Source organism: Nannobrachium achirus, assembly GCF_963921795.1.
Source record: "Nannobrachium achirus genome assembly, chromosome: 4".
NCBI lineage: Eukaryota > Metazoa > Chordata > Actinopteri > Myctophiformes > Myctophidae > Nannobrachium > Nannobrachium achirus.
Window position 1 is genome coordinate 33,764,226 of NC_137813.1, and position 71,865 is coordinate 33,836,090.

General features: G+C 40.8%; 6 protein-coding genes across 6 annotated transcripts in view; 4 read left to right on the forward strand and 2 right to left on the reverse strand.

The window, feature by feature from the left end:
- Nucleotides 1-3,463: 3,463 nt before the first annotated feature.
- On the forward strand, nt 3,464-12,038 carry tefb (TEF transcription factor, PAR bZIP family member b). Its single transcript, XM_080722928.1, has 5 exons — nt 3,464-3,508; nt 4,185-4,394; nt 5,410-5,979; nt 7,340-7,557; nt 8,620-12,038. The coding sequence occupies exons 2-5, from the start codon at nt 4,265-4,267 to the stop codon at nt 8,833-8,835; spliced, it is 1,134 nt and encodes a 377-aa protein (XP_080579054.1). The 5' UTR covers nt 3,464-3,508; nt 4,185-4,264; the 3' UTR covers nt 8,836-12,038.
- A 4,492-nt stretch (nt 12,039-16,530) lies between these two features.
- On the reverse strand, nt 16,531-21,127 carry tob2 (transducer of ERBB2, 2). Its single transcript, XM_080722925.1, has 2 exons — nt 20,938-21,127; nt 16,531-19,132 (listed from the first exon to the last, which is right to left on the reverse strand). The coding sequence occupies exon 2, from the start codon at nt 18,898-18,900 to the stop codon at nt 17,671-17,673; it is 1,230 nt and encodes a 409-aa protein (XP_080579051.1). The 5' UTR covers nt 18,901-19,132; nt 20,938-21,127; the 3' UTR covers nt 16,531-17,670.
- Nucleotides 21,128-22,761: 1,634 nt separating this feature from the next.
- LOC308282538 (aconitate hydratase, mitochondrial-like) lies at nt 22,762-40,687 on the forward strand (the record flags this gene model as incomplete). The annotated part of the gene is made up of 18 exons (XM_080722916.1): nt 22,762-22,815; nt 26,490-26,632; nt 28,159-28,417; nt 28,692-28,784; nt 29,971-30,129; nt 30,820-30,970; nt 31,253-31,357; nt 31,595-31,686; nt 32,186-32,291; nt 33,484-33,641; nt 33,951-34,024; nt 34,623-34,734; nt 36,942-37,124; nt 38,133-38,228; nt 38,749-38,940; nt 39,234-39,366; nt 40,217-40,338; nt 40,556-40,687. The coding sequence occupies exons 1-18, from the start codon at nt 22,780-22,782 to the stop codon at nt 40,685-40,687; spliced, it is 2,346 nt and encodes a 781-aa protein (XP_080579042.1). The 5' UTR covers nt 22,762-22,779.
- Nucleotides 40,688-45,471: 4,784 nt separating this feature from the next.
- polr3h (polymerase (RNA) III (DNA directed) polypeptide H) lies at nt 45,472-49,269 on the forward strand. The gene is made up of 7 exons (XM_080722931.1): nt 45,472-45,574; nt 45,683-45,809; nt 46,096-46,192; nt 46,396-46,482; nt 47,065-47,128; nt 47,393-47,627; nt 48,100-49,269. The coding sequence occupies exons 2-7, from the start codon at nt 45,699-45,701 to the stop codon at nt 48,148-48,150; spliced, it is 645 nt and encodes a 214-aa protein (XP_080579057.1). The 5' UTR covers nt 45,472-45,574; nt 45,683-45,698; the 3' UTR covers nt 48,151-49,269.
- Nucleotides 49,270-52,777: 3,508 nt separating this feature from the next.
- csdc2b (cold shock domain containing C2, RNA binding b) lies at nt 52,778-55,942 on the forward strand (the record flags this gene model as incomplete). Its single annotated transcript, XM_080722932.1, has 3 exons — nt 52,778-52,962; nt 55,454-55,576; nt 55,756-55,942. The coding sequence occupies 3 exons, from the start codon at nt 52,778-52,780 to the stop codon at nt 55,916-55,918; spliced, it is 471 nt and encodes a 156-aa protein (XP_080579058.1). The 3' UTR covers nt 55,919-55,942.
- Nucleotides 55,943-61,351: 5,409 nt separating this feature from the next.
- pmm1 (phosphomannomutase 1) overlaps nt 61,352-71,865 on the reverse strand; it is a gene marked incomplete at its 5' end in the record, with an annotated part of 14,532 nt that continues 4,018 nt past the window's right edge. Inside the window, 4 exons of the mRNA XM_080722930.1 lie at nt 61,352-61,488; nt 62,579-62,694; nt 68,432-68,507; nt 69,402-69,501. Of these exons, the coding sequence (XP_080579056.1) occupies nt 61,366-61,488; nt 62,579-62,694; nt 68,432-68,507; nt 69,402-69,501 (415 nt within the window). The 3' untranslated portion in view covers nt 61,352-61,365. The remainder of the gene's footprint in view (nt 61,489-62,578; nt 62,695-68,431; nt 68,508-69,401; nt 69,502-71,865) is intronic.

Below are 71,865 nucleotides of genomic sequence, written 5' to 3' on the forward strand. Positions count from 1 at the left end.
TATAACACCTGACTGACCCACTTAGCCCTGCTACCTCAACACTTATTGAGCCATACCCTAACCGTAGATCATACTACCTCATTAGCATAACATGCAAAACATTACGAAGAGGTCAAGGTATTATCCCTATATGACCCTGTATGAAAGGAAAGGAATAAAATTAATTGAGAGGGAAAAGGAATACGAGAGGAGAACATTTTAAAGATAAAAAAAATATCATTTTCATGAGGTAATTAAGGCTGCTTTTATGCTGTAACTTGGACCATTCGTTTTGCATAACCAGCTATGCAAGATAGCTTTTCCTTAGAGTGGGGGAAAAACCTTGAAGTGGTGATGGTTTAATGCTCCGCTCAATAGTGTGGGGATTTAAGGTGAGCAAATGCTAATTTCGTGCGAATTTGTCTTAAAGCGCAATTTTTTGCACAGATGTAGCCCAGGGCTTGCTCTAATGATTTAGCTAGGGCGCCCAAGCCGACGACCTTCAGGGTCGCCACAGCGGCCAAATCAAGTTGGCCTCCCATTGACTTTCTATACAGGAGGAAAATACCCAGAAAAACATTTTTTTTTTCTGGGTATTTAAGTAGGATCTGAGGGGTCTAACTAGGGGTTTGTAATGATGCTGAATCCATTGCAGGCATTTGTTTTGCACAAAAACATTCCTTGGGCTAGAAATGGCCTCAGAAAACAATGCATGTATGGGTGAGCATTCATGTTAGTCGGAGGCCTTAGGGTTTTTTTTCTCGTGCTAATCAGTCTCAAAGTGCAAAATTAGCTCAGTGACCCCGAAGGTCGCCGACTCGGGCGCCCTAGCTAAATCATTAGAGCATGCCCTGAGCTACATCTGTGCAAGATTTTGCACTTTTAGACTGATTAGCACAAGAAAAAAAAACCTAAGGCCTCCGACTAACATGAATGCTCACCCATACATGCATCGTTTTCTGAGGCCATTTCTAGCCCAAGGAATGTTTTTTGTGCAAAACAAATGCCTGCAATGGATTCAGCATCATGACAAACCCCAAGGTAGACCCCTCAGATCCTACTTAAATACCCAGAAAAAAAATGTTTTTCTGAGTATTTTCCTCCTGTATAGAAAGTCAATGGGAGGCCAACTTGATTTGGCCGCTGTGGCGTCCCCGAAGTTCGTCGGCTCGGGCGCCCTAGCTAAATCATTAGAGCAAGCCCTGGGCTACATCTGTGCAAATTACATCTGTGCAAATTGTTGCGCTTTAAAGGTGATACACCATGCATTTAAAAAGTATTTATGTCATATTGTTTATGTCCCAAAAACGTTTTTCAAAAGGTTTGAGGCTAAATTACCACTCCTGAATAGAGAGCCTCTCTCTTTTTGAGGTTATGATTTGATCCAAAGAGGAGGAATTCAGTTTTTCCCAGGTGAATTGATAATTTGTTGTCGTTAAGCCATGTGCAGATCTTACTTAGTTCAGAGTCAAATGCCTTCTGGGGGCGGTAGTTGCCAGGGTCTAGTTTGCTACCTTTTTTGTGCAGGGGTGTTACTTTTGCTAGTTTGAAGTCCTGGGGGACATGACCCTGTTCGATAGATACTGTAGGTTAATTAAGTGGGTAATGATTGGGCTGAGTCTCTCAGAAATCTAGCGGGAATTTTATCAAGGCCAGTGTCCTTGTGTTGAGGTGGGCGCTCAATTTTTTAAACACTTCATCAGTTGTCACCGTGGCGAGTTTAAAACTATATTTGCTAACCCCCAGTTTTTTGTAGTGTTTATTAACAAACTTTTCACCATACTGCCCAGATGGGGGGACCAGTCTTTGGACCAGTGAATGGGCTGTGGTGGTAAAGGTTTTTAAGATGGGTAGCCACTTCACATTTGTCAGAAATGAAAGTGGTGGCCGTTTTGATGTTTATGTTATGGCATATGGTTTTAAGTTTTAAGCCTAATTGGTTGTTAAGCAACTTCCATATAGGGCACATGGTTTGTTTTTGTATTTGTCGATTTTGTCATCGATGTAGTTTCTTTGGGCGGATCTAACTAGAGCGGTTGTCTGGTTTCTAAGTCTCTTTGCCTGAGCAGTAAGATGCTTGAGGTGGACTTTGAGGTCGGGGTTGAATCGCTTTTTGAATGACAGACAGAACACACTACTATGCTGTAGATATCATCAGAAAAACAATAGAAGGGTCAGGGGGAGGGTAAGGTTAAGGCTAGGTTTATTGTTACCAGTTTCGCCGCATGTAGGCCTAAGTGGTTTTTCAGAGCGGTTTTAAAGGAAATGAGGGATTTACACTCCTTTAAGGCCTTCAGGGCGTTCCACATTTGAGTGGTAGGCTAGCAGAAGGTATTTGACCCTTTGTTTGCGCCGAATCTGGGTTGATTACATGGTCTGTGGCGATGCCTAGGCTACAGACAACAATATTATGTAGATCAGCTCTTTTTGTCAAGCAAATTTAGCATTATCAGCCAAGACAAAGTCCTTCAAGCATCCTAATGGCGTTGCACCTTAAAAAGGCTGCATGGGCAATGCACATGTTGGTGTAACTCAGTTACAGTAACTGTAAACAATAGGTCAGTAGAGTGCTGCAGCTGGGATTGGACTGCTTTTAATCAATTTACAGAAAGCGCCCTCTGTGTTTGTTTCTCCCATGTGTGGGGAACCCAAAGCCACACAGACATTAGTGGTGAATATGAAATGTTATGCGCGGTTAGATTCTGGAACATTGTGTTCCATCCTGAACTCCACACGCACACGCTTCTGCTTATAAACCACCGCTCTCACTCTGACTCTGTCGCATCGTGCGTGCCAGCCAACTGCACCACCAGCATGCGCGATCACGACAACGTGACAATGTTTTGATTCAACGGGTGCGTGCACAAAGCGCGTGTAGTAGACTAGCATAGATTTAGGAAACAACGCAACATAAATATAGCCTACATTTAGAAATGTAGCCAAATATAGCCTGTGATTGTTTTTCTACCTCTGATATAGGCCTATTCTTTAGTTTAGGATATAGACCTATATTTAGGCTATTTTAAGCACTTTCTAACTTTGTTGTCAAACAATGTTAGAAGAACTATAATTATGTTATAGGCCTACTTGCTTTGGCTATTCAAAAATAACAGATATAGGTCTACAAGCTCATAGCGGGGCACTTTGAAAAATCGTGAAAGTTTGTGCAAATCTTTGACTATATAGGCTATATATTTATAAAGAGAACATGTGTAACTCAAATCTTATCGGGGTTGTTATTGTTATTATTTTATTTGACATTTTTTATTGTATTTTATTTATAATATAGCCTAATAATAGGTCTGTATAATAATAATAATATGCACTATGCGCGCCCTCTTCTGATCGTCTACCGCCACCTTGTATTGCACGTGCCGTAGCCACGCCCCCAGACAGCTTGTACTTTCACGTGAGTGGGCGCTGGGTGGAGGGCTGGAGGCACGTGTACGGCCACGAGGAGCCGATGTTCTAGTGGAAAGATCCACCCGAAGCTACTACCGTCCCTCACCTCCTCGCTGACAAAGAGAAGGTAGACTACATTCTATTCTGACAAGAACGATATTTTTGGGCTTATCATAGTATAGTATTAGAGACTTCATATAGATTTTTTTCTCTCTATTTGATTTGAAGGTGGTAGTTCGTAGTCGGTTGTCTTGTTGTTATTAACATGTAATTGTAGTGTCCTGTCTGTATCGTTAGAAGTCGAGTGCGCGCTTCTCTCTCTGATGTGTGAGAGTGAGTGAGCGATAGAGAAACAAGTGGTCCATCGTCAGACTGTTGTGTAGGCTACAGTCATGTATGTGTTGTTGGCTGCATGACATGATGAGACTGAATGTTCTCTTCTTGTTGCGGTTCACGTTTTGCTCGTATATTGTTCTGTGTGGACAGCTGTGGCCAATAGGCAGCCACAGCGCTACTACACAGAGACACACCCCCGTGCCGTGTGCTTTCTACTGCACTTTGGATACGTTCAACTTGTGAGCCAGTCCTCTCTGCCGCACACAACCACACATCATACATACGTTCATATAGGCTTGGATGTATCCTGTACTACGGCTCACTCTAGTGATATTATAGGCCGCACATGCAGCCAATCGGAACCTACTATTTTGCGAGGAGGCGTGGCACACAGCGCAGTGCGCGCTGAGACAGACTGGTAGCTTTAGTGTTGTTTTGTCTCCTAAAGTGTCAATGTTGACAAACAGATCTCGCTCTCAACGCAACAGACAGTAAAGAGACGCCTTCAACCATTTTTTCCTCGCTAGAATCGACTGCGATTGCAATAATGCCTGGAAAAGCCACAATTGCCTTGGCAATTCAGCCGAGTAGAGCGGGTCTGCAGAAAGCCTTCCCGTTTGTTTTAAAGAAGATCATGGACATCCCCCCTCCTAACATCCTGGAGGAAGGCGACGATGGTAAGACATTTAGACAAGATGTGCGAAGCTGGATGAATGGAGAAAGAGACACTTAGATCAATATTCCAAACCCTGTGTTATTGTGCGAGTTTGTTGATGGTTTGATTTAAGAAACTAAGTAGAAGTGAGTGAGTCTAGTCTGCTTTTACACGTGTTTCACTAACCTGTCCTATTCAGGTGAATTTCGTTTTGTAGGGTTAGGGTTGGTTTCGGATTTCTAAAATTATTAACGTTTTGCTTTAAGACCATTTAATAAATGTTATGGCGAGAGTTGGAAGGACGTCCCCATGTGTTGTGCCAAGCCCCCTCAGTGGGCAAGTCGCGCTAGAGCGAGAGCACGGCTGCAAGAAAAAAAAGAACAAAAAGTTCTAGCTGTTCTCTGCTGGTCCTAGAGTGGTGCATGCAAACGACATAGGTGATGCAAGATGAGCAGCTCATTGCCTTTACAATGAAGCCATTCGTTGAATATTATTTTGATGATATTTGGAATCAGGCTTTGTTTAGCAGAATTGTGCCTATGGGTGCAAGTGTGGAGCAAGCATCGACTACACCCATCTTCTACCCGTCTCCAGTTCCTTGCAAACCTTTCTCTTGTCTTTCATTCCATGTTCTCCCCTTCTTTTTGTCTCTCAAACGTTTGTCACATACCCCCCCATCACCACCATGCCTTCCCAGTCATCCCCTTTCTCTTAATGTGTGTTGACTATGTTACTAATAAGTCATTAGTAACTAACTAATACATAAATTACTATGTAATTAATATGTACATATGATGCATCAGTAGTAGTGTGTGGTGGTGTTTTTGCACAAAAAACATACACTCATTAAAAGGCACCTGCTTACAAATTGATTTATTTTTTATTTTTAAAGGCTTTTTATGCCTTTAATTGATAGAATAGTATACTGACAGGAAATAGGGAGAGAGACGGGAAATGGCACGCAGCAAAGGTCATCTGGAGTGAGAATCGAACCACACAATAAAAATCCTCTGCCCTATCCTTACTTTCATTTTCAGAAATAGAGAAAGAGAAGCTGTGTTCCTCTGAGGAGGTGGAGGCTGGTGGTGGAGTGGTAGGAATCGTCGGTGTCGGTGGTGGCTCTGGAGGAACGGGTGGACTTGGTGGCGGGGCCGGCGGTGGCGGAGTATCGGCCTCCCTGACCCCAGCTATCTGGGAGAAGACCATCCCTTACGACGGGGAGACCTTCCACTTGGAGTACATGGACCTGGACGAGTTCCTCCTGGAGAACGGCATCCCCGTCACCCTGGAGGAGGAGGAGCTGTTGAAGACTCTGACGGAGGAAGGCAGAGTGAAATGTGCCCCCAAGGCAGGCGTCACTGCTGTCGCTGCCGCTCCCTTGACGTCCACCACTGACTCCTCAACATTGGACGCCGCTACAGACGCAGCCGCCACTGCGGTCGACTCCGACGAGCCAGAGGAACTGGTGACAGTCACCACTCTGCTGCCGGCCAAAGAGGAAGAGGAGGAGGACGAAGATGATGGAGATGAAGACGAAGTGGAAGAAGACCAGGAGTCATTGTGCGGGGAGGTCGAGGCAGTGGTGGTGCTGAAGGAGCGAAAATCAGGTGAGTGATCCTTTTTAGGATTTTGTGTTGGTGTGTGTGTGTGTCTACAGAGGACTGGAGACTTTTCAGTTTGCCTTGCTGAGGTGCTCATGCTCATGTAGAACATAGTTATACTTATAGCATGTTCTGATTGTTCACACATAGGTACTGGTGTGGAATTTGCAGTGACATAACTGCAAGCCAACAACCTTTGAGTACATACTGTAGGCTTTATTGTTGGCATATGGCCAGCAAACAGTACTTTATGTACAGGAAAACTTGTATATCCATTTAATTCATTTTTTTTAACCACATTTAACAAGTCATTGTCCTTTATGTTAGCTATAAAAACAAATCCAATGGCAATGCTGACTGCTGTCAAATGTGCTGATCTGCCTTTAAAGTATGAGATATTACTGATTAATAACGCTTGATATGCAAATACTGCACTTCCACAAGACCTAAAATGTGCCCTTCCACAAGATCTACATGGTCCATGTGTTGCTAAGTCGTCAACAGAAATTAGTTTTGTTTGTTTGTTTTTTGTTCAAGGTGTCTTTATTGTTTTTTCTGTTTCCCTGAGGTGAAATCTAAGTTGTTGTTTTTTACTCCCTTCAAAAGTTGACTTCCATATGTGTTCTGCAGAACACTGAAGATATGCAATCTGGCACTCTGCCCCCCACCATACACACACACACACAGACACACACGCACATGCACACGCGCACACACACTGACACACATACACTGTATGTACTACATGTACAGGCACATAGGAGTACATTCTGTACTGTTGTAACACACATGACACTGAGATGGAACAGTACAGCTCTGACTTTTCTATGTAGGACCTCAGTTGATTTATTGTTCACATGACTGCCAGAGTTCACCCTCACATTCTTTTATTCTGTTAAGTGGAACTCAGATTCTACTGTTTGTGTCATGTTCTGCTCCTTGCAAAATGTCAACATCAATGTATGTTATGTATGTTTATCTACACAGGAGAACACTTTGATACTCCATAATTACCAAGTAATAAAACTTTTTAAGAAGTCTCCTTTACTTGAACCTTTCTTGCAGTGCAAACATTATATTATTATTACTTAAACTCTCCGTTGTTTGCATAGATATAAGAATATAATAGATAATAATGCCATGCTTATGTGTACATAGCCACATACTTTTCTGGGGGACCAGATGATGCTTATTGCTATGGATATAATAATCAACCTGTCATTATTTTTGAACAAACTTGTCACAGAGGCCCCCCTGGATTGGTTACTTCCTCATCCAGGTATTGACATGGAGGCACAGCATTGATAATATGAATGGAAATGTCTGTTTCATACATTTATTTCTATGGTGTCTTGCTTCCCCTCAGAACGTAAGGGTGCAGATCGTAATACACCCTCCCCTATCGATCCAGAGGCCATTGAGGTGGATATTAATTTCCAGCCGGACCCCACAGACCTGGTGCTGTCCAGTGTTCCTGGAGGAGAGCTGTTCAACCCACGCAAACACAAGTTCTCTGATGAAGAGCTCAAACCACAGCCTATGATCAAGAAGGCGAAGAAGGTTTATGTTCCAAATGAAGCGAAGGTTCGATGATTGCTTCATTTACGCTAGTATACAATATAGTGACAAAACCCTCATTATAAAAGAGGCGTGTGTTCAATGTTGCTTATAGCACTTAGATAAAAAATCCCTTAAAGGAGTAGTTCACCCCCAAAATGACTTTTTTTCTATTGATTAGTCACGCAATAGAGACTAGAGTTCAAAAATATTTTTAGTTTTTTGTCGCATTCCTAAGACAAAAATGTGATAACAATAAATTTACCCCCATTCGTTCCGGATGGGGACCCGTTTCGAAACGGGTCCCCATCCGGAATCAATGGGGGTAAATTTACTCGAATCAAATTTTTGTCTTAGGAATGTGACAAAAACCAAAAAAATATTATTGAACTCTACTCTCCATGGCATGAGTAATCAATAGAAAAAAAGTCATTTAGGGGGTGAACTACTCCTTTAAAGAGCAGCAAACACAAATAGGCTTCAGATGTTGTGTACATTGGAGACGCATTTCAGTCAAAAAGCTTTTTTATCAATCCACTATTGTGAGCAACATTAGACATACTTCAGCTTTCCTTATTTATCTATCTCAGTTTCAGGTTACAAGGATGTACCCACACATCTTTTATTCTGGCAGACAGGACAGTGATTATTAATAATCAATAAATCACTGGGTTGTTGATAGCTAATGGCAGTAGTTATGAATCAATGACATAGGAGCTATCTACTTTTGTTATTTATGACGGGTAAAGATAATAGTGGAGATATCGCCGTTTTAGTGATGACTTAAGGAAATGATAAATGAACACTAACTTCAGTGATTGTGGTGAGATGTATTCAATGGTTTAGAGATGGGTGGCTCTAGTCTACATCACTATGTTTGATTGGATGGGACATGATTATAGCACTACTGTTGCAAGCAGAAGCTTGGAACTAACAATAAGGACAAGCTGGGGATTAAAGATCAATGATAGGGGGACGTTTTCACACAGTGTCTTGTAATGTCATCATCCATCCCTCAAATCCTCTGTTAACTCTCAGCTCTCTCCCTCACTGTTCTCTCTGTGTCCTCTCTCTCTCTCTCTCCATCAGGATGATAAGTACTGGTGTAGGAGGAAGAAAAACAATGTGGCGGCCAAGCGGTCCCGCGACGCTCGGCGTCTCAAAGAGAACCAGATCACGGTGCGTGCCTCTTTCCTGGAACGGGAGAATGCGGCGCTGCGGCAGCAGGTGGCCGAGCTGCGCAAGGACTGTGGCCGCTGCAAGAACATACTGGCCCGGTACGAAGCCAAGTACGGGCCACTGTAAAAGACCCTGAGCAACCTTCTTCTTCTGAAGTATCAAAGAATCATGAGACAGAAAAGAACTCCCTCCCCCCGCTGAATACAACACAGACACAACAAATACCAAGGGAAGAAAAAAAAACTGCTGTCATTGTTGACCACCGGTCGCTGTGCCGAGCTCCAGATGCTCCTGCCAACATGATGGTCATGGAGTTGTGGATACAGACGGGCAGGCGGTGAGGCAGCTATATCAGGAGCAGCAGTGGGCACAGGAAGGTCTGTGGAGAGCGCCTGGCTCCTACACTTGTAGAGGAAACATGATGGTTCTGGACTCTCCCCCTGTCAAACATACAGGGGAAAATATGCAAACATTTCATTGCCACTGGCCTGGATGGGTTATCGATAGACGGGAGACGAGGGTGAAAGGAATAGGCTTGCATTGAAGAATGCTGGCCTTTAAATTTTACACTCACACAGACATACGCAAATATGTTTCTACTAAGACGCAGCAATTATTTTCTGAGTGGACCAAAGCATGAGTGACATAAGCTATAAGTTGTGAATATTCAAAGACACACTTATTCAATTCTGGTACCCCTCCCCCCGTGTGTTCACTTAGTCACTGTGTCATTCCTTCATTTACACTTATATATTTGAGCCTTGTCTCAAAAGAATGACACGTGAAATCATGATTTATTCACTATGGGGCAGGAGAGGAACCGATGAATACATATGTATAAATAGAAAGGTTTGGAGGACAGACTCGACCTGAGAAGAGGGAAGAAAATAGTGTAGGAAAGAAAAGTGCTAATGAAACCAGGGTAGGTAAGGGAGTTGGCAAGTCACAGTTCTTCCTCCTGTGGTAACCGTGGATTGTAACACACATACACACAGATGTGTCTTGTCCCATAATTCACATAGCACGCAAAAGGTTCACGGCACTGTGTTGAAAGAACTCGTGTATAATATAGTCTTCTCGAAAGTCTTCTTGGAAAGCGACACAATGTGCGAGGATTCAATATAAGAGTTGTGAAGTTGGGTGGACACCTTATTTGTACTGCAACCACATGGGGAGAGACAGTAGCTGAGAGGTAAAAAATAAAGAAAAACAATGCATGTTCTAAAATGTTTTTATTTTTATGTATTTTTATTTTTATTCTTATAAACAGCTTCCAGTGTCTCACACAGAGTTTCTGAAACAAGACAGTTGGGGATTCCACACAAAATGACTTTTATTATCAAAGGAGCAGGGCTAGAAATGTGTTTAGTTTTATGCTCAGTATGTCACTGCCCGTTGATGAAGGCAAAGCGTCGGGGTGATTCCTGGGCCCTCACAGGTGGAGGGGTATGGTATAATGTAGACTTGTTTATTTGACTGCACACTGCAAGTGGGGACGCACTGCCATGGTGTAGTGAAGGCTGGATTATTTTCTTTTCTTTTCTTTATATTATTATTTTTTTGCCAGACCCAAAGATGTCTGCTCTTGATGCTTGTAAATAAATGACTATGTCATTGTCTTTTTTCCCCTTGCGAGACAGGGATTCTGTTTTTGTCTTTATTAACCTAATGATATCACTTATGTTTGCCAAATATAGCCACAATATGATGAGTGCTGTATTTATTCTAAATGGTAATGGTGATGTAAAAAGGCATCCATTGATTGTGATGTACAACAATATTTCAGATTATTATATATTTCCATTGAGGAACAATACTCTTAACTGAACCAATGACAACGCAGGGACTTCAAAGGGTAAACTGTGCTTTTGGACTTTTTTTTAGTTTTTAACCGGTGTATAACAAAACCCCAACAGATACATGGGAATCATTTTCTTTTTTTTAATATGTAAACTTAGTACAGGGCAGGCAGCTTGACATTTACCTCATACAACACTTCTTTCATGAAAAGCTTCAACAGTAGATGTTAAGAAATCATAAGCTTTGGTTTCAGGACATTGTGTGTCAAGGCTACCACAAGCAATGTTGGTTGGAATAGAGAGCACACTTCAGGCAGCTTAGCTTAGTTTGGCAAAACCTTAAGTCAGAAAATTATGATTTTAGAGTTCTGTATGCCAAAGTGGGTGTGTCTGTATAAATTAGTAAATACATGACAGACTGTTAAGCAATGGGACTCAACATATCAAGTGTCTTCAGCTGATATAGACTCTTGTCAGCTTGTGTTCATGATTGACATTGTAAAGTTGCAGATGTAAAACATATGGCAATAATACTCAATGATATTCAGTGCTTGTTTGTTTTGTTTTTCAATGATAATGTTCTATGTAAAGTCACTATGATGTTATTAAATAGACAAAATTCCCCCAAAGTCATTTGTGCTTCCAGGTTAGATCCCTGTAGTTTGGGATTATGCTGCATGAAAACCTAGTAAAATTGTCTTTTCTTTTTCTCAATATTTTACACCAAGTGTACTTACTGTCTTTAAAAGTCTCTCTGAAACAGTTGACATTGAAATTAATATGTTATCCGATTGATAGATTGACGGTCCCCCTTTATACATCTGTGCTGACATTAGCAAACTACATTTTCTAGACATACAACTACTTTGTTTGTTAATGACTTGCATTGTAGCACCACCTCATGCATCATGCAGTCAGTGTTTGACCTTGGGGCAAACATCAGTTGAAAACAAATTGCTTTGATCACTGTGTTGATTGCTTTTAATTTACTAAAATTCAATCTATATATAAATACACTGGATTTGTCAGTGCTTCTGTGATGGTACATTATGTTGTTGTTTTTTGTTAGCTCCTGATGGTCCAGTATAATAGATATTCTTTTCAGTGAGGTAGTTTTGCGTTGACTTTCAAACTCAAAACATGATTGCGTTATGCTGTTTGTACGTACTATATGGCTCATGAACGGAAACTTCTTTTTACTTTTTATCCAAATTAAAATGTCATGTCTTCTGCACAAGACTTATTAAAGGTGCTTGTTGGGAGAGCCTAATTGAATACATTAAATCAAGGTCATGTTAATATAACAGCATTTGTAGCAATCACCTTTTTCTACTATTAAAACTAGCTATAATACTCGTGAAACTACAGCTATCAAAAACATTTTAACTTTTTGTTTCGTAAGGATCAGTTAAATGTTCCTACATTTTATACGACGATGCATTTTGTTGTGATTTCTATTGTCCTACATGTATAGGACAATGTGTGTGATAGCAGTACCATGTCCTAACTGTATCTTGTATCATGCATATTAAATAAAGTGGAATCTAATGAAACATGAGCTGCTCTGTTGACCTTGCCTGAATCATCGACCAACTGCGGTAGCTCTGGCCAGCACACTGATGGGAGGATAGGAGTGATGCTGAGAGAGAACCAATGAGATTGTGTCAAAAAGGGGGTTGGTTTCAGTGGTGGCAGAGATGTCCTTGCACACATACGCACACCCACACAATGAGATGAAACATGTTTTAATGTTGTTTGGTGGCTTACGGTATGTCTAGCTCACGTCCCTTCCTTGCATTGTCCTCCAGCCTCATTAGTATTCTGGAGGAGTCTGGGATGTTACATAATGATCACATCTACTCACAGGGGAGCAGTGTTGCATAACAGCAGAAGTCTCATAGCATGGGGGGGCATGGATGGAGAGAGAAAAATGAGGAGAGGGTATGGGGATTCGATTGTTGGTTGGATGGATGGATGGAAGGAAGGATGGATGGATGGATGGATGGATGGAGGGGAAAGTGGAGAGAGTAAGTAGTGATAGAGGAAGACAAGTAGTGTGGGGGAGTACATGGGAGAAGGTGGGGTGAAGGAGAATGAGGGGCATGAAGAGGTGGAGTGGACAGAGTAATGGGGCTGAGGCAGTGGGAAGGGGGGGGCGAACAGCAGAGAAGACGGAGAGGGTAAAAAATAGGGATCCAATGTGGAGAGTGGAGCATGAGATAAAGCAAGGCATGTGAGCCAAGGGATGGTGATAGGGAGGGAAGGGATAGGCTGATAGGACGTGGTGAGTGGGCGATGAAGAGATGGTGGAGAGTTGAGGAAAGCCCAGGAGGGGCCCAGCCATGCATGTTAATGTCAAACCATTACAGGCTACTATAAAAAGAGCCAAATGCATTCACCTCACAGCAGGGAACCATAGTCTGCCTACATGACTAACAGATACAACACAAGCTTAGAGCAGAGAGCTTTAGTAGATGATGAAACATCAGGTAATGTCCACTGGGATCCAGGGTCCAGCTGAAATGGGTGGTGAACAGCCTCAACTGAATTTTGAACTATTGATTAACTTAACATGATTGAGTACTGTAATGACAGGACATTATACAATTTCAATCTGAGGTTCGCACAACAGCAGCACATTATTAACTGAGTAGGGTATAAACAAACCAAGTATGGAATTTACTTTTCAGTGAACCACATTCTTTGCTTGCCTTTTCTGAACTAGTGCATACCTGTACTCCTGCAGTTTGCACTGCAGACAATGAGGACAAGACAATTAGGGTTATTTTCCATGCGTGTTTTTGCCATTCTGTTTTTTTATTACAAACATAAAAAAGAATCTGATACAATAAGAAACTGCAGTAGTAACTCCCCATTCCCAAGGGGTAGCACAGAAAACAGGTCATTGCATTTCAGTAGTGAAAGTCAATATACATCTACAGCGTGTACAGATCGGATACAAAATAGGAAAGAACAGAAAAAAGGAAAGGATAACAAAATACAGGCAGAAAAGAAAGCACTATATTATATTATCATCTGTACTTTATCAGTTATATCCATTGACTTTTAAACATTACATAGAAAATAAACTTCTTTTATAACAACAAAATACTCCAAAGTGCAAAAAAGAGGAAAAAAATAAGAACAAAGAAAAATATACATACATAGTACATAATATACTGTAAGCCAAATACATCAAAATACAAAAAAATGCTTTTTCCCCACCTCAGTAGTTTTCAATCCTGATTGTTGATGAGCCCGCTTCGAGACTGGATTTACAAAAGAAAAACACCCAAAAGCTTTTGGGTTGCTATCTTTTTAAAGTGAAATCCAATCCAGTTAGAATTACTAAAGCTCTGACACAGCAACACAAGGTACTGTAGAAGGTCCAAGATGACACTGAACGCAGAATGTTCATCGTTTCATTTGTAACTCCAGCTTCACACCCGCTTTCAACTAATTTCCCTGGATTTACTTCTAATCTAAAAGTTGTTACTTTCATCACCTCACCCCCCCCCCCCCCAGACCTACTTTGTAGACAGGAGGAAATTAAATACAACTCATATCTGCTTACTCCGTGGTGTCTGATAAAATATTGAGGCAGGAGACAATTGGGATGTTTGCATTTCAGAGGAGGGGTGTGTGGGGCATTATCTAAAGAGATGGGGAAACAAATTTCATCCAGGATTGAGTAATTACTGATCACAATCAAAATCAAATTCACAGCACATTCATTGCCTTCATCCTTTCAAACCTGCTTAGTACTGATGACTTACTGAGGAAATATATCAGCCTTTGTTTTCAGGGTGAAGACAGGTAGAAGCCCCTTGGTATATTCTTAATTATGGCATTACATTGCACTAGATAAGGGTCAGTATTGGTCTAAGTAAAGACAGTCTGAGATATGGCTATAGTTTCAGGATCACTGGACCAGGGACCATGTGACATGAATGTTAAAATGGCATGAACTATAATAAAGGATAGAATGTCATCATTGAAAACCGGAAGGCGTTTTCTGTTGATTCGCCCTCAACCTTTTGTGTGGGGCTACAGTTGGAAGCCACCATATCCACAGATGAATGGAAAGCTGTATATGCTTTCTGTTCAGAAAATGGCATGGTAAAGGCAGAATATGAAAAAAGGTTAGAGGCACTAATGTATAGCACAAATAAAATGTGTAGAGTCAAGGTGGAGAATTTGATTGAATGGGCCGAAGGAGTAGCTTAGATACACAAGGATGTCATTTATTACATTAAACACACACATCTCTATATTATTTTTTTATATATATATGATCTATTTGTATTTTTTTAATGGAGATGATCTTAGCATGAACATAAAACGTGTTTAAAATAATGGGATTTCTTGTTAGTTTTTGGTTTTAAAATATACTCATGTGTGAGAGCAAGGGGCATAGCGTTGTCAAGACTGCCTTGCCAAGACAAGCGACATTTAGGCATCTTTATCCTACACCAACCCATTTGTAAACATTCATTTCTGAACCTCTCCAAAAGCCCATCTTGGAAAAAAGGAATACATTTACCCGTCTTTTATTGGACAAATGCTGTACAATGTACCATACACATTCAATACTTTATTCTATACATCTTTATTTTTGTCTCAACTTGCATATATTCATAGTTATTTTCCTGAAAAAATAACCTCAGCACATAAGGAATCTGAACATAAGAACTTTATATATATCTATATATATCGCTAGAGTTATATCATAATCTCTTACTTTTACAAATGTACTTGATAATTTGTTGAAAAAACAATATAGAAAATTGTAAATAAATTACAAACAAATGTAAAAAAAAAAATACCCTTTCCCTTACAATAATAACATTTATAAAGAGATGTGAACCTCCCCACCCATCCCCTTGGAAGAAACAAAAAAGGAATAAAACTTGCATGACTGCATGCATGCATATGACATACTGTCACATAGCAATACCAGAGTGAGCACAAGTCAAGGGTCCTCGGGTTAAGCTTATACAAAGACATTTTACGGGCACAAATCTTGAAAACATTCAGTAAATGAACAAGACTGAGAACAATTTTTCCCGCCATCATGAGAGCAACACAACTACAAATCCATTACATCTTTGAATCTCTGAAGCCTTTCAAGACAGCTGTAACAAAACGTACCTTACCATTACCGAGGGCAGAAGGAAAATGAACCTCCCGTGGCTATGGGGGACACGCACGGCTGTGGGAGCCTTATAATATAAAGTGCTGAATGGCTCATGCTTAATTTATGCTCCGTCGTAGGATGGTGTCACATGCTGAGAACAGCAGATCTACCAACTAGGTCTGTTGTTTTTGCCATACGACACAGACGTACAACAAAGCATAAATCGGGCTTCAAAAGGGCATGGGAGGTATGGGGTTACGGTTCCCTACTTCTGTGACTAACCAATCACAAATCACTAGGACACAACAGATTGCCTCGACAGAAATATGCCAGAGATCAAGAGGTTTTCTTATAAATTGACGATAAAACAAACAGTAAGGAGGAACATTCATTATAGTCTGAAATACTGCAACTGAGGTGAGGGGATAAAAAAAAGAGAAAACATTAAAAGTATGATCTGTATGAACAGTATGGACATTTACAGTATGATACCGATTTGCTCATTGGTGGAACAGATAATTGCAGGACCTAAAGAGCAATGGAACAACTCGTGTGAACCTCTGCTTCACCATAAACATGCGGTAAAAAACAAAAATAATCACTTGTCACTCTCTAAGCCAATACACGTTGGACGCCAGCAAAAGGTTAAAATCCTCTGCTTGCCCTCCGTTTCCCTGCTCCCTTTGTTCACCATCTTCACTCTGCCCTCATCTTCCTCCTCCCTGCAGAGTAAGACCTCTCCTTCATAGTCAAAGTCATGCAAAGCCATTTATCACCATCTATATTGCTTAACTGCTGCATCCTCTCCCCTCCCACCCCACCCGTTCACCTTCACACCCTTTTGACTGGGATACTGTGGTGTGCGTGCGTTATTTGTATTGAAGTACATAGATGACAGTGTCCTATAAATCAGCCAGTTAATGTTTCAGATAGATTACACAGTAGAAACTGTACTATGGAAAGATCCACATGCCTCCAGAAAGATCCAGCGACCCCCACACACACCCACACGGACGAAGCATAATGTTGGTGATTCGTGACAATAATACTACGTGATTCCCTGAACAACTCAACACTTGCCTCTTTACTACTTCCCACTGTGCTCACTTCTTTCGAAAGCATGTTGTGTGCACATTTCAGCTGATGGACAACAATTCCTTTTGATACGATGACATGACAATATATATATATAAATACAAAAAGAAATAACAGACTGTGTATCCGCACATGTGTGCCTCCAAGGCTCAACAGACCCACCATACATAAATAACAAGTCTCTCGATTACAATAAGCCACAGCAAAACAATCCAGAAGACTGCACATCAAGCCACGCATACACACTAAAACCAATTGTAATTTATACTCTATATGACGGCAGCACATTTTTCACTTTAAGATCAGTGATTTCTGGTGAGTGACATGGTCGTACCAACAAAGTATAAATTAGACTTAAGACAGCACAGCCTCCCTCTATGTATTTGTGGCAACTAGGGCAGAGCAGATTGCAGTGCAGAATGCTGAGCTTTACACAGCCATCCTTCCCTGCAGGACTTGGCTAGGTCCTCTCTCACAGCATGACAGTGCAGTGCAAAATGGAGCTATTATATATACTGCTGTACTAACTGGGCCCATTATACTTTAAGTATTAAGGACATCAATCTCTCACATCAACATTCAATGTGAAAAAATAAATAAAAATAAAGTCTTCAATGATAGACTGGCAACTCCAAGGTACAAAAGGAACTCAACTCCGCAGACAAAAAACAAACATGAACCAAACCAGGAAGTGTGATATACAGAGGAAGAGAAGAAGACATGGGTCAGGGAATGAAGAAAAGAATATCACATGAAATATGCAGTGAACAATGTTTTACAGTTAAGTCTTTGTAGTAAAACTAACCCTAAACTGTTGAATTAGTAGTAAGAACAATAGATTAGAAAAACTGAAAATATTTGGGAGCATCACCGTCCTATGCTAAACTCCTGCTACAGCGATACTCATCATTTTCCAACTCAAGTAAAGGCTTAGTTGGCCAACACAACAGGCTGGAAGGACTGGCTGGGATATTGCAGGTTGTAGCTCCCCAAACCCTCCACAAAGGATGGCTTCTCCATATATGATATTCCACCGTTGCCTCCGATGATGCCTACCCCCGGGGCAGGCGGAGGGCTGGAGAAGGTGTCGAAAGATGGATGCGAGTTGATGGGGTGCTGGTGTGGGGGCTGGAAGGGGCTGGGCTGCATGGGCTGGCTGTCGGCATCGAAGTAAAGGGGGCCTGGTGAACCCGGATACACAAACTCTTTGGCATTAGGGGAGAGCTGGCTGGGGATGGGACCCCCGAGGGAGTGTAAGGACAGGGAGAGGGGCTTGTGCTTCAGCAGCTCCGGAGGAGAGATGGTGGTCGGTGAGCGGGATAGCATTCTCTGGGGAGGGGGCACACCGGCTACTACAGTGGAGCTGCCTGTGGAACCGGAACTGCCACCCTTCTTCATCTTGGTCGAGCCAAACTTTGTGGCAGCGAAGCTGGCGGTGGTGAAGGTGATGGGTTGCACCGGAGGCCGTGGAGTGGGAAGAACAGAGGGTGGAAGCTGCTGCTGGGTGGCAAGGTAGGGCAACCCCCCATTAGGAGGCGAAGGGGTGGAAGTGTTGGAGGAGTGGGTGGTCGGGTTGGTGGGAGTGCTGGAGCTTGGATAGCTGAAGAGCCCCGGGCAGGACTGGGTGTTTAGGGGTGTGGGCGAGCTGGAGAGCGACGGCAGAAGGACCGGAGACACCTGTCCCCCGATCGGCACGAACACCTGAGCTTCTGGGTTGAAGCCAAGAGTCCTGGTCTCCTCCACTTCCATGTCTCCTTTAGTCTCACCGTTCACACACTCAGCTAGTTCCCCTTCTCCCCCAAGGCCAGGAGGGTCCTCAAGATATAGCACCTTCACAGCGCCTTTCTCTCCGATCTGGTAGGAAACCTCATATGGGTCAATCCACACACTGAGCTCAGCAGGGACATTGGCACGGACCTCTTCCGTGTCCAGGCCACTTCTTCTGGCAGCCAGCTCCACCACAGGGTCCCTGGGAGCCCCTAGATGAAGGCAGCGGAAGGCAGAGCCCCTGAGGGGGGACTCAGGGTACCAGTGACCCTCGAAACGGGAAACAAGTATCCGTTCCAGCTCCTCTCCAAACAGGTCAGCTCGACGCCGAGGCAGCTTGTTGTACAGGTAGGAAACAATGAAGTTAAGAGCGACCTTCACTTCCAGATGCATGGTCCAACTGGTCTAACACTGCTAGCAAACAGTTTCAGATCAAGTGTCCAAACAGATGCAATACCGGTAATAAGTATTCTCTGAATAACTTAAGTGTGCAGTGATGTTATTATCACGGTAAAGTCATCTTGAAAACAGGAGCTCTGATTTGCAGTTTAATTAAGAGTGCAATGGTGCTTTCCTGAGAAGAGGTCAAATCGTCTTCAACATCCACTGGTTGGTGGGGTCCCAACTGTGAGGGGGAAAAGGAAAAGTCTGTTATTCACACACACACACACACACACACACACACACACACGCACGCACGCACACAACATTGTGAGACTGTAGAACACAATTTCCCACGATGCCAGAGCATAACGTCATCACAGCGTGCAATCGTCCTCCACCCCCGCACATAAACAATTCGCTCAAAGCCAGTAGGCTACGCTATGCCAGTCAGTCAGGTGGGTTTGTCGACTGATAGACCTATCACGAAATCTTCTTCAGTCAGTACAACAAAATTCAATGATTAGCCTACTCAATATAAAAAAATGTACATTTATTTTTATTTTATCAAAGCACAAATAATAATGCCAGGATATTCATAATCGAGATGTGGGCTACATACTGTATGTTCGTATGAAAAAAGGTGACAATTGTGCAGGGCGAGATGTAGAAGGCGCGCACATGCATGCGTAATAGGCTAGTTATCAATTTAGCAACAAACTAATATTCGCTGTGCTTTTCCAACGTTTGCCCTCGATTCGTTGCGTAGCCTATTATGTATCAGTTGATTGCAGATCAACGTGATATTTTGACACGAGGATCCGTGGAGCATAAACAGCAATTTCACATAAAAAATAAGCCAAAAATAAATTCCAAATTAATTTATTATTTTGTACGTCAGTTTAATAATTAAGAGTTAGGCAATTTTATGAAAAATACATGATTCAATGTCATTCAATGTCATCGGGCAACAATTAGACATTTTAAATGTGCATGCTTGACACGTCGGAACTCTATAAGCATCCTCCTCTGATCAGATCTAGACCTATATAGACCATGTTGTTGTGCCTTGTTATCCTTAGGAAGACGTTTCCACAGACACCTTTTCAGCCTCATCTCCCATTCATTTAACATCTCGTTTAATCTTACACTATATTGACCCAGAATGAATTGGGGTGAAAAGTTATGCCTGTGCTGGCATCACGGCAGTGCAATCCCATGGCCGAGGTATGCATTTGTTTACACGGAATCATTATGGAGTAGGCTAGTAGCAGTCCTTGGTGTCCATATCGGAGCCAGCATGTCCGCTTTATTGTGGCAGGCTACCCGTTCTCATAGGCTATCAGGCTGTATATCTATCTGCATTCTGCAAGCCAGCCAACTTATGGAAATTTCCACAAGTTAGAAATACTCATTGATCTACTAAAATGTAAATTCTCATTTCACTTGTGATGTCATGCACCGTTTAAATGCAACAGAGGCTAAAAATATATGATTACAATCCAAATGTTTGCAGTTGGAAATAAACCAGTAGACTATATGGTTCGCATTTGGGCATACAATACATAAATGAGATGACATAGGCTACAGCAACCTGAGAATGCCATCCAAATACACTTTTAAATTATGTTTTTACGAATGTATTAAACGAATTAAGGTGCATATATTGCGGTCTGGGGGAAACGACCCAATAAGGAGATGCACTTGACAATGAAAGAGCATTAATCAATCCTCCTTCAGCTTAAATAAAAAACACTGTAATAAAACAAATAAAGGGTAAAGTAGGCTAATATTTGATACGTAGTTGACTTTAATATTGTCCAGTATTATTCTCAGACTCGAAAAAAAATAAACATACATCAGATTCTAAAATGGATGACCGAATCCATTACCGATTCAGTTTCCCCCAACAACAGTCAGTGCATTTGCCTGTATTATTTGGTCGATAGTTCCCATACAATCAACTCAGATCAGCTCCCACATAAATGCCCTGTGTGCAAATACAATTGCCACACTTCATGGACGTTTTAAACGATATAAGCTACTTACAAATGCTGATGTCAAGCTGGAGCACAATTCCCTGCGTTTTAAATCCTTGGTGTTATCGTGAATTTCAAGGTGATCTTGCGTGTCATTCGCCCACAGGAGCTTGTCGACAGATGTTTAGCCTTGGGGGATGATTGTTTTTCTTATCCCAATGATGGCAAACGATGTCCCTGTTTCCTCAACTGGCAGTTACCGTGAAATGTCCAGAGAAAACTTTACTGTTTGACAGCCTTGCGTATTTATACAGATTCACTCGCCCACACCCCCTATCGTCCGTGACGGTACACAGAGGAACTACTTTCTTGATATTAATTATAACAACACACAAGTCTGGTAAATAGGCCTATTTAATAAAACATTATGTACCATTAGTCGTTTGTGTGTGTGTGTCCTCTGGATATGCACCACAGGAACAGTTAGAGATTATTAAACAAATAATAATTATAATAATAAATAAAAAACATTTATAATAGGCCTATATAGCACAACGGTGTAGCTTGTAAATGTGGGTCCCATTATGTAAATGTGGGTCCCATTATGTTTTGTTATATTTGTGTTCAAAATAGTTTGGCAATTCACTTCCTAGATTACTAGAAGAAGGGCTCTAATTTATTTGGCGAAGGGATATTTGTGGTTGCCTGTGGTGGGCGAACCATTGCTAAAAATATAAGCTGTGATAGCAACAGAGTCTCTATTGGTGGAGATGGAGGAGGACCCACAGTTTATTGGGTTGCAGTGCCCATGCAGGCAAGTAAAGAGATATGACAATCAACAGGCGTTATGGGTAATGTCGTTTTTGGCTAAATATTATGAACTACTACTTAATTTGAATGAGTTTAAAACTAACTGACGTTCAGCCTATATAGGCCCTAATTCAAGAATTGTACTTGTCACTAAAACCCTCCACAATAGCCTACCGTGTGCAGTGGCAATAGTAATACATAAATAATAAATAATGCCTTCAGCAGTATGTATGACCATATTTAAATGTGGCATTTAAATGTGCAATAATCAAGACACAGCCCTTTTAGCTGTAGAAAAACACATGTGCTATGGCACAGATATATTGTATTGTAGGCTACCTTTTATTATGCATAGTGTTTTAGGACAGTTTTTTTCCTCTTCTGTACTGTGTTCTATTTGTCTGTCAACTATGTTATATGAGTTTTAAAAAGGACCCCAATTGAAACAAGCCCAAAGGCTTTTTTCTATGTAGACTATCCTTTGTTGACCTTGCAACTGTACCTTTTCCTATACAAACTTCTAATAAATGCTTCAATCAATCAAAGACCCATAGAGGTATGGCAGCAACATCAATAGAACAGTAGGTCTATACTAAATATAAACTGTTATACTGAAGCAGCAACCTCTATTAGTGACCTAGCCTACGATTTTATGACAGTGCACCATACTTTGGTAAGTTTTAGTTTTAGGCATCATAAGTGCATTAAAGTCGTAAGTGTCAAGTATTAAGAAAATGTGTGTGTGTGTGTGTGTGTGTGTGTGTGTGTGTGTGTGTGTGTGTGTGTGTGTGTGCGCGCGCGCGTGCGTGCGTGCGTGTGTGTGTGTGCGTGTGCGCGTGAGAGTGTGTTTTAACTTTTAGATACAGTATTCTAAACATTTCATGACGGCATAGCATAGAGTAGACTAAAATAATGTTATTCATTAGTGTGTGCTCGAAACCTTTTCATTTGTAGGAATACCAACACTTTTTAGCTTATGTCGTGTCTCACAATGCGAGAGAGAGCAAAACACAGAGCCATACAATAAACATAACGGGCTCCTATAATGAAATACTCTGTACGTCACATTTCGTCGACAGACGCATCTTTGTCAGTGAACAAAATGGCGTCTTACTGTTTGACTGTCGCTAGGCTGCGGGTAAGAAATCCATATTTTATACATTTACATTTTTAAAACGCATATTTATTTTGAAGGCAAATGTCAAGGTGAAAAATGTGTTCAACGACTTAATGTTGCCATCGTTAACGAAGCAGTGACAGTGTGTGTAAACAATGGCAACCCTAACCCTAACCCTAACCCTTACCCTAACCCTAACCCTAACTAACCCTACCCCTAACCCTACCCCTAACCCTAACCCTAACCCTAAACCTAACCCTAACCCTGCTTCGGAATAGCGGTGTTTCGGAATGGCGGACTGTTGCCGTCCAGGTTGTCGCTTTCCGCTCGGTCACAGTGTCCCCGTTTGACTCCTGAGCGGAGCGCAGTATGTAGCGGCTACCTACACCCAGCTGTTGTGTCCAAGAAGAAGTTACCTTGACTTTATGTCCATTTATATCCAAGTTAACCTAGACAATGATCGGAAGTGTCCATGCAGTAGTTTAAGTTTACAAGGTGGTGATCGCAAGGTTACTGTATTGCCACTTGCGCACTTCTTCAAGTATCTCATCATGAGAGTGGTTCTCAAACCTTTTCATTCAGGACCCCCACATTTTGAAAAGAAATGCCAGGGACCTCCATAAGAGAAGAAGATTGTTACGGCTCTAACCAATTTAATTTTAGGGACCCCAGTTTGACATGCATTAGGCTACTTCGGACGGACCCCTATTTAATGGTATTTCTATCTCTGAGACCCCCAATTTATATTGTAAAATCAATGTTAATTTAACTCTGTAGTACAGTACACTCTCTGAGGTATATACCCATAAGGGTCCATTTGGTTCCTAACTATCATTTAGCTGGGGTCTGGGGACCCCTGGGCGTTCCAGGACCCCACATTGAGAACCAATGTCATAGAAGACCATGATTGATGCAATTCCATGGAATTTGTAGTGTTGTGTTAGCGTGAAATGTGAATTTGCTATCTTGTTTTAATCTTGATTCACCAATAGATTTTGTGATCTTCATATTTGAGGCCAACACCCACCTTTGATTGATCACATTTGGTAGGGGATTTGGTAATTTTATATGGCATCGTTATTTTGGGGTGTTTGTACTCTAAGCATGCAGGATGATGAAACATAATAAATATCAAAATAGCATATTATTGATTTTAGCCTTTCATGGCTAAAATAACTTTTCTCATGTTTTATACAGAGTTATCCTTAGTCAACCCCTTCTATCTTTTAGGTTTATTTTCCAAAGGAATACGAGACATATAACATTTATTGCCATACTGCTGATTGGTTGACTAACTATCCAAATCCAGTATACTTTGTGATAAGTAAAGTGACAATCCAGTATGCTTTGTAGTCTAAGTAAGGTAGGCTATCCTTCTTAGGTCTTGCAATACTGCGACTTGCTTGCCTTGAACTTATGTTATGTGTATTAAAGGTTAGGGTTAATAGGGTGTTACAGTAGACCTAAAGCCTAGTCATCTTAACGTTTATGATAATCACCTGATCTGTGTGGCCAAGTCACATGGTAACCACCACCAGTAAGACTCCCTAATCGGGAGATAAGAGACCGTCAGGTCGCATACACAAACTTTAGAAGGCAGATCCATGTTGATGACATGACTTACTGTATGAATAGGGGCAAAAGTGTGACGTGACGGACATACTGACAGACAGACAGCCGGTGGAGGTTTTGATAGTAACTGCGGTTGCAACAATGATTCGGATTGCTACTGCAACCTTTTCTGAGTCTTTTTATTGCCTTACTGTATGTACTTCTTTTAGCAGGTATTTAGAGTTTATTGCCAGTATAGAGCATCGCAGTTGAAGCCCCACCCCGTCTTTACTCTGGGGTCGGAAGCGTTTTCCCCATTCATTTCTTCCATAGACATTTCATAAAGTATTTATTTAAACGTTTTTAAGCCTCAGACAAGACTGTGTACATCATTATTTTCAAAATTGCGGAAACTACACTCCCAGAATGCATTGCGAATGACACTTGTTTCCTGAAATATATCCCTTAAATCATGCTCAGTTTAGTTATCCAGGCCAGCATATGGCCTGACATGTAGTGATTGTCATCTCTGTAGACGCTCTTATCGTCATCTTTAACACAGTGCATCATATTTGTAAAAGAAAGACACTCGCCCACGGAGTTCTGCTGAAGTGCAATAATCTGCCGGGCAGACAGGGGGCAGTAGCTATTTTCGCGGCAACCGCAAGATATGCAAAAGAAGAAGAATCTCCACCAATCACAAACGTCGATTTCACCGGATGTACAGTTTTAGCAGTATGGGTAATGCAGTTCTTCTCCATGCGATCTTTATTAAAACATGTTTTTACCAAAACTAGAGTGATTGCATACATACTCAGGAGGAGCATATAGAACCATTTTACAACCACCAGCCTAGTGGTAAGTGTACATTGAATTGCTACGACTTTGTGGCTGATAATGAAAAACCCTATGGTGAAAATGAATGGGCAGTTTACTTCCGACACCTCACTGCGATGCTCTAGTCTATGGGATGAAACTCTGTAGCTGTCTTTCTGTCACCACAACATATGCCCGGAGCAAGGTTTTATTGCCTTATATACTTCTCTTAGCAGGTTATTGGGTGAAACTCTGTAGCAGTCTTTCTGAAGCAAGGTTTTACATAGAATGTAAAAGATCGCACCTGTGCTGTGCATGGTATATCAAACATGACACACGTGCATATCTCCTTGTATGGGCCATTCTGTCCGTGACATCAGCTGTGGTGATGTTGGTCTCTGCATACTTTCTAGTCTTGTGTGACATTAGTCATGTGCTTATACGGACATAGGGACCTACACACAAAGCCAGACTTAGGAGCGGTTAGCACTGTTCAGAAATGAAGGACGAAGGGAGCCTTGACTTCAGCCATTCGTTTCTACAGACACGTTTTGAAGCCACTATTTCAGTGAATTCAAATTGATTATCTTGTAATTTCCGGTCCCGAATGGAACGAGAAACAAATGCTTAATTTCTTTTGACTGTTTAGACTAGAAGTGAAGCAAGGGTCGGTCTTCACTCGGTACAACCAGTAGAAGCCCTAGAAGCATAACATACTTTATCATCAATTTAAAATTAATGGGACCATTATTTACAAAAACACATATCATGACAATTGAAATAATACTTTATGCTACTGAAAGCATGACGTTTTTATGATGGTAGGTAATCCAGTCCGGTCAAATGCCCATTGTGTTTAATCGCCTGAAAAGTCTTCTGCAACCAGCAGGAGGGGAAATAGTGACACCCTCTAGGCCATTTATGACAACTGCAGCGTTTTGCCACCTGGGTTCATCCTGCTGCAATCTGCTATTAATAGATAATAATTAGATATTTTGTGCAAAGTTGACATTTTGGCCTGAGGGTGATGCTAGAGGAGTCACTCACGTTTGGGGTTCAACATCCAGGAAGCATAAAGACACGCATCCCGTGTCCCGTTATTTTCAATGAGCAACACCATTGTGGGCTGGACAGAGGATACATTAGGCTTAACTCTGACTTGAGGTTATGTGGGTTCCTTCTTGCATAATCTCATTGTCTTCTTAGTTCTTTCTCTGAACTCCCCCCCTTGAAAGCTTATTGTGTTGTAGAAACGCAATGTATGTTTGCCCAAATTCAGTCATTGTCTTTGTTTTTAATTGGTCTTTTCAAACATCTTTCTTGTGCAGCTCGCCCTTGGCACTGGGGCCAGACGTATTCATGTCTCAGCAGCATTCAGCGCCAAGGCAAAGGTGGCCATGAGCCGCTTTGAGCCTGGCTCAAGCATCAACTATGAGAAGTTGCACAAGAACATCAACATTGTGCGTAAGAGGTCAGCACGCGCACACACACACACTTCTAGTTTTTTACCTTTAATGTTTACATCTATTCTCCTTACTCTACTACTCTCATAGTAAATCCATTGACATTTACACTGTTGATATTTCAGGGCCAGCAGGACTTCACTAGACTAATTATAGATGACCAGACATGCCCCTCTCCCTTATGTAATCACTGGCTATATTCCAGGAACAGTAGCAAGTAGTATTTTGGATAACTGTAGTTACGGCATTGCCGAACGGCGTGAAACTCTATGAAATATTAATATGAAAAATCGGGCAGATCGATTTTTAGGAGTAATATAATAAAAAAACAATTGAGCATAAATCGGCCTCCTGGTGACGTTATTAACACAATCGCTTTTTCAGTGTTTTACTTATTTTTGTGGCACCATGTGGCCAGGATGTAAACAAAGAGCACATGGCTAGGCCATTTCACCCTGATTTTTTTTTTTTTTTTACCTGCGATGCCGATGATGCGTTCCTTAGTGTCCGCAGAAAAAGGCTTGTGTGATCAAAAACGCAATCTGGGAAAATAATGCGAGATAAATGGATTTTCCAAATCCAATAACCTGGAAGTGAAATGGGGGATGACGTGATCACTGATTTCCGGTTGTATTCGTCTCCTAGCAACCTAGCACCATCAATACGTTGGCGAAGAACGCCTTCTAGCATAATCACTGAAAACCAGGGTTTGACGTAGATCTCCATCTTTGGCGGTGAGTGTGTTTACAGGACAATGTGAAAAGGGTGGCATTTCATTACTCTGGTTATTTCAATAGTCCGACGTCCCATTAGTCCACCGTGCGGTTAGGGTTAAGCACCGTCGGACTAATGACACGTCGGAACAACGCTACGCACCTGGCATTTCTTCCTCGGCTTAGAGGGAATATGCATGCAAAGTTTCACGGTAATGGCACGCTGCGTTCATGACTTGAGGCATTTTGTTCAAAACAAGCCATGCCTGCAAACTTTACATGACAATCTTAGCCTATCAAGATGGAATACAAACAATCTGCATATTGTGTTGATCTGATCACCTGGCTATAGAGATAATGTGTACATATTTGCGTGATTTAATGTTCTTGAGTAATATATTTTTTTCTTTTTGTGTGCAAAAAACAAGCTCCTGGTGGCGCTATAACAGGTGCATGTTAAATATTTGGGGCAGAGGTTCTGCTCTGGTAACTATGCAGGGTGTGTGTGCGCACAGTTTCACGTCGATCAGGCCAACGGTGACGGAGATTAGCTGCTCAGAGACTGACAGACAGACAGACAGGGTGCAAAACATTAGCCTCGGCTACGCCTTCAGCCTGGCGGGGGAAATATACAAAAAGCATTCCTAATTATTTAAAGTAATTACTCAACTACTTAAATTAACAACTTGATCCTGCAGGTTTCTTAGAATGTTCAAATTTGCAATAGCTTTTTAGCTGTTTTTATCAGCCCAATGGAAAGCCAGTTCTTAAATCTCAAACTACCTACTCATAAACCTCTCTCCTTCGCTCTACCGCACCAGGCTCAACAGACCCCTCACTCTGTCGGAGAAGATTGTGTACGGCCACCTTGACGACCCAGTGGGGCAGGAGATCGACCGTGGCCGCACATACCTACGCCTGCGTCCGGACCGAGTGGCCATGCAAGATGCCACAGCTCAGATGGCTATGCTTCAGTTCATCAGCAGTGGCCTTCCCACGGTGGCCGTTCCTTCCACTATCCACTGTGATCACCTGATTGAGGCTCAGACTGGAGGAGTTCAGGACCTGCAGAGGGCTAAGGTATATGGTCAATATGGTTTGAAATGCTTTTATTATTCTTATACTTTTTGATTGGGCCCTAAATGCTGATACAAAGCTGTATGATGTGATTATGCTTCTTGATTTTCACTGCTATGATTTGATCCAAAACTTTGGATTGTTTTATTCATTAGTCCCAGATTGTAGCTTTAACGACACATTTATTCTTCAAGGGTAATACAAAAGGATGACTTTTACCCCCAAACACTGTGTCCTTAAATTAAGCCCTAACTGCTCCCTGTTTCTTCTCACCCAGGAAGTGAACCAGGAGGTCTACAACTTCCTTTCATCTGCTGGAGCCAAATATGGTGTTGGATTCTGGAAACCAGGCTCTGGGATCATCCACCAGGTACAATGCTGTGAATTAACTCATTGACTGCTAACATGTTTTTCAAAAGATGCCCACAGTTGTCCTGGAGTTGGAAAATAATCCCTGTCCACTCGTGATGATCCACTCAAAAGATATTCGTTTTTGCGTTCACCTTGTCCCATAAACTAACTAACTAATAACACTATCAAGTTCGGATTACGTCATCAACGTGTCAGGTGACCTTCCAGTTACCCTGGAAATAGTCTCGCGTAGCCAGACAACTACTCCACAATCTCCGAATGCTATATAGTCTGGAACAGCAGCTTCCCGAACGGCGAGTATCAGAAGTAGCCAGTGCTGCACTGAACTGTAGTCCCATTGGAAACATAACAGAAACACAATAGCTCAGACAAAGTCATTCGAGCGGCCTATTCTTGTTATGAGTGTATAGTTTAAGAAAACGTTTGAAAACAACATGGAAGTAACACCAACAACACCAGAGAAAGACGAAATAATGCCCCCAAAAATAAAGAAAGGAGACTTAACGCTTCCAGTAGGACATGTTATTGCTACTGCACCAAGGGAGCGGTTGCGTCACATCCGCTTTATCTCGCACTCATCATTTCTTCCCCGGTTTGCCAGACTGTATGCCGGGAGCATTTGGCCAAATCGCGGAGGCAACAGTCTGGCCACGCGAGACTACCCTGGAAATAATTGGTGATCCATAAGCTAGCGAACAGTGCCATCCAGATTCCAGCATCACTTTCACCACTCGTCCCATAGACTAACACTAACTCGGAAAAGCTGTTTTTGATTGGGTGACATCATCAACGTGTCAGGTGACCTTCCAGTTACCCTGGAAATAATTGGTGACCCCTAAGCTAGCTATAGGGAACAGCGCCATCAAGATAAACATCTCGTCAAACTCGACAGTGGCAGTCTGGACCATTGAGAATAACTCGTGCACCTCGGTTTACACAGCTGCCCTTTGGATGAACGGTAGATCTTTGGTTACCCATGTTAGGCTGACACTCGCATAACACACCCCCTTAGACCAAAACATGAGATACTTTTAAGGACTTTCCTATTTGTTATATATATATTGTTTTGGGGGGGGGGCTAATGTTACAAATGTAATCAAATTCATTTCTAATAGTAAGCTAGCGACATAACACACCTTACAGGATTGTAGAAGTGTAACAATGCCTGTTTCTTCATTGAACAGATCATTCTGGAGAACTATGCGTATCCAGGAGTGATGCTGATTGGCACAGACTCTCACACGCCCAACGGAGGTGGGCTGGGATCCATCTGTATCGGTGTGGGTGGAGCTGATGCTGTGGATGTCATGGCTGGAATCCCGTGGGAGCTCAAATGTCCTAAAGTTAGTCCTCAAATTTGTCTCCCTTTGTATTTATAAAATTCCATTGAGTTTCTTTCTTTTATGGTTTAGTTTGGTTAGTCAAGGGCCAAGAAGCCAAGAGCCGAGATATGATTTGCACTGTGTGTGTGTGTGTGTGTGTGTGTGTGTGTGTGTGTGTGTGTGTGTGTGTGTGTGTGTGTGTGTGTGTGTGTGTGTGTGTGTGTGTGTGTGTGTGTGTGTGTGTGTGTGTGTGTGAGTGTGTGTGAGTGAGTGAGACCGTCTGTCCGTCTATCCGTCTGTGAACAGCTAATCTCCGGCACCGGTGGACGTAAAACTGTGCACAGTGCACACACACACTCCCTGGATGACAGAGCAGAACCTTTGCCCCAAAGTTTTCAGAACCTCCTGTTATAGCGCCACCAGGAGGCTGATGTTTGCGAAACACATTCTTTTTATATTACTCCCTACAGATTTTGTCCAAACATCACATCATTTGGTACACATGATCTAATCATGTGATCGAGACTAATCTGTATTTTTTTTTGATATTCCATCCTGATTGCCAAATTCCGAAAATTGCTGGTCCACCCACCATAACCTACCTGACCTGGTGGAGACCTGTGCTCTGTAGAGCACTTTTTATTTATTTTTCATAACATTTTGAAACATAAATCTTTTCCATTTCTCTAATGTTGTTGGCTCTTTCTTCAGGTGATTGGGGTAAAGCTGACAGGCAGCCTGTCTGGCTGGACTTCTCCCAAGGATGTCATCCTGAAGGTGGCTGGCATCCTGACTGTGAAAGGAGGAACTGGCGCCATAGTAGAGTACTACGGGCCTGGAGTCGACTCCATCTCCTGCACTGGTGAGCATGAAATACAGCATGAGCATTTGTGAAATAAAACTAAAGGAAACCCTGTGGGTTTTGAAAGTGATGCATTTTAAATGGGAGAGAATGGATTTCCTTTTAAAGTGAGCCAGTGACTGAAGCCCAGGCTTTCATCTGATTACAGGAAAAAGTTGGAAATGCTTTTATTTTATTTTTCTCTTGTCTCTTATAAATCAGTTGGTAGATTCATTGTAGTGATTTTATATTGTCTGATTGACTTTGAGCAATGAATGATGTTTTTTTTCTCTTGACGTCCAGGTATGGCCACTATCTGTAACATGGGCGCTGAGATTGGAGCAACCACCTCTGTATTCCCCTACAACCACCGCATGAGGACATATCTTGAGAAGACCGGCCGTGGAGGTCAGCCATAATAAACAAGCATTCTTGTTTCAGATGCTGTTATCTGTCCCCTCTACGCCATCACTTTCCTGCAAATCGCAGGCACGGCGTTGGGTTTAGTTTTGAGGGGGGTGGGAGTAAATTTTCTTTATAATAACTTGCTCAAAATAGGCTGAACGTGGTTAAAGTCTAGATGTAATTCCTTCTATGTGGCCACAATCTTATTTTCTATCTTTGTGTCTCTGACTGTCCTCTCAGCGATTGCAGAGGTGGCTGATGAGTTCCAGGATGATCTGAACCCTGATGAGGGCTGTGAATATGACCAGATCGTTGAGATTAACTTGGATGAGGTGAGACCCTACAGAAACATGCTTTCTTTCGTATATACTAGTCATACAGGTTGTAGAATGAAAACAGGGGTGTTTTGGCTCTATTTCAATGTGTGGATTCATGTGGAAGACAAACGGTTTCCCATTTATTTCAGTCAGCCTCATCTGTTGCCGGAGCACGAACATTGTTGCTTAGAAATGCAGTAAAAAAAAGATTTGTTCAACTTTTGTCCAACGTAGCTAAATGGGTAGAGAGCCCGCCAGGGGAGCAGAATGTCCCAGGTTCGATTCCAGTCCCCAGCAATGTGTTGAGGTGTCTCTGAGCAAGACACTTAGTCCCATACAATGCATGTCCCACATTGTTGTTGTCTAATTTGTGCCAATGTTAACCAGTTAAACCAATGAATGAAATGGAGCTGAGTTGGCTCGTGCTTGGGCTATTTTTTGGCGAATGTTCACCCAGAATTGGGGGACTGAGGGTAACTACATGGTCTGCTCCTCTTCCTCTTCTCTCTGGCAGCTGAAGCCCCACATTAACGGGCCCTTCACCCCCGACCTGGCCCACCTTGTGTCTGAGATTGGAGCCACAGCTCAGAAGAATGGCTGGCCCCTGGAGGTGAAAGTTGGTCAGTATCTAATGACATAGATATTGTTACCATATTTAGTTACTGCCTGGTATATCTGTAATGCTTCGTCCTGTGAAATTGGATATTTTCTTCTCTTGTTTTCTATAAGATGTTTTATTGACCAGATGATCATGCCATATACAGTAGCTGATGCCTTTGCAGAGAGAAGTATTCACAGAGAATGCTAGCTAAATAGAAGATGTTTACAGTCTGAGATAATTAATCAAATGGCATTCCAAATGTGTAATCTGTAAAAACAAAGTCTTTCTGGTCCCCTTTGCTGAATTATCCACGTCAGATTGATATACACAAGCTGTTGCTGTTGACCATATAGGTTCAAGCCTGAAGGGCTGATTGATACCCTATTATTTTTGCACAGGTTTTTCTCCTTCTGCTGTGGTTTTGCATATTTCCATGAGTTGGTAAAATCGGATAATAGGGGGTGGTACAAGTTACAATAGTTTGTCCAATCATAACAAAACTCACATATCACCGTTGAATCGTGTGTAATTTTGTTTAATATTTCAAATCGAACAATAGAGGACCACATCAGTTCCTAACGCATGCAGGGGCCTGGCACAAATTTGTCCATAAGATATTCACAGTTTGTCCAGACATCATCAAACTTGCTGGATGTTTTTAATTAAGCTGTTGACTTGAAACATGTTTCCAACATGCTTTTGAAATTGAACACATGGCCCTTTGAAAAAATAAAAAAAGTTAAACCGGAGATATTGGGGATAGTGCTGAAAAAGGGCGTCATCCAGCACATTTGGCTGTAAATGGATGAGCGTCTTTCTTGGATGGTTTTCTTTCAGAAAACCATCAAAAAACCTTCAAATGTCTAGACCCCTGGCAGATTTCAACTTCTAACAGTCCGTGTTGGCTTAGATTTGGCTATAAATTAATGAGTGCCTGTCTGATCGTAATGAAACCTGTTAAAACTTTCAAATGTCTCAAGAGCCCTCGCAGCTTTCAACTTCTAGCAGTCTGTGTTGGCTTCAACCCCTGAATTGCCTCTTTGTTGCTATATTTCCTATTGCTCTTGTTGTAGGTCTTCTTAACTATTATACTGCTATCCTTGTCTCCGCCAGGCCGGAAGTCATGGCCGAGACTGTTTTGCACCTTGTCCATCTGTGTGTTAGTATTGTATCTAATCTGACTCCCTCTGGTTTATATGTGACTTTTCTAGGTCTAATTGGCAGCTGCACCAACTCCAGCTACGAGGACATGGGCAGGGCAGCCTCTCTGGCCAAGCAGGCTCTGGACAAGGGTCTGAAATGTAAGGCTCAGTTCACAGTAACCCCTGGATCTGAGCAGATCCGTGCCACGATTGAGAGAGATGGATATGTGAGTTTAATGAGCTGTTATCCATGAACTCCTAGGCTGGTTTTAAAACTATTGTTCATTTTTGGGAGGGTGGTGAAACTCTGGAGAATTGTAGTTTATTTAAGACTAGTAGTTCCAATAGTTAAATTAATAGATTCTTAAATAATTTTATTTATGTCCCCTTGAGTGTGTCTCTAGATTGCACAACATTGAGAATGAAATACAATTTAGGGTCTTATAATAATTTCAATGTTTACTGGATCTTTTCCCATTGTGTTGCATTGCAAATGTAATAACGTTTGGGGGATTTACAATGTTTTACATTCCCAGGTGAAGATCTTGAGTGATGTAGGAGGAGTGGTCCTTGCCAATGCATGTGGACCCTGCATTGGTCAGTGGGACAGGTGCGTACGCTACAGTATGAGCTTGTTGGTTGGAGTTTTTTTTTACCTCATTCTTAATTTATTTGTCCCTCTTTACTACGTTTGAACGGTCTGTACTGAGTGAATAAGGGATATATGAAGCTTGACGATGAAGCAGAAAAAAATAAAACATGCGCATAGGGATGGGACGACAAGCGATATTATCGTTTATCGTGATAAAAAACACTCAATAATCGTATCGTGGAGATTTAATTTATCGTGATATCGTCCTCCGTCATGCACTAGCTGGGTTCAATTCACCTTTTATTTGCAGAGCTGCATGTCCGGTACCACTGACTATAATTGGTAAAAGGTACTTATAATATACGTACTACAGACTGTACAGTATGTCTTTTTTTTCACTCTATCAAATGTCTTTGCCAAACAATAGCCTGCTATTAGATCTGCTATTTTTTGGCAAATGTTCCGCCCGGGATAATGGACTTTGATTATCGCGATAATATCGTAAATCGCGATTTATTTTCTCACAATAATCGTGATATGAAATTTTCATATCGTCCCATCCCTACATGCACATGAAGCGGTTACTGACCTCGCCATATGCTTCTGTCTTCTTCAGGAGAGATGTAAAGAAAGGAGAAAAGAACACCATCGTCACGTCCTACAACAGGAACTTCACATCTAGGAATGATGCCAACCCTGCCACCCACGCCTTCGTCACCTCCCCCGAGGTCAATAGAAAATAGTAATAAAAGTTATGATCTGACTTGTGCTGCCTGGGCAGGCTTTAAAGCTTTTTGGGATTGAAGCCTGAGGTGTCCAGTGCTTTTCTAATTATGGGTTGATAATATTATGGGCTAATAATAATAACATTTGGTCCAAAACTTCACAATTAAGTGAGGAAACACAGCCTGTTCTGAACCAAAGCAGACCCAAAGGTATCTATTAGAGTTGAATACTAATATCAAAAAGTGCACAGCACACCAGTCCTTATGAGGTGCCAGCCAACGGAACAAACACTATAATTAAAAAAAGAGTGTAGCCGCACACTCGTAGCTGCCGATGCATATATTTATTAGGACACAGAAATGTCCTAATATATGCATCGGCAGCTACGAGTGTGCGGCTATACTCTTTTTTTAATTAATCTATTATAGATAGATAGATACTTTTATTATCCCAAGGGGGAAATTCAGTTGTCCAGTTGTAGCATAGCAGTATACAGTTATTTACAAAGTTACAGAGAAGTAAGAAAAAAGATAGATAAGAGAAAAAAAAAAAAAACAAGAGCAGTACAGTACCAATAAAGAGAAGGTGCATCAATAGAGGGGGCGAATAATATATAAGTATATATACATAAAGTGTCTTACAAAAAGAGACCGTAACAGTCAATGCTAGTTAGTGCAACAAGTATCTCACTGTCATTGTTAAACAAAGCAGAATACTCAGAAACTACCAACACAACCTAATAGTGCAATGTCAAAAATCAGTGCGAAAAAAACAAAACAAAAAAACAGCTCAGAGAAGAAGAAACTAGGGAGCGTGTCACCGCAAGACGCACATAAGCACTCTCCCTGGAAGGTCCTTAGGGGTCAAAGTCAATACAGCAATAGTTCCGTAAGTCTAAGTTAGGAAGGAAGTCCTTTTCAATCGTCCGTTATGTGTCTCGTTGTACAGCTTAAGGGCGGCCGGTAAAAAAGATTTTCCTAGTCTCTCACATCTCCGTCTGGGTAGGCAAAGTGGTTGTTTCCTCTCTTACTCCAGTAACTGGTGATCTCCAGATGGAGGGGGTGAGAGGAGTTCTCCAAGATGGAATCTAGCTTCCTCGCTGTTCGCACCCTGGTTACTTCTTCCACCCCCTGCAGAGAGGACCCAACGACAGAGCCTGCTTTCCTCACCAGTCTGTTTAGGTTAAACGTGTCACCTGCTCTGTTGTTGCCACCCCAGCATGTTATACCAAAAAAGAGGACACTTGCCATGACAGACTTGTAGAACATCTGTAACATCCTATTGCACACACCAAACGATCTCAGTCTTCTCAGGAGGAACAGCCTGCTTTTTCCCTTGCTGTGAATCGCCTGCGCGTTGTCCGACCAGTCCAGTGAACTATTCAGGTGTACTCAGAGGAATTTGTAGTTATCCACGAGCTCAACCACCTCTCCGTTAATGGTGCTTGGCACCGGGGGGACTCTCTTGGAAGTACGGAAGTCCACCACCATCTCCTTGGTCTTGCTAGCGTTGAGCCTGAGATGGTTAGCCTCGCTCCACTGCACAAAGTCCCTCACCACACCATCGTGCTCAGCCGTGTTGTCACCCGAGATCTTGCTGACCACCACGGTATCATCTGAGAACTTCTGCAGATGACAGGTCTTGGAATTGAAGCGGAAGTCCGATGTATAGAGAGTGAACAGGAAGGGTGAGAGCAGAGTTCCTTGAGGGGCCCCGTGTTGCTCACCAGCACATCAGACCGACAGCTCTGCAGTCTCACAAACTGTGGTCTTTCTGAAAGGTAGTCTGTGATCCATGCCACAAAGCCCTTGTCCACCCCCATCAGCGTAAGCTTTTCCGCAATTATTAGAGTTGACCATGGCATGAACATTGTGCACTAAAATGCACAAATATATAATAGTAATCTCATGAACATTCATTCAATTCTTAAAATGTCATGTATTATTTTATTCCTCTTTTATGCTGTTTATTATTCATCTATCAAGCTCGTATTATGGTCCCAGGGTTGTTCTGTAATTTTCTCTCTTTGCTGCATTTTGTTCGCTACATGTATCACAGTGCTGCTTGTAAAGAATGTTGAATTTTAAGCCTAATTCATACTTCATGGTACAGCAGTAACTTGTAGATACAGTATGTGATTTTGAAAATTGTGGTTATGATATACATCATTCAAGAACACTTTGTTACTAATCTTACCCTTGTTTCCTAGATTGTCACTGCTCTTGCCATTGCTGGCACCCTCAACTTCAACCCTGAGACTGACTACCTGACAGCCGCCAATGGAGAGAAATTCAAGCTGGAGCCCCCCTCTGGTGATGAACTCCCCACCAAGGACTTTGACCCCGGCCAGGACACCTACCAACACCCACCAGGCGATGGCAGCTCCGTCCAGGTGATTTCACTTTTTCAAAGGTGGAGACAATTTAGGCTTATCCAGAGCAACATACTAGTGTGAAATCAGAGTAAATGGCATATGGACCCTAGTAAACAAATGAAATGGTAAATAGTCTCACAAGTAGAGTGCTTTGAAGAAACTAGGATGCCAGGTAAGCATCAAACCTAGCATCTAAACAACATGCTAACTTGCTATTTTATTAGCATTTGTGGTCAAGCAAAAACAAATCTAAATAACAAAATGTGAACAAGTATCCAACATAGACCTGTATAGTATAACTACCACCTATCCAAAAAGAAAATGTGACAAAGCACTCAGGCCAAAAAATATATAAGTTGCAGGCACACAACATGAATAATTCATATCACTCTTTAATAATGTATTTGGTATAATATATGCATGATCTTAAAATACTGTATGTTTTTTTCGTCTACTGTCTTTGAGAAACAAGCAGTCCTCTTTCCTTTGACTCAGAGAGGTCTTTTTTTGTACCTGTGCACTGCTTTTAACAATCACACAGTAATTTGATAAATATGCCTTGTTCCATTAAGGATGATGAGTACCTAAAGTATATATTAAATATCTATTGTATGATGGTAAAGGAGAAAAAGGTTTGTTTGTGAGAGCAGACGTGTCGTTTGGTTTGAGAGGGAGGAAGTCAGGTTTGAGATATCGTGGCTATTTATTGAGGCATCGACCTACGCATTGCGGTCCACACATGTCTTCACCAGGGTATCAATTTGCACTTGAGTACTCCTATAGGCACCTCCCGGCTTACATGACAAAGACATTAATGACGGAAAGGATGTCAATGTTTTATCTGCAAGTACATTGGCATCTTCCTCTCAAAATGCAGTTTGTGATGCACAGTAAAAAAAGCCTCAGTGTTCATTAAAGTCTAAATCTACCATTTGTTTGTTAAATTAACTTTTAATGATTTTCCTGTGTTAGAGGCACTCAGAGCCCTTTTATTTAATGAATGAATGTGTATTGAACGTCTAAAAGGTGGATGTGAGCCCCTCCAGCAACCGTCTGCAGCTGCTGGAGCCCTTCGACAGGTGGCACGGCAAGGACCTGGAGGACATGAGGGTCCTCATCAAGGTGAGGAGAGAGGAATCCGCATCATTTCATTTTAAAACAAAGAAAAAACATAGATGGAGGAATTGTTGTCATCGTCAGCATTTGCTGTGAAAGCAGATGCCAGAGTTGACATAGTAACACAGAAGATACTGTCACACGATACCTTTACAATAGAACCTCACATAGAGCAGAGGACGGTGCAAGACACAAAGAGGACGGCGCAAGACACAAAACTGTGACTAAAAGCATCAACTTGTATGAATGAGGCATCACTAAATTAATAGTTTGATGTGAAATATTTGATGTATTTTTCATTCAATTTTCGCTTATTCATCACGCATGAACCCTGCCACATCAAATTAATGATATATTGAACGACTATGATGTGATCTCATTATTACTGAATTTCCCCCTTGGGATAATAAAGGTATCTATATCTATTATATTATAATATGTTTTCGAACTTTTTCCTCCTCCTCCCACCTTATTCAATTCTACATCTCGTCCTTCCGCTCCTCTTTCTTTGCCTTTTCCTTGACAGGTGAAAGGCAAGTGCACCACAGACCACATCAGCGCCGCTGGGCCCTGGCTGAAGTTCCGCGGCCACCTTGACAACATCTCCAACAACATGCTGATTGGCGCGGTCAACTTCGAGAATGACGGCATCAACAAGATCAAGAACCTGCTGACTGGGGATTACGGAGGTGTACCAGACGTGGCTCGTCATTACAAGGTGAGTCCCACTAAGCACCTGAACCTTTTGGGTCCATTTGGTTCCATTTGTACACTCATCTGAGTTAAATTAACACAAAGGATTTTAATGACTGCATACCTGCTTAATTGATAACAAATATAAAAATAGCAGAACTACAAGCTCACAATGCATCGCGATACGATGCATTGTGAGCTTGTAGATCGCCTGATTTTGGCACACAACATCGTTACATAAATCAGACTTTTCTCACTCTGCCCTTTACTTCCCCCACCAATACCTCTGTGATCTCATCTTATGGCCTCCTGCCCCAGGCTAATGGAGTGAACTGGGTTGTGGTTGGAGATGAGAACTATGGAGAGGGTTCCAGCAGAGAGCATGCTGCCCTGGAGCCCAGGCACCTGGGAGGACGCGCCATCATTGTCAAAAGCTTTGCCAGGATTCACGGTGGGTTGGTGAGGGATTTGAAAAATAATCTAAATTAACACATCATCACACACATAATTCTGTTTGGAGACACTCCAGTTATTATAATTCAGTTCAGTTACCCATATTGTTAAAGATGCCTTCTCTTTGAAAGGCAGACGTAGACAGAGAATATATAATTTCACTTTGAAAAGTCAAATTTATTGTTTTGCTCATGGAGCAATGACCACTATCACTGTCAGTGACAAATATCCCCAATTTTTGCTTATTTTTCACACAGTGACAGAAGCGTTGTCCTTGTTTATGGGGAAATGGGGAGGATTGCATATGGGCAAGAACCTTATCTTGATTCTTGACACTGTCTGAGAAATCTTCTTAGGAAAGGTCAATCAAGGATATCCTCACCACATAATACTGTACATAGATCTGTGAGTAGATACGCTTGGTACATTCCATTTACAAGTAGGAGATTTCAAGGTTTTCAGCATCACCTGGGCTCAAGGAAATCGATTTCACCTATGTTTGCGGTCTTGGATTTTATGAAGTTTTAATGGAGGCCGCTAAATCATCATGAGACCTGTTGCACAAGAGAATGAGACAGGCCTGGAATCAATAGAATTCTCTCTCTCTCTCACGCGCACATTCATAATGTGTGCATTGTTCTCAATGACCTTGTGTTGCACGTAATAGAGCCATTCTACTCAAGCAGAGAGCCCTTCTCTGTTTACTAAATGGGAGTTAAATATGAGACATGTCACCACCACCCTCCCTACCTGCTTCCTTTTCTTCTTTTTACCCTTTCTATTCTACCATCACTTTAGTCTTAGCTTCCTTTTTCCCTTCCATTATATTCTGTATCTCTTTTCCACAGAGACCAACCTGAAGAAGCAGGGCCTGTTGCCTCTGACCTTCACTGACCCCAGCGACTATGATAAGATCCGCCCTGACGACAAGATCTCTATCACAGGACTCAAATCTTTCGCTCCCGGCAAGGTGAGCAGCCTTCAACACCACACACCTCTAATCCTTTTCTCAAAGGCTATGGTTCAATATAAAGTACACCATGGCCCAATGTAGCCTTCACTAAAAGCTGTACATACTGTACCTCATACAGTATGGGCATAACTAAAATTATACCTTTGAGGAAAAGGGAAGGAATCTGGAATAAATACCCCACAAATCATCTCTGTGTCTCACTTTCTTCCTTTAGCCCCTGACGGCAGTGATCAAACACAGTGATGGTAGCCAGGAGTCTATCGCTCTAAACCACACCTTCAACGAGACACAGATCGAATGGTTCCAGGCTGGTTCTGCCCTAAACAGGATGAAGATGCTCCAGTAATTGGATGAGAGCAGAGAGGCGGTGGCCTGAAGGGGTGGGCCTTTATAGTGGTTCTGAAGGGGGCGGCGCAGTCCCGGAACATATGCTCCTGGAGACGCTAAAGGGGAGGGGCTTCACAAGGAGGAGGAGATGATAGGGAATGGTAGATGGATGATAGATTTTATTTTCAGGTCTGTGTAGGATGGTAGTGGTTCTCAACCTTTTCAGGCCGCGACCCCCAAAATAATCATATTTTAACTGGGGACCCCCTCCACCCTGACGACTGACGAGCACTAAGAGTTGAGGAATAACATATTTTGTATAACAGTTTGTGAAAATATTAGATCTACATGCTCACAACGCCTCAGTGTTGTGAGCATGTAGATCGGCTATTTTCACAATTTTCTGCCTCTAATATTTGACAATTTGGCAAATGTTTAATTTAAATTGTCACTTTAGAAATGTGCAGATACCCCTTAAACTTTATGTTGGTTTGTTTACTGTTGAGAGAGAAAACAATGTTGCACATTAAGCTAATCATCTGGGGACCCCCCAAAACAGTTTGGGGGTCCCGACCCACACGTTTAGAAGCACTGGTGTAGGAGACAAGCACCACAATCAAAAGATGACACACACACAATGTCGCTGTACAGATGAAAAGCGCACACGTACACACACACACACACACACATATGAAGATTACTGAAAAAGCAACACCATTTGGCTATACCAACGCACTACACCCAAACACGCACAAATCCACATCAACACTGGCATCGTTTTTGTCTGCTGCACTCAGCATAAAGTGTCACTGTTCTAGGCAGCATTGGTAATGTTGGCAGCAATCATTGGCTCTGTTTTAATTTGCCAGGCTTTGTTGTTTGAGATTGTAGCATTGTACCATTCTGTTCACTCCAACCACACACTGGCACGCACGCATGTGCACACACAAACAATCACGCTAGCTCATACTCCTTCCATCTGTTTCTGTTCATGCGTGTCTCTGATGTTTTAAATCACTCCATCCAAAGCAGTTCAATAAGCTTTTGAATTTAGTTCTATGTTGATTGTACAACTTCCACCAAGATGTGTAATGTCATGTAGATTTGATGTGGTTTTCTGTAAACCTAATGGTAAAGAAAGAGTCCTAATGGCCCTTAATTAGCCATCCACTGCCCATTAAGTGGATTTTTACTGTAGTCAGTCATCACTGGATTTTGCTAGCTGTTATTGACAACAAGCAAGTCTCCACACTGTCACTGAATGAGTAATTGGAGTAGGAGACCTTATGCCTGAATGAATTTAATGTGTTGTGGTTCACTTTCTACAGTCACTTTTCTGTTTCTAAGGCTTTTCTAGCACGAAAGAGAGGGAACTTTTTGATAATGGATACTGCCACAATATTGTCAGTTTTTGCCCATTAAATGTACTTCAACACCTCTGCATCGGAGGTGTTGTGAGTATACTAGTGTATGGCTCTAAAAAAAAAAAAAAAGTTTTCGCATTTGAGTGTGGAAACTTTTTTTTTGAGTGTGGAAAATGTGTAGTTTTGCTCCAGTTTGTGGTTCGCGGTTCACGCCACTCTTCAGCCAACACTCCATTGTTGGTATGCTCCATTTCCTGTGGCTCTTCCCATGGTCTTTCTTTCTCTTCCTCAGCTGTTGCATGACTCATACAGTAGGACTGTTGAACCAGAATACAACCTGCTGCTGTGTTTGTGTTGGTCTAGCCAAAATTGTCTCTTCTATCTGGGGTTGTACCCCGTCCATTCATTAGCGCCGAATATGCATGCTCGATCCTATCAGATCCATGTCTATCCATGTCCCCCATCTGCCTCTTGTCCTGTCTCTCTTTAGGCTATCACTCCAGTCCTGACCCTGATATAGGGATTGTGTTTTGTGTCACTAGTTGTTAATGGGAGATATGGAGGATGTTTGTGTTTGAAATGATTGAATTCGTCTTTGTCAGCTTAGGGATTGGTCTCTCATCAGTAGCCTCGGGAGAGACCGTGTCTTCTTATAAAAACTTAACGCACAATTAAGTGTTCAGTCACACCTGTACACTAGGCACTGTGTAATATTAGGAATGTAGTTGTATGTGTGCTTTGCCATGCTTTATTTTATTTTTTTTACAATTCTTTCCATCGTTTATTTTTCTTCCAATTATTGATTCCATTGTGTTATATAGTCCCTTTGTCTGCTACTCCTACATTTTGTCCTGTGGCATTGTCAATCACGTGTCTCCTCTGATACATGTGATGTCAATCAAGTCTGTTTGTATGGATGCCCGGCAAGCCAGAGGCACCGCAGAGGATTCAGACCCCTAGTCTCTTCTGTGTTCCCTGAGTGTGTCATGCTTTCTTTATCCTTTGCATATACAGTGTGCTGTATTATATACCACTCCTTATAGTGTGGGGGCCTTAAGGGGAGCAAATGCTAATTTTGTGCAAATTTGTCTTAAAGCGCCAAATTTTGCACAGATGTAGCCATCACTTTTCATCACTAAGCCATCGTTTTCTGGGGCCATTTGTAGCCCAAGGAATGTTATTTTGTGCAAAACAAATGCTTGCAATGGATTCAGCATCATGACAACCCCCTTGTTAGACCCCTCACATCCTACTTAAATACCCAGAAAAAAAGTTTTCCTGGGTATTTTCCTCCTGTATAGAAAGTCGATGGAGCCCAACTTGATTTGACCGCTGTGGCGACCCCGAAGGTTGCAAACTCGGGCGCCCTAGCTAAATCATTAGAGCATGCCCTGGGCTACATCTGCAAAATTTGTCGCTTTAAGACAAATTTGCACAAAATTAGCATTTGCTCCCCTTAAGGCCCCACACTATTAACAATCCTTGGGTCTGATATTCTTTGTGGCTGAGATGCGAAAGTGTTAATATGTTTGGTACAAAGAACAATGATTAACTCTCATTTGGTGTTGATGTTGGCCTACAGTCTTGCCATGCCATGACATGCCACTTAAATTATGTTTTCTAATGTTTCTATTTGCACTTGTGGCTGGTTGGGTTGGCGCTACTGTATTCAATGTTTTGTTTCTGATCACCACATCATGTAAAAAGTCTGCAAATATTTTCCAGTCTCCATTAACTTCTGCAGAATTAAATAATTATTTTGAATGACAAATGAAAGACAAATCCCAGAGCATATAGATTTTGGATCTATGTGTAAATGGTGGGATATACAGTGTAGGTTCACTTTGTATAGCGGTGTGTATATACTAAAGAAAAAAAGATATATATATATTATGTAGCAGGAGCGAGAGATGTGCTTTATCCTGTCTGTTTAAATGCAGAGCCTTCCACTCTGTGTGACCCCTTTTGTAATATTATGTTGTGATATCTTAACCAAGTGGATTTGTTGGCTGTCATTCTTCCTTCCCTCAGTTTATTTGGGTTCTCCAAAACAGCTTAACATGTGAATTGTGGGTTAAGAGTGAACAGTGATGTGAGTTGATGCTCAAAAATGTGTTCTGGAACTCCGAACACTTGTACTGAATGACAAAGTGTCTCTTGGTATGTTGCTGCCTGACAGACGTCATGGGCGATATCTGGATATAGTTTGAAAAGAAAAGAGAGTGTTATATTTTTATAAAGGTGATAAATGAGTTGTTTTTTTGCTTATGTTCATAAAGTCGTTTCAGATATGATTTTAAAAGGTGATGGTCCTAGATAAAGATGTTCGTTTTCTGATGGTCACTAAGCTTTATGTGGGGACAGTTTTATAAGCTACATGTTACTTGCTGTAAACCTTTCCTCCATCTCAGCAAGAAAACACACATTGCAGATTAAATAAAAATTCTCCAGTTAATATTGCAGTAATCGCCACAGATGCCTCAAAAAAATTGGTCATGATGCAATCTTCTGTCTCAAAAAGTGTGATGTTACAAATCTTTATGGTTGCTAAAATAATATACATGTGTTATACATTGCTGTTCACTGGTTCAAGTTGCTAATGCATTAACATGCATGCCCAGTGTGTTGTTTTGTAATTGGGTGTGCTTCATTTGGACAGGATATCTTGGATGTACTTTAGATGAACTATTGAAGATGTATTTCTCTAACCAGGTTCTTTTCTTTCATGTAGGCCTATCTTTGACAAATAAATGAGAACTGTAACAATTTGAGTCAAATCAGCTCAGCTGTTGTAACTACTAAATGCCCTCCACTGATTTACTCTATAGTTTTATGTTGATTTTGTAAATGTAGGTGATTTTTGAATGCTTGAAGGTGTAGGCCTATAACCTGCAAGTGCAACATAAATGAGAGCTCCCATAACATTTCCAATAAAAAGTGGTATAGGCTACATACTTAATAAAGATAAAGCTACATTTCTGAAGTGGATATTGTCTTGTTTTGTTGCTCGTCGAGCAGCATTTGCATCGTGCTGTTTGAGTAGATAATTACAGTGTGTACAGTACACACACACACACACACACACACACACACAATTCGTGAATATTTTTGTAGATGGTTGGTTGATCACACACACACACACAATTCGTGAATATTTTTGTAGATGGTTGGCTGATCATGACGTGTGCTGTGGGTACAATGATGGTTGCGATACAGCCATGGGTTGGGCATACATCATGCCTACATACGATGTATTGAAAGCAGATGTAGTCCTCATGCCAGCCAGTGAGGGGCAGCAATGCCCTTAAATTCGAAAGGAAGAAGACACTGGTACATGCCGATGATAACTTCCTGTCGAAAATAAAACACGTGAAGTGGTGGCTTCATGTTGATTTTGTTGAAGATTCTTGCAGTTGCGATTTTCTAAGACTACCACTATCTTATTGTCAAGAAATGTGTTATCGTATTTGTGGTTTCTAGCGTAAATAGAAAATGTGAAAATTTAAGGAACAACAAATATACGTGACTACAGAAAGACCCAGGTAAGCAACGACGGCTGTTAGTTGTGTAGGCTACCTTCCAATAATGTAGTGAAATGTTATTAAACTATCCAAGCTGATCAATGCAATGCATGCTCTTTTCTCACACAGCTGAACCAACCTCAGCATGTTCGTGGTTGTAGAAATGGTTGACACGGTCAGGATTCCTCCATGGAATTTCCAACGACAACTCAACGATGCAATAGCAGAAGAGCTTAACAAGAAATTAGCAAACAAGGTAGGGACTAGGTGTGTGTGTGTGTGTGTGTGTGTGTGTGTGTGTGTGTGTGTGTGCTGGCATATTTGCATAAACTTGCATACATAATGCTATCAGGTGGAAACCCATTTGTTCAAAAATGTTACTTTTCAGGTTTCAAAAAATCTAAAATAGCCTATATCTACTTTTGACACTTGTATGACGAAGTAGAGCATTCATTTACGACACATAAAATGTTAAGATGATATGGTAATATGATGAGAGTTTTCTGCCAGCAAAGATAATGTTGTAATGTTGATCCCCAAAGGTGGTCTACAAAGTTGGTCTCTGTATCTGCTTGTATGACATCACCAAACTGGAGGACTCTTATATTTTCCCAGGAGATGGGGCATCCCACACTAAAGGTATGGCGTGTCAGTGTTCCCCCTTTTATTCTATTATTGTGGCATAAGTGCTATTTCTTCTGAAGAATAAATACAAGGAGTTTTATTGTGATCAGGCTTATTTTCACAGATAGTGACTGAAATGAACAACTTTTTTTTTCATATCCTACAATGTACATTGTAGTATTACTGGGTCATTTGATTGGATGTGGTCTCTCTGTTAGTTCATTTCAGGTATGTTGTGTTTCACCCTTTCCTGGACGAGATCCTTGTTGGGAAAATCAAGTACTGCAGTCAGGAGGGAGTTCATGGTAAGTGACATCCTTGACTGCAAGCCGGTCTCGTCTTTGGTCATAGCTCCCACTTTTAACCACTAAAGCCCAAATAGCTGATCTTCAAGCTCGCAACGTGTCGCTGTGAGCTTGTAGATTGGCATTTTTGAAAGCTTTGGAATTCTTGGAAAATGTTTGCATTTCGCCTATAATGAATGATATAGCCTACCCTAAATGGAGACACCCGGAGGAAGCTTTTTCTCACACATACTGTGGATAGACCTGCATCACCTATTGGGCTGTCTGCAGTTCTTGCATATAGGTTGCTTTATGTTGTGTGTCCATTATATCTATTCATAACCAGGGTTAAAAAGCCAAATTCAAAAATACTATTTTAGAAAATCAATTAAGACTGGAAGAACACCTGTGACCATTAACCTCATAAATGAGTGTAAATGAGGGTACTTACTTGCGACACAATGTAAACATGACTTGGCCTGCAGGGACATGGTGTCCCTCCCTTCCACCATTCTGCTACCATCATCACCGGCACCGCCACAAGTGACCTAAATTCCAGTGGCATAAAACACTGACTGACTTAACAACCTTTCTATTTCACAGTGACCATGGGCTTCTTTGACGACATTCTCATCCCGCCGGAGGCACTGCAGCAGCCTGCCAAGTTGTATCCTGCCTGCTTTGTATTTGTCGTAAACACATAATTATAAAAGGGGCAAATTGTCAGTATTGTACCTCATTTTGCTGTCAAACTGACAAGTCAAGTGTTAGTACAATGTCACTTAAATGTAGTTACACCAAGATAGCATTGAATGTTACACTACATGAATGGCACAGTTTGTGCTTGATGTTTTACAAGACAAATTTCCAAAAACTATCAATAAATGAACCAGTGAGCTGGATAGCTTTCCTTAAGCGTGACACGTGTCAGTGACGAGGCAGAGCAGGTGTGGTTGTGGGAGTATGAGACTGACGAGGGGGCTCATGACCTCTACATGGACCAAGGGGAGGAGATCCGCTTCCGGGTCACAGACGAGATCTTCTTGGATACATCTCCGACAGGCCCTGCTACCGCCAAGCCGGACACTCCAGCACAACCGGGACAGTCCACCGCTCCTCCACCAGTGGAGGAGGAGCAGAAGAAAGAGGCACCATACACTCTCATAGTAAGAACAGTCTTAACATTGTACCTGTTACTGTGTATAGTTTATGCTTGATATTTTAACCACTTATTAATATTTGGTTGACCAGTGGCCCTCAGCCTCTATACTAGTGACTTTTATGTTTTCGCTCTACACTAATTATCTTTGCTGAAAATGGCTTATCTACACGATCACAAGTGTAGATCTGCTATTTTCTATGAAGGTGTTTCCACAGAATACAGATTCTGGTGTTTAAGTGGTTAAACTATTAATCCAAAATAAACACAATGGGGTATCATAATATTACACAAGATAAACTGTAATTGATCACGGTTGAAACACAGAGGCACACAAAATATCATTCCAATGGATCTCTGAATGAATGGGAATTAAAAACAAATATGTATAGTCTACCAATAATGAATCTATAAATGAATATAGGTATGTAATAAGTAACCATCTGACACTGTCACACTTTGCTTTTGGTGGGTTTTAGGGCACCATCTCTGAGTCGGGACTGGGGCTCCTATCATGGTGGAACAGCTAACGAAAGGACACAGACCATCTCTGTAGTGGACGGAAGGGATCCAACATTGAAGAACACATTGATTTCATTGCGAGGAGAAAGAGCTGCTGATAAATGGTGGACAGGTCAAGAATCTCAGAATTGATGGATAATGAACACCTATTTTGGAAGCTTTCTTTTTGTTGTTGTACAAAACAGTTTAAAGAGACAGGAAGAAACTGAGCGGGGGTGTAGCTGGAGACATTGAAATGACAGTAGGTTGACCTACTACCAGGTCAGCTACACGCCCCCACCCTTTTGAAGCTCCTTTTATACAATATCATGGATAGCATGATGGAGGCTGTTGCCATGGATACCACACTGATGATTACTGAGTGTTCTGAACAGAGTAACCTGGAGTTGCATCACTGGGGCTGTACTTTTTATTACTTTGTTAATTCAACGTTTAAAAAAAAGAGAGAGAGACTGGTCGTTAGGTAAATGTGTCTTACTACCACTACACCTCCTAACATACCAGTATTTATGATTTGCTTGAGACGGACTCCTCATTTCCAAACATGCCTCTGGTGCTCACGTTGACATGTAAACGTCATCCATATTTGAAAAAGAAGTTCACATTAGGCAACATGGCTGGATTTCAAATAAAAATGTTCCGTAATGCCTCGTGTGGATAGCTTGAGACTCCACTAAAATGTATATTTTGTTGTACAATTTAAAAATGTGACATTTTAGTCTAATAGAACCTCATCCTATATGACTGCAATAGTATTTGTATTATAAAGGTTTGTGTGATGATTTGCCCCACTTGCAAGTGCACACTTGCCTGTACTCTTTGACATTGTACACTGTCGTACATTTACAATACTGACCACAGTTTTGTAAATCTAATTTATTTAGTCGTTTCTTTATGCATGTTTGCATGCTACACAAATTAAGGGTAACAGACATTTAATTTGGACGAGTACCTCATTTAAGAGATGTTTTGGTAGCACTGCATCCCATGCTTATAATTCATTATAAACATACTTAACTTATTATAATGCATTATAATCTGCTAGTAAGACTGTATAATAACCCATAAATACCCATAATGCTTCATAATCAAAAAAGCATTTAAAGTATTATTGCTGGACACTCGCAGACATTGTTTTGGCATTGATACTAGTGTATTATAATTCTATGTTACTTATATAATAGTAATATATTATAATTGTATGATGCCTACTCATTGTTAGTGCATTATAGTGTGATTATAAGTCATAAGTGGTCAATGGGTTCTTTAAAGTAATGGCATTCCCTAAGCTGTTGGCAGAAATGTTTTATGTTGGTCTTGCATGGATTAAAGTTTTGCCTTTTTGCTTAAAACGATCAATGACCACTTAAGGGTCACTTCAAAGCACTATAATTATAACTATAGCGTTATAGTTTTAAAAATCGTTCTAACTAAAGTGGAGTCCAGTCCACACCACAATTGTAACGGTGTTAAACAATATACTGTAGTTATCATATACTGTAGGCCTATAGTGCTTGGTGTGAGCGGCCCATTATAGTGACTTATACATAATGCATTACAAGTTATAATCATTTTTACAATGCATTACAATCAATGTTATAATTTAGCCTCTAACATTAGTTGTAATGCATTGTAAAATGATTTATTTTTTCATTCCTCATGCCATGGAGAGTTTGGAATCAATGGGGGTAAATTTACTATAATCACATTTTTGTCTTAGGAATAGGCCTACGACATACAAAAAAATATCTATCCTACTCCTTTAAGTATTATGATACTTGTCTCTCGATTACAGACTTCTGCATTGCAAGAGCGACAGAACTTTTCCCTGACGATGGCTAGCCAGATTGTATGATACTTGTCAAGTAACTATAAAAGGCTTTATAATTTGAGTGCTTATAACTGTTATTATACAGTGTTATAAGCAGATTACATGCAAATGCTCAACCTTAAAATGCGTTATAATCTGTTTGGATTATTGTTATGAAAGATTATGAGAATTATTATTATAGTGTTATGGTGTATTATTAACTATAGGCCTAATTATACAGTGTTATAAGCTGATTATAATGCCCTATATGTATTTTTATAATGCATTAGACATGGGATGCATATAGGAAGTGCTATCAATATTGTTTTACCACTTACATATTTTAAAAGGTTTGAATGGCTATAATCAGACTTGATTTGTTCTTGTTTGAACTCAGTTCGTTTGATAAGCGAGTGCATTATTTTTAAAACTATGTTCAAGTTTAAACTTCAAAAATCTGATGTGTCAACTTGCCCTTGATTTTTTTTACATTAGACGTTAGATGCATATCCTAGGCTACTTATTTCAATTGACATATGATATGACATCCTGAAGTAAGGGTAGATATTTAGATTTCGCCCCACTGAGTTTATTGTTACACAACAGTAAACGTGATGGTACCTGCTGTTTCATATGACAACATGGTCAATTTCAGTGCTGGCTTTGTTTCTTGTAAACACACGAACACCTTCATGGATCTCTCTCTCTCTCTCTCTCTCTCTCTCTCTCTCTCTCTCTCTCTCACACACACACACACACACACACGCACACACACACACACGCACACACACACACACACACACACACACACACACACACACACACATTGCCAATGCAAGTGTGAAGTAAAAACTAAAATGTGTGCACAATTAAATAAATAGTGGATACAACTTAAAGCTATTAGACATTTAAATAGACTATATTATAAAATAAAATAAATCTGGTACTTTTGTATTGACAATAGTCTCTCTTCTCAGTTCTCACGCACGCACGCACGCGCGCACACACACACACACACACACACACACACACACACACACACACACACACACACACACACACACACACACACAGATTGTGTCATCACGCCATTGGAATCTCCGCCAGCTGCGCAGGCTCACCACCACCAGGGTATTCCGTTCGTCTACGCGGATTTAGTCGATTTATTTATTTAATTACACATTATATAACTCACACACAGCGAAACACACACTCCATCTCTCAACCGACAAAACAAAAGCGCTGAATTGCAAGTAAGTAACATTTAATATAAGTCTATGATTCTGCAGGGGGAAGAAAGTATCCATGGCATGGCTATTGTTTGGACTGAATGTTTAGACTGCATGCTTGCATACAGATCGTGACTGGTGAATGGATAACAGACGATGTTTGAATCTAGATACCAGTCGATGACACATTTTTGCTGCATTTGACCACCGACCGCTATCAGTTGCTATCAGCTGTGTGGAGAGCTGCTAATACCAGTCATTATTTTAATTTCTTAAACCAAAGTGCAGAGAATGTGATGGAAAGAACTCGATGGTCTGGGATAAAATGAAGAAATCACGCCCACACAGCATGATCATGAATCACATACATATTATGTTGAGATTTCATGGACTTTATTAGCTTAACATTGTTTTTTGTTGGGACACTGTCAGCCAGGCTTGAGACAGAGAGTTGAGAGGTTCCTTACAGTATGCCTTGATTAGGTGTCAGTGTGGCTTTTCACCTAAATCGGACATGATTTCATTTCATGCCTACAATGTAATGTTTTGGTCCTCTGGCATTTGTTAGCCAATGGCAATGCGGAGCAGCGGGACCGTACTGTGACGTCAGCAACATACCACTCAATACAGTGGCAGTAGCATTTTGCTGCGGCTCTGACGTCATGCCACCGTGAGTAACCTTGATGATGGCAGAGGAGTGACCAAGGCCCAGGGAATGATAAACAAACCCATCTAATAGGGCCCACAGCACTGTGCCTCTTCCTCGCCTTCTGCTTTGTGTTGCTGCTGCCAGGCCCACTTGTGCTATGCCCTCGTGGCACATATACAATACAGGCTTGTGTCTCTTATAGACTATTTTGAGATGATGATGATTATAGCCTGAGGTTGCAATGAGCATTGTTTATTGTCTGTTCTGTGGATTATGAGCATCAGCTGGTCAGGGTAAACTGCATTAATGAGGTCTTTCGGCTCACTTTGCCCTTGAACAATGTGGATCAGCTGAACCCTTCCCCACATTCATAATAGAGAAGATGGGAAAGTAATTACAACTCTGATCAGTTACTGAAGGGCAGTGTGCTCATGGATTTGGTGTTTAGCATTCATGGAACACACTGGACACGGTTACTCCTTTATCCACATGCTGTGTTGGATCATTGCCAAATGAGCCAAAGGGGAATTTCCCTGGGAATCAATGGAAATATCTGTTCTTTTCAGTGTTTCTAAAAAGGCTACTCTGAGTCTGATTGCTGACAGCCAATTGTACCTGCTTTTGATATGAGTCACTTTAGTTGACCACTTGTATTACCACTCCATCAGTTGAAAACCATCTCATGTCCTATATGTGATCTTCCCCTTGTTCTCTCCCTTCATAGCTCAAAGCCGCCTGACAGACTTGAAGTGACAGCGGTGACCGGGATAATCAGTTGCTTTGTGACAACGGTCGCAGGAAAAGACGGCCTGACAGAGACGCTAATAGACAGCCAGTGGTGTCAGCGGTTCATCAGCAAGCAGCCTGTGTGGAGCAGTGAGTGAGTGACATCCGTCAGGGAAAACCAAGCAACACCACCGTTGTGTTTCACAAAATTGCCCTCAGAGATGGCGGATCCCAGCCCCACGTCACCGTCAGGGACCCCACTGCGCTCTCCCAACTCCTCTCTATCCCTCTCCTTCCCCTTCCTGAGGGAGGGGAGTCGCGTGTGGGAGGAAGGAGGAGAGCACCAGCCTCACCCCAGGGAGCTCCCCAGTCCGCTGCCTACCAAGCGCACCCGCACGTACTCTGCGTGAGTAAAACCAAGCTTCACAACTCTCGGTTTAAAAGTCTCATTTATACTTTGCCACATAACGGTGTTACATCTGTTATTTTCAACAAGCGTCGACTCCTGACAGAGCATAAATTAGGTTTTCCTTGTCAGTGTAACATTCTTCGTGTTGATGGGGTCTTTTCTAGCATCTGTTTGCAGTCATGTCATGTGCAGGAGTATGATCCAATGAGGGCTGTGTTTATCCTCCGCCACTGGGAAAGCTCCCTCTTAGTGAATTCATTTATTTATTCCTGTCTTTGTGGAAACATTTAGCTTTATCAACACACAATGTCTCTGATTAATAGATGACAGGATTAAAAGGATGAATATCAGCATCATGTACTGCCCTTAAGTGCTGTTCGGGTCATTTTGACCCGTTTTACATTTTCATTTGGAAAAAAAAGGTAGAAGTTAAAAATGTTTCCACCTGAAACTCACTGGCCTTAAAGATTCTTCTGAGATGAACATGTAAAAAAAATATTTTTGCACTACACCCATGCTACACCCCCCTCATATTTTTTGAACCTTAAGTGCTGTTCGGGTCATTTTGACCCGGAAGCACAGAAATACACAGTATTATGCCAAAACACAGACACACAGTCACCCCCACTTCTAACACCCCCCATCCGAAGCCCCATTCCGAACCCTCCCCCCCTTCCTATAAGCATGAGCAATATTGCCCAGTATTAAATGAAGTCGTTTTTTTTACATGGATTTCAGCTAAATCAGTAAAAACACCTAGCTCTTTCAATGTTTAATGTGATATAGCAAAGCAGAAATGCAAACATTTACCAAATATATCATATGAATTGTTTGGTATTGAGTCAAAGTCAATGTATCATGATGATTTGTTAAGTTAACATTTATATTAGTGTTGTTTTTTTTAAACCAAATATCCACCGGGTCAAAATGACCCGAACAGAACGAAGGTGTAGTGAATCTGAACAGAACTTAAGGGTTAAGTGATATTTATTTTCTTCAGACATTGTGTAAACACTAAACAAACACAATTTGTGAATGCAGGTCATTTGGCGTTTTCAAAATCTTTGTTGTTACATCATACAAACAGGTGTGATGGTATGGGTGAAATTATTTTGTGCAAGCTCTCAACTGCAGTTACAGAAAGAGTTACAATAGGGAGGAGAGAATAGAGGGGTTAAGGGACATTGAACAATTGAACGGGTCAATAACAGGAAGCCACAGACAAATCAAATACATTGTACATAAACATGTATACCTGTATAAAATACCATGGAATATTTAGGCTGCTTTTTATCACAACAAAACTGTGCGTCATTACGCTTATAATATTGAAGGCATAAAATAAGGCCACTTGGACTGGAGAGTTTCATCCTATATGACCTGTTAAGTTTACATGTTTCTGATTGGGCTCGGCTGTCCAAGCTGACAAATTGTGCCAGTGAATACTGCCCTGTCAGATATTGAAGCTGCGTTCACACTGGCAGATACAAAGATGCTAAGCAAATCAGTATAATCTGTCACGCAGTTGCTGTTTAATTATTGCACAACACGCTTCATCAAATATGCGTCGGCAAGCAAGACAAAATATAAAGGAAAATAAAGCCTGTATTTAAAAAGAACATGGAACTACCAGAAATAATTATTTACCCCACTACAAGAAGGAATTGTGTGGAGAGCAAAGGTGAGTGGAAATGGTTAAACAACACTTAATTTTGCTGTTGCCAGCTCAACATGGATTTCTAGCTTCATGTCGTTGACTTCCTTTGAAAATGAACAGTAGACTAGCTTTGTATCTTCTTCCTGTGTGGACACACACAGCATTACTCTTTGCTCTTTAAATATGTCAATACATTTTCATGGTGTGCACTTTGGAAAAACGAGATCTGGTTGTGTTGCAATCATTCAAAGATAGTATTTATAATAAATTATTCATATGCTTGTCAAGTTCTCCTTAACATCAAAGCATTCCATCGAATGTCCGGCTCCAGTTTGCCTCCCAGTGCATGGCACTGAACTGTCCTTACCTTAGGAAAGACCATTCCGGAGAGTTCCAGAAGGGGTTGGGGAGACCGGGGTAGAGAATGGCAGCAAACTCCCTTAACAGCTCACCCAGAAGGCCAGAAGGTTCTGCTGGACATGACACCCAGAAAATGCTTAGAAATATAACTAAAGATTAAGCTGATATTTGCTTTATCTGGTGGTGTTTTAAGTTAAAAACTTACCTTCACAAATGACCTTTTTTAATAGATGTTAAAAAAGGTCACCCTTTAAGTTAGAAATCTCTTTTATCTATTGTTTGAGAAGTCTAATGTCCTGGTATTATTTCCTGAATGTTGGTAGTGAAATACATTATGTCATAGTTCAGGTCAGTTGAGTATTTCATTGTTATTGACAGTTTTTGTTTATCCATACTATGTAACTTACTCTTTGTCTGTCTGTCTGTCTGTCTGTCTGTCTGTCTGTCTGTCTGTCTGTCTCTCTCTCTCAGTACGGTACGCGCTCAGTCAGGACCAGCGTTTAAGGGGGTGTGTAAAAACTTCTCCAGGTCACAGGGTCATGGATTCCTCCGCCCCTCCCACGGTGGGGAGGACATCTTCGTTCACATCTCAGAGTGAGTAATACATTTATTATTTTTCTTATTTTTTATTTCCAATACTTTGGAAATAATAATTTTCACGTCATGTTTTTACAAGTGTTTGTGCATTTATAAAAAAGAAAAACCTGAAATATTGCATTATTATTGCATTCATTTTCATATGGATTCTTTTTTCCCGAACTGCTCTATTACAGCATTGAGGGGGAGTATGTCCCAGTAGAAGGTGACGAGGTCACGTACAAGGTGTCCCGGGTCCCGCCCAAGAACCTGAAGGTGCAGGCGGTGGAGGTCAAGATCACACATCCCAAAGCCGGGACGAAACACGAGACCTGGTCTGGTCAGATATTCAGCTCCTAGGCCTACCAGGTCACACTGGGTTCATTAACCACTTAGCAGATCTACAAGCCCACAACGCATTGTGATGCTACGCGCTGTGAGTTTGTAGATTGGCTATTTTCGGGAAGAAAAAAATGGGGCATAAGTGGTTATGGGACTACTGGGGTCATGTTGAGATTTGGCTTGGGGGGGGGGGGGGGGTGGCATGAAGATGAGCAGGAGCTGAGGAGGAAAGAGTCAGATTTACGCAGTAACACACATCAAATGTATTTTTTATTACCTATTGTCTTTTCCCACGTCTGATTGTTCCATTGCAGTGAAATAGGGGGTAAACCCAAATTCCTTGGTTGTTTATGGTGTTTGGACTGCAGAAAATTAATTTGATTGATATAGGTTAAAATTGTATCGGATTTGAGAGGGGAGTATAAATCCGAAACAACAAGAGGCTCAGAGGTTTATGTGGGGAAGAGTTTGTTTGTGTGTCTTTCCTAGAAATGGACCCCACATAGCCTGACAGAGCTTGATACTGTACATCTCTGCGATTAGAATGCAGTTATATTCAGTGCAGTTATTCAAACATGGTTTGACAACATTGTGTAAGTACAAGTTAGGCTGAGAAGAATGTGTAGCACAAATTAAAGGCGTGTATCAGAACCGTTAAATTATTCCTCCTATATGTACACTACAGCCAAGTAGTTAGTTGCATACTTCATTACCTAACTGAAATGACTGAGATTTAAAGTCTACAGGATTGGTGTAGGCACGGGTGAGATGAGTTGTCTTATCCTACATTGATCATTGTTGTTGTTTTATTTTTTCCAGTTGTGTGCTGAGCTGAAAATCTGAACTCAAAAATAAAGAAAGCATATAACAAGTAGTGGAGGGAGTCATGGCTGAAGAGATTTGATGTTGATGTGTTGTTGGAAAGAGAAGAGCAGCGCGTTTAGTGATGGCATGTTGACAGTGTTTGGAGCAGTACTTTTTGACTGGCTTTGATTTGGGACCCAAATGATATCTTAGGCATGAAGTTGTGTTCTAGTTTCTTAGATACCACAGTGTTCTCCTGTGTTCACATTATTGCTTGTGACCCTGACAGAAGATCTTGCGACCACATTTTGGGTTGCCCACTTTCCAGTTGAAAAAGCACTGTCTTAGAGGGCAAGAAGTAGAACCGATTATGATAAGATGGAAAGGGTAAGGTTTTGAAGGATTTGAGATAAGTTGGAGTAAGTATTTTAGAAATGTAGTTGTAAATCTATGTCAGAAAGAGCAAGTGTGAAGGGAAACTGAGATTGAAGAAGGCAAAACACCCAAGCATAGAGGTTTGAAAACCTATTTATTTTACTGTGAATGGAAAAGCGAATATAAGTATTTTCCAGAGAAATTACGTGTCTGTATTTTTTCTTTTTGTTTTGTTTTACGTTATTTATGTTATTTATTTATTCAATGATTTATTTCGATTTTTATGTTACATGAGATTGCTACCTTTACATTTTGGGTAATATAGTCCAAAAAAGTTGCACTGAAAATGTTTTGAACTTCCACAGAGAATAACCCCTGATTTGTACTTGTTTTCACGTAGTGTACACCGAAAATAACAGACCTACAGTATCACACAACACATCGCTCTGCAACACATTGTAGATCGACTATTTTCAGTGCACATCACCGGCGCACATCTAACTGCCACATGTTCAATTTGTCGTCCTGTTTGAAAAAGGTTTCAAGCCATGAATTGCTTAAAGAAAAAACTTTCTAAACCATTTTCTATTGTTGAAACAATATATATATAATATATATATCTGTGTGATTTCTTGAGCATATAGTGTGACAGTGAACCACATAATGACATAGTTGATGCCGATAGAGGAATTTGTTGTCACTGGAATGTTATTTGTAGTTATTTTATGTTAGCCTGGTATATACTTTAATGTATGCCTGTAGCTACTGTATACCATATATTTCTATGCATCTTGTCTATCTGTCAATCTCACTGCCTGGATTTGTTCAACATGAGACATTTTGTTCAATTAGAATACCATTTCATTTCTGGCACTTTCTTTTGTGGACAAGCCAACATGGTGTTTTTTGCCATTACTTATCGAGCCTTGAAAGAACATTAAAGCATTTTATGATTCACATATTATGTGTCTTTATTGCTATGTAATTAACCTGTGTAAGTGATGTGTCTTTATTGCTATGTAATTAACCTGTGTAAGTGATAGATGAAGATATGGACCAAGAGAAAAGATTGGTTTTCTTAGACAATAATGTAGTAGTGATAACTAGTAAGACGCCTCTATCTGGCCAGTGATGTATATCTGACCAGTTACCCAATCAACGCGACGCGTTGTGAGCTTGGAGGTCTGCTATTTTCGATATTTCACCAAAAGGCCCTTTTAGAAATCCTCGTGCAAACATCCTCTGCACGTCCCTGACACTGATGATATTATAATACTGTCTCTGTGCAAGAGTTAAAACGGTATTGCACTGGTGTTTCTCCTGAGTAATTAGTCTATTGACTGAGCAGATAGACCGTGGTGTGGCTCGGTGTGGCTATTGCCACAAAGGATAGACCAATCTATTGCAACTCCACCGAGAATATGAATCTGTTTCCCTTCTTGCTCAATTGCCCCACTATCTCCTCGTGTAGGGGTTGGCCATGATACTGTAGCATGATAATGCAGCACCCACCTCCTTCACCCCATCCAGTAGTGTAGATAAGATAAGACAGATAAGATAAGACGTTTATTTGTCACTGTATGAGAACATACAACGAAATGTTATTTAGTGTATCCATAACACTGACAGCATCAGTAACAAAGAAAATAAAAGCAATAAGCAATGCCATAAAACCATTTGTTTGTCAGTCAGTCAGTCATAAGTCCATAGTCCATAGTCTGTCAGTTCATATAAGACCATCCATATACATGTAATATCATAAGAATAAAATAAAATGGTATAAAATATAAAAGAATAAAAGAAGACAGCAGCCTCAGATAAACATATCATATCATATATAGTTCATAGTTCATAGTACATCTGGCACCAGGCCAGAAAACCAGTTCATGTGCGTGTGCGTGCGCGCGCGTGTGTGTCTGTGCGCTCTTGCGAGTCCAACATGACTTGTAACATGACGTGTAGCCCCAACGACTGTGCTTAGACTAATAATAGTGGGCCAATTACACGAAGATAGTTGGAATTGAAAAATCCCAAAAGTTATATAAAAGTTATATTATAATGAAAACTGCATGATGAAGATTAAACCAAGTGTGCAGGTATACAGACGAGACCAATGTGTTACACCCTTTATTTTAATAAATCACATTAAAATAAATCACAAGAATGGGGCACCATTGGGCCATATATATTCAGTAAAATCATATACAGTATATAAAAAAAGTTGTATTAAAATGAATTGACACAACATCACACAAAATACAACAACTATTTTTCTCAAAACATGATTTTCACAATTATGCTTGATGCAATATTATGATGACCAATCATATAATACTTACAAAAATGACCACCAATGATGATCCTTCATCGTCTCAGTTTAAGGAGTGTCATATTTTCTCATAATCCTGCTATCTGTGCAGCTCACTCAGGATGGATCATTAAATTCAAGTTTTATAATGATCAATTAGTCACAAAGCCACTAATTCCTCATAACCATAACAAAAGGTTATTCATTAACACATTTTAATATGAATATCTATCTATACATATTCATGAATTTAAAATTGTAATTAATAAATCACATGATAACACTGTTAAAACAGTGTGAATGGTGGTTGATAATTGTAGGATAAATCCTGAAATTGAGCCACAAACAATTTCATGGGTTCACCAGTATTAAAGTATTGGGCAGTGACATACAGTAGCTCAAACATTTTGTTCCAAGATTAAAGAAAAAGGCTTTTGTTGACCTAGGCACAATAATATCATTCATTGGTTGAAACTGATTAATAAATAAATCATCAGTTTAGTTCATAAATTACCAATCACTCATTGAAAGCTTCTGAGTCTGGTGTGCAGTAGAAGCAAGAGAAGAGAGAGAAAATCTATGTTTACTCATATTTTGTAGCAGCACACTATCCATGCCTTGTGGATGATCAAACCATAGACATCTATGGTTTGGTGTTTCAGGGTAAACCATTTTAAAATGATATGCAGCTTTGAGTGGTAGGCCTATATAGAAAATGACGTATTAAACTGGAATGATTCATACAACGTGTCAGCAACATCAAGGCCCAGATAATTCATGCTTCATTAGCCTTATTTTCCATACGGACACAAAGCAGAAAGTACATGGTCCAGATGTTTCGTCTCAATGTACACATATACATTTGTCTGCCCTGTTACTTTCTGTCCTGCAGCTTTTAACAACACTAGTCACATGCTAACTTCATTGCATGTAAGTTCCCATTATGTTTTGCATACCAAAACAAAAACTAAACCAACATTAAAAAAAAACAAGCAGAGGTACCATGAAATTATTTTATAGCAATATTTATAGCTATTTACATTAACCTCCAAAAATGTAAATACACACAAAATCTTCTGTGAAATGTAATGTTATTGTTAATGAGCTAAAACTGTTATCCCCAAGTTTCTGTCACTTTATAAAAAGACTGGGATGCTCTTGTCAATATTAACTGGCTTTTCTCTCCAATAACATCCTAGCATACAGACTTCCCTGGTAGACTAGTCAAAAGGAATTAGTGAGGTGATCCCTCATAGAGATTCTGCTCCAGGTTTCATCCTGGGAGTTTTTGCCTGATACTATCGGCAAGCACTCACTCATGGGGGAATTACTGACACTATAAGAGTGCATGAGTCCATGAGACTAGATATAAATAAAATTGACTTGACTAGGTGCTTAAAAACAATAATCACAACAATGTGTACATTTGCTTTGTAAAAATCAGTAGTATTATCATTATTTATTTTAACAGTTCCAAAGACATGGAATCTCCCTTTCACTGCAAGGCATGTACAACATGCACTGGCCACAAGAGGGCACAAGAACATAATGGCTCTTTTGGACTGTGAAGGCTAACCTATAACCTTCTATAACCTTAAACTTTCCAGAACCCATACAATTCTGTGATATTTCTTTTTTAATGTTTCCATTATAACCAGAACCACACCTGATGGGCGAGGTACATCATAAAAAGAAAACTAGTTTAAAAAAAATCAAAAATAGCCGATCTACAAGCTGTGCACTTGTATATGAGCTATTTTTTAGTACAAGTTCTCAGTTCTGCGTTCCCAGAACCTAGGGATAATACCACCTCCTGAGCATAGCCCAAAATGAGGTTGTGAAAACCTTATCTGAAACCCAGCCACAACGGTGTGGAAACAAATACAGAAGAACCCATGAAACACTTTTCATTGCACAGCACGGTTCGCTTAGTTCTTGCAGTGGAAAAGAGCCATGAGACTGAGGGGAGCTTGATCAATCAAGACTCGTTGGGTGGAGCATCAAAAAAAATCTCTCGACAAAGCCTTGCTGTATCTTCTGGGGAGTAGACCGTGAACCCGATCGTCCGTGGGTCATTGAAAATTTCATAATCATTTCCACCCTAGGAGAAGAAATAAAGTGAGACAATAGAATAATCACGTAGGGCTTTTTGTTTTACCGCCTGTGCACAAACAAGCCTATAAATGTCTATATGTAAGTGTTGTACTGTGGATGTGAACACCGGTTAGACCATTCTATCTCTCCTCCTTTGTAAAAGAAGTCAGTCACAGACACAAATGGCAACATTCTTTCTGCCAAGGGTCAGCTCCTCTGAGCTAAGCCCATGACCTTTCACCCTTGATCTTTATTCTTCTGAATGGCTGCAAAACATTCCACAACCCCTGTGTTATCTCTCTTACTGAACTCCTTGGAAAGGTTTCATCACATCTTATCAATGTCAACACGTCCACAGCAGCACAAGATCTATTTCTAGCCCTCGCTCTTTATATCAGTGGTTCTCAACCTGTGGGTCTGGACCCCCAGAGGGGTCCCCAAATTATTTTGGGGGGGTCTCCAGATGTTTAGCTAAATGTTAACATTGTTTTCTCACTCAATCAAGAGTAAACATACCAACATACATTATAAGTGTATACATCTGCACATTTCTAAAGTGACAATTTAAGGACTTTAAAGACCTTTTTTAATACCTCTGGTCAAACATTGGTCAAATTGTCAAATATTAGAGGCAGAAATTGTGAAAATAGCAGATCTACATGCTCAAAACGCCTCGCAACGTGAGGCATTGTGAGCTTGTAGATCGGCTATTTTTTACAATGGGATGGATCGAGTCAAACTAAATGTAATGCCAACTCCTACAAGAGTGCTTGTGCAGGGTGCAGGTGATTATTTTGGAGGTTGCGGCCTGAAAAGGTTGAGAACCACTGCTTTATATCACTGCTCTACTTATAACCTTTCTCTCACTCTCTTTCTTCCCCAGCAAGGATCACCGCAAATCAAACCTGGGTATACTATCATGGGAGCACGCCGCACCCACCAGTTAAATTTGAACTTCTACAAAAGCTTAATTTCAAATTTAAACAGCTTTAATGTTGGAAAATACTTTTATTTATATTAACCTCTGTTCATGTATAGTCATTGTTTTCATTGCATTGTAACATTTGACTTAATCTATAAACATTCTCTTTACTTACAAATGAGGTCTCATTGCCAAAGAAGTAGATAGCGTCCAGGCCTTCCCTCTCTAATGCCTCCAGACACAGCCTCTTGTCCCAGCCCTCAGGGAAGACATCAAAACTGATGAGACCACCTGAGCAAAAAAGGTCGAAAATTGGATGAACAGGGGCATTTACTTTGTGCTATTCCAATGGTCTTGAACAGTTATGTCAACGGTTTCCTTAAACTGGAAATCAGAGCTTGCATATCGTCACTGTCGGGCAGAAACCTTGTATCTCCAAGTTTCAAATTTGTACATTTCTGCGCAAAGTAAAGCACTGCTTCATCATACAAGGCCATCACACAAAAAGTAGTGAAAACAGCTGATCTACAAGCACACAACGCCTCACGGTGCGAGGCGTTGTGTGCTTGTAGATCGGCTGTTTTCACTAGTTTAAATCATTTTAAAAATGATAAATGCAAAACAAACAGTTTTGGACATACAAGGTTTCCACCCGACAACGACAATATACATACATATAATCACAATATTCTCACCAACAATATCATATTTGATTTTGTCCTTGTTGACTTACCTTATGGTGACCACATTGACAATACAACACAACACACGGTACATCTGCATTGTACAGAGCTGGACAACAAAGTGTTTTTGCATTCCCTGTGATGCCTGTGTGCAGTGACTGTGATCTGATGTTCTGGCATTTTAATTGTTTGTCCAACAGTATTATTATGGTGGGAACTGACATTCTTTGCAGACAGTCAGGTGGTGGAAACAACTCCACTCTACACTCAGCCTTGCATCCCTATTGTGGGCATGTCATTAGGGGACAAGGTTCCATGGGTCCTATCTTCCACCCTGCGCTTATCCCCTGGCTCTGTCTGCTTGCCCATTCATTACGCACAAGGCAAGGTGCTGTCAGTGGTGGGAAAAGGACTCGGATTCTTTACTTGAGTAAAAGTATCAATACAGCAATGTACAGGTAGAAGTACTCTGTTACAAGTAAAAGTCTGGAATTCAAAATGTACTTGAATAAAAGTATGAAAGTATTGGAATCAAAAAGTACTGAAAGTACCAAAAGTAAAAGTACAACATGTTTGAAAATAGCAGATCTACAAGCTCACAACGCGTCGCATCGCGATGCGTTGTGAGCTTGTAGATCGGCTATTTGAAAACCTTGGCTATTTGAAAATAGCCAAGGTATAAACTAGGGCTAAAGTGGTTTAATGTTTTATAATATTATCATTTATATCTGCAAAGTAACTAAATAACTAAATTTCAAATAATTGTAGTGGAGTAAAAGTTCAATATTTGGATCCGAGATGTAGTGGAGTAGAAGTAAAAGTATTGGAAATGGGAAATACTCAAGGCAAGTACAAATACCTCAAAATTGTACTTTAAGTACAGTACTTAAGTAAATGTACTTAGTTATTTTACACCACTGGGTGCTGTCCCCAAACCGTATCGTACGGCCGCTCTATGCTGACTCCGTTATTTGCGCCTGGAGGTGTGGTCCCTAAAATGTCTGTCTTGCCTACACACGTATGGGAAAGTGCAAAGCGGATTCTAAAACCACTCACTAGCTATGGGAAATCCGTTTAGTATAGCGCCTGCAATGGGAATGCCTAGCTCAGTTAGACACAATCCAACCATGTTAAAACAAGGTGGGGATACTATGATATTATACTGCAGTTATTTAGCTGCATTAGTATAGAGTCGGGCTAAGCCAGGCTAGAACTGTACTGTACTGTCCTGTGCTGTGCTTTTTCTATGCAAACTTCAATCAATTAATCAATCTTTTCAAGCTTGGAATGTGACTGACAGATCCCTGTCTTTCTTTTTGAAAAGGAACAGTTTAGATTTGACTTCATACCCATCCCCCTTCAAACTGAACAACTCTACAACTACAATAGCTAAGCATAAAGTGTTACAGCTGATGACAATCCAGCCAATGAGAAGTTGTGTTCCCCTCACACACCCCTGACGCAGCACCCTCGGGTTTACTGCCACTCTTTCCTTTGCTGACCCTTCCCCCGTTGCGTCGTTGTTTCATTATGGTGACCCGATGTCTCAGTGCTGGGATTGTCCCAGTTTCAAGCTGGTGTCAAGAGTCCTGACAAATATCTCGAACACACAAAAAGGCAGCGGTTTTCAGCATTCACTAGTACCAAATTGTACATAGATGTTTATGAGGGTTTGTTCTGTTAAAAGCTGCAGTCACTACACTAGTTAGTTGTGCTAAGAGCTAAACTAATTGTACTGGTACATCCTGGTGAAAACACCAGGTGAAAATACAAATAGAAATAGACTAAATACAAAATGTCACAGAAATGGTCAAAAATTGCAATCTATAAACTCACGATATGTCACATTGCGACGCATGTCGTGTGAGCCTGTAGATTGTCTATTGTCGCTGTTTTTGAAATCAGATTTAAGTGATAAGAATCCTGGTTTGGGCTTTTGAAAATATGGTCACCCTATGTTTTATACACAACCTGAAGCCAGGGAAACCATGAAATTTGCAGAGAACTTTTCTTGTTTCCTGTTTCTCGCCAATACGTTTAAAAGTTAAGTTCAGTTAAAGTTCAGCTTCCCGACCCAACACAAAAAGGAACCATTGTGAAAAGCAGTTTCAATGAATGAAAACTTTCTTTGTTAAACTTGTATCAGAGAAGAAGATAGTAGCAATATCAGTCATTGCTGCAGAGGCAGATACAGGCTGCAGAAGGCAAACACATAAAACTTGCCCTGAAAAGTGCAAACAGCAATATCCGTGGAGCTGGCTCTTCTGCAGCCAATTCTCCCCGGCCTCATGTCCCACCTCAGCAAACTAAAGTGTGCCTGTGTGTATGTTAGAGCTTGGTGCAATAACAGCATTATTATTTCTAATATATTTAAAAAAAATGTTTATATCTTTTTTTATTATTATTATTATTTTATTTCATTCAAACACATTTTTGGGGGAGATACCGTTCTACCGCCATACCGTCGGTCAACAGTGATGTATTACCACGATAACTAAAAATCCATAGCGGCGCCCCAGCTCTATGCCTACAGATATGTAACAACATTACTTTAGTAGATTTGTGCTTTCTCTGTGCAGTATGCATGTGTGTGTCTCTGCGTATGTCTGAGTTGTTATATCTGAGAACCAGTATCACACACATCACAATCACATAAAATTCCAAATGCATCTACCGTAATTGCTGGACTATAAGCCGCACCTGAATATAAGCCGCACCAGCTAAATTTAGGATAAAAAACGAATGTTTACATATATAAGCCGCACCTGACTATAAGCCGCAGGTGTCCCTCCTGCTTCCCGCTAGAGTGCCCCTGGTGGCCGTTAGCTGTAAAAATCTCTATATAAATCCTTGTTAAAGACTATTGTAAAACGAACTAACTGGCCGTTAGCTGTAAAAATCCTTATATAAGCCGCACCGTTGTATAAGCCGCAGGGTTCAAAACATGGGAAAAAAGCTGCGGCTTATAGTCCGGCAATTACGGTATTTGTAACTGAGAGTGTAGTTAGTGTACAAATCATAGACTGTAAAAATATGGACGGTGGGAAACCATTGGTTTCTAGGCTGTGAAAATGAAGCTTTTTTTGCCCTTGTATGGGTGTCACCATCATGGTACCCAAGCATACCCAAGGAAGGCTGCCAACGGTCACGTGCAACCGCAAGGATACATGGGATATTGTCTTAAGCTTGCAGAAAATAAAGCACACAAAGAAGAATCATCACAAGCCCGCCTACAGCATACCCTGCTTTAACATCTATTATAACATAAATTGGACAATATTTTCACAAAACGCATATCATGGTGATTGAAACGAGGCTTTAAACTAGCGACAGGAACCATAAAGTATTTATGAGAATGTTTAATAAAGTACGAAAATCAAATTCGGAGGAAATGAATGGAATCCTATGGAGAAAATGTTGCTTTTGGTACCAGAACAGCGCAACTAGCGGCCAATCATAGGAACTTTTAGTTCTGTGTTTGCTTCATTTTAAATCCGGACAACTGGCCCCCTGGTACAAATTTAATGAGGACACTATGTACCGTAGCCTACTCTGTTTAATGATACTTCCAGTTCTGCTACGAGCCATTAGCAAGGAGACGCATGAGATGAAACAGACTACCGGTAGTCTGTCTTGTGCACAGCAGTGTGTCTGAACTGTGTACAGTTTCACAAGTCATTAACAGAACCTCTCACCTCGCTGCACCAGTGAGCAAACACCAAGTATGTGATTAACCAGAAGAAAACATCTCACTCTCTGCTCCTACAGTACGTTCACATCAGGGATGGGAAGCAGTGTGTGTGTGTGTGTGTGTGTGTGTGTGTGTGTGTGTGTGTGTGTGTGTGTGTGTGTGTGCATGCAGCCCATGCAGGTTTCCTCGGATGAGCACGTACACTGTAAAATCCCCACTGTTAATTTGACTCTGAGAATGTACAAATGTAACCAAATAGACCGGCAAGGGTACACTATCAGAGTTACAAATGCATAAATGAACACTGAGGATTTTACTGTGTACGTGTGTGTTTGTATAAGTCTGTGTGTATGTGTGCGAATGTGTTCCAATGTCCACAACAACATGTCCACTTTACACTTCAATAACTAGTTGAGTCTTATTCAACAGATAACGTTCAATAAACAAAGTCTTTGTAGAACAATCAAGATAACGGAGGAGTATTGGTGAGTTATAAACTGATGTAGACCGTAAGACAAGGAGTTCGAGCGACCATTCGTTATCTTGATAATCGATAAGAAAGTGATTTGGATGGGTGGAAAATTACAACCAAATATTTCTGGCATCGCCGAAGTTGCCATAATTAGAGCCTGACCGGTGCCAGGCGTTGTGTTGGATATTCCTAGCCCACCGACGATTACCGATGTTTCACATAAAAAATATCATAAACGTGTTGATGGTTAAACATTTTGTTATGAAGTATAACTTCAATATGAAAATAACTTTTAATTTTAATTGTGCAATGAACTAGCTGACAAGTAAATAAATACACATTTCACACAGCTATTTTAGCAGTCTGGCAGGTGAGGCACCAAAATAATCTATATTGTCAAGTCAAATGGCCAAATGAATACATCTGTCTGTCTACCCATATGTTTTTACACTGTACACATTTACTAAGAAGTGCTGTCAGATAATTGTGTTCTTTTACAGAGGTCCACACACGAGTATAAAAAAAATAAACAAAAGAAAGAAAGATAGTTAACTATCTTCCTTACCACAATAAACCAGTAAGCAGGCAGTTCCATTTCGTGGGAATGATCAGTATGGTTAGAATGCATCTTTTCCCTGTTAGAATGCATTACTGAAACCAACTGAAACTCTGTAATAGGCTATAATGACATGTTATGGTCATTCAGCATGACTGCTGAAGAACATTCACACACTCTGGAAAAGGAAACTATACAAACTAGATATCAGTAGCATAGTTGTTTTGTAAAAAGATTATCTACAAGCTCATATCATATCATATCATATCATATCATATCATGTTACGATATGTTGAGAGCTTGTAGATCTGCATTTTCTTTTCATATTGAGACGCTCAAAATAGGGATGCCAGGTTGAAAATGGTTACGATGATTCCCACTGCCCACAGTGCCCAGTAGTAACACATTATTTCACCAACTACTAGTCCAACTAAAGCACTAGATGCTTGTGTTCTTTGAGTTAGAGTCCAACTAAAGCACTAGATGCTTGTGCTTTTTGAGTTAGCAGTGTCGTGCATTGACTACAAATTCAGACAGACCTCAGTAAGGAATAATGTCCTTCTTTTCTTCCATTTCCCGGGAAACACATTCATCTATGCCAGCTGACTGTGAGGAATAAGACTCACCTCTTGTGAAGCGTAGTCCCTTCCCAGCAAACTCCTCTTGTAGTGCACTAACAAACTTCTCTCTGATTTTCTCTCTCTGTAGGGACATAGCATGGACATGGCATCTTAATGTTAATTTTTACCTTGTCACAAGTGTCAAAGAAAAAGAAAAAAGATGAAATGCAACGAAGTGTAAATATGGCAATGGTAGTACTGTAATGAAAACAATCATTGATTGTAATGTCCCATTTCATCACATATACTGTATTTTATCCTTCAATGACCTTTGTATACTAAGCAAAGCAAACACACTCGTGAGTCTAACTGAAACTAAATTGAAAACAAGAAACTACATTCATACAAAATTATAATAACGTTGGTCTTCAGACAGCTGAAGAGTTAAAGCTCTAATCTTCATCTGACCACTATCCTCCCCGTCTCATGGCTCTGTGAAACTTCAATGGGCTCCCTGTTAAGCTCTTTTGAAAGCACAACATTGTTTTGACTTTTCCTTGTGTCTCGTTCAAACTCAGTCAGTGCATACACTTTCCCTATGTAATTCTCTCGCCATCTTCTCTCTCCTTCCCAACCATGCATAAATGAGGCACACCATCATGATTTTCAACATTATTTCTAGTTATTTGTTGAATGGTTAATGTTCTATTAGCATGTTCCATAGACCATTTGGGTGTCTAGGAATATTATGGGGAAAAAAACAAAGGCCAAAACAGACTGGATAGTATTGTAAATATTGTCTTCTATAGACTATGATATATACATCAGCAATTCAATTACAGTATCCTTTTAAGCAAAGGAACAATGGCGTAATCACTAGCAAGGATTCACTGCTGGAACGTCACTGGAATACATAGGACCACAATGGAAACAAGTCCCCGAGACTTTTTTCGTGTTATCCTTTTAGCTCAAATGTCTGACTGTACCTCGTGCCGTTTACATTTCTATCTAATAAAGTTCAATCAATCAAGCAAACCTTGTCAATTTCGGAGAATTCAATTCGCTCTTCAAGTGTGCAGCTCCGGCCAATGGGTGAAATGTTGAGCATTCCATTGCGGAACTCAATGAAGGTGCCCCTAGGAGAAAGAACAGGAACATCTTTTAAAGATTTGGAACTAGGATTTGGTCGCATCAGTATGCCAGTCCCAGTAAAGCTTCATTTATGCTCCATAGTATAGTGTTGATTGCCAAAAAGATCTGATCTTTAAGATAACAACACATTGTGATGTGACATGTTGGTAGGTAGTGCATCTGCTCTTCTTAGAAAGGAGACACCCTTGTGTTATGGTGTATAAACTAAGTCTGATTTATCTGTTAAAATTAGCCCTACAGAGCGACAGGTGCATAAGAGAAGAACAAACTAGGGCCAAGAAATTTTGCAGAAAAACCTCACACTTCAAATGAAAAAATCAAATAAAAGAAAGAATTGGCATTTGGGGACGTGTGGGAGCTTTTTCAGGCTAAATGTTAGTCATTGAAACAAAAGCCCCTTTTCGACTACAGCTTTACCACCACACCACACTACACCACACCACATAAAAATATCGACATTTTCCATTACACAAAAGTACCCCTATCGGTAAGAAACAAATTGACCCTTTAAACTGTGATCATAATACAATATACATTTGCATTACAACTATCCTAAATTATAATACACTATAATGGATTATACCTGTGATTATAATACACTATAAAGTATTAATGTATTACTATGATAATTAGAATAGATTATAATAACACAATGGAATCTATTATCATGTATTACAACTATATCCTGGTGGTCTAAATGAAAAGTCAGTGAGTGATCGGTCATTATGAAGTGTTTGGCCCTGTTTGGCCTAGCTCAGACCTACTCTAGATTGAATACTTTTTCACACCACTCTACCCAGGTCCTTGGAGTGTTAAACCTGGCACAAGTGGGCGGTGTGGAGTGGTGTGGTGTTGGACCAGTGGAAAATGGGCTAAAGAAACATTCCCAAATGCCTGTTGTGTGTTGTCCTGGCAGCTCAACCAGTTAGCATGCATAACATTACTACAGATAGAATCAAAACATTCTGAATTTAGCTGGTGGCCCGCCTCCCTGGTGGCATTGATGCACCATTTCTGGCTGTGAGTGATGAGTGTGTCAGTCCATGAGAGGGCCTGGGGCCTCCAGGAGAGCTACTGTACACGTGCAGTTGGATATAGGTCAAAGGTGCATGTACAGTGTACACTACAGCATACAGTCTGTGTGGGTGTGACCTCGTCTGTGATTGAGTCCTAGACTCAGACAAAAATATCAACATAGGCCGATACCTATCTTTCGAAAATAGATTTAGTAGGTTGTTTAAAAGCAATTGAAGATGAAACAAAACAATGTCAAGACTCATTATTTCCATTGTGTGTGTGTGTGTGTGTGTGTGTGTGTGTGTGTGTGTGTGTGTGTGTGTGTGTGTGTGTGTGTGTGTGTGTGTGTGTGTGTGTGTGTGTGTGTGTGTGTGTGTGCGCATAGGCATGTGAAACTTTATACATGTATGTCTGTCTAGCTTGAGTGTGGGAGTATGAGTGTGTCTTGGTGTCTCCACACCAAACAGCCTACAGAAGACTCCTTCTGACTGTACACAGACTGCAAACAACTCCAAAGAACTGCAAAAAACTAAGCACTTATTTATTTTTGTTGTTTTTCTAGCCGACGCCGACTGTAGTTACTGTATGGCATAATGTTGCTAGTTGTGGGTTGCTTTTATTTGAGCTTGTTTCTGAAGTGTAGTTGCATATTTGGCCTTGCTTTCAACATTCGTTTAGAAAATAACTAATGTAATAGAGCTCAATAGGTGAAACTGGTCGCTGCTTTTGGGCTTATTTTCATAGGCCTGGTCGCTTATTTCACTCACAGAATCTGGCAACCGGAGGCACTCTGCGACTGCGTTCTCCGTGCAGAGGAAAAAAAACAACAACACGGGCAGCTGCAGCACTATTGCTAGCCTTCTACTAGCTTTGCTTTGGATCAGATTGGAATAGCAATTGAGAGTTGAGATTGAGAATGGTATTTAGTTAAAATGTGCGACGGGAAAATGTCTCTGGCTTATTTAGGCTTTGTTTCTGCAGCTGCAGCAAACTAATGTCCACTAGTCGCCTCAATCCTACCGACCTATAGCAAAAGACTGAGCAGGTTCGGTTTTCGAGCGACGGGTTCCGACAGCCCTATCGACGGCAAGCGCCTCTTGCCGACAAGTTGCCGATGGCTCCCGGTCGGCAGCAGACGCTTTCCGCCGCCGATTCGTGGCCGAATCGGTGCGGTTAGAACCTTGCTTTACAGTATTATGCTGTATGTATTCTTATATTTTTCACGATACAATATATTTTTTTTAAATTTAACAACACAGCTGCAATTCATAGGATACTTACACAAACTCATTTCACCCACTTTATACCTGGTGTACACTTGTGATGTGACA

Excerpts from the sequence above, each read along its gene's own strand:
- tefb (XM_080722928.1), top strand. The coding sequence starts at position 4,265 with ATGCCTGGAAAAGCCACAATTGCCTTGGCAATTCAGCCGAGTAGAGCG. Across the intron at positions 5,980-7,339 it reads GCTGAAGGAGCGAAAATCAG|AACGTAAGGGTGCAGATCGT; the intron begins GTGAGTGATCCT and ends GCTTCCCCTCAG. Across the intron at positions 7,558-8,619 it reads ATGTTCCAAATGAAGCGAAG|GATGATAAGTACTGGTGTAG; the intron begins GTTCGATGATTG and ends TCTCTCCATCAG.
- tob2 (XM_080722925.1), bottom strand. The coding sequence starts at position 18,900 with ATGCATCTGGAAGTGAAGGTCGCTCTTAACTTCATTGTTTCCTACCTG.
- polr3h (XM_080722931.1), top strand. The coding sequence starts at position 45,699 with ATGTTCGTGGTTGTAGAAATGGTTGACACGGTCAGGATTCCTCCATGG. Across the intron at positions 45,810-46,095 it reads ACAAGAAATTAGCAAACAAG|GTGGTCTACAAAGTTGGTCT; the intron begins GTAGGGACTAGG and ends TGATCCCCAAAG. Across the intron at positions 47,129-47,392 it reads CTGCAGCAGCCTGCCAAGTT|TGACGAGGCAGAGCAGGTGT; the intron begins GTATCCTGCCTG and ends GACACGTGTCAG.